General features: G+C 46.6%; 1 protein-coding gene and 1 long non-coding RNA gene across 9 annotated transcripts in view; both read right to left on the bottom strand.

Moving 5' to 3' along the window:
* The window catches only part of LOC141409499 (uncharacterized), a 24511-nt gene extending 19924 nt beyond the window's left edge, over positions 1-4587 (bottom strand). Inside the window, exon 1 of the long non-coding RNA XR_012430460.1 lies at positions 4020-4587. This is a non-coding gene — a long non-coding RNA (uncharacterized lncRNA). The remainder of the gene's footprint in view (positions 1-4019) is intronic.
* A 13416-nt stretch (positions 4588-18003) lies between these two features.
* LOC101867429 (CD99 antigen) lies at positions 18004-66539 on the bottom strand. Of its 8 annotated transcripts, none has more exons than XR_001487611.4 (11): positions 66365-66539; positions 45365-45397; positions 41875-41922; positions 40547-40591; positions 39830-39898; positions 37603-37650; positions 36790-36840; positions 33249-33362; positions 26243-26261; positions 21060-21116; positions 18004-18538 (listed from the first exon to the last, which is right to left on the bottom strand). XR_001487611.4 is itself a non-coding variant. In XM_005592879.5 (10 exons), exons 1-10 carry the CDS (start codon positions 66429-66431, stop codon positions 18513-18515), a joined length of 558 nt encoding a protein of 185 aa, XP_005592936.4. In that variant the 5' UTR covers positions 66432-66539; the 3' UTR covers positions 18004-18512. The 8 variants fall into 8 exon arrangements, 4 of the variants coding, with proteins under 4 accessions (XP_005592936.4, XP_015298766.4, XP_073886520.1 ...); XR_006695449.3 differs by lacking the exon at positions 26243-26261 and adding an exon at positions 21545-21717; XR_012430459.1 differs by lacking the exon at positions 45365-45397.
* Between the last annotated feature and the right edge of the window lie 4887 nt (positions 66540-71426).

Raw genomic sequence — 71426 nt, 5'->3', positions numbered from 1 at the left:
AACCCTATAATTTTCTTTTTTTCCCTCAATAAATGACATTTCATACACTGCCCTTTGATGTTTCCACTTCTGGTTCTCAGCTGTTAGAAGACCTGATTGTGTCTCATGTTCCTTCATGTCCCTCTGGATTGGATGGCGAATACTAATTAAATACAGTGGAAATGTGGGGCTGCTAAAATGTGAACCTCTGTTAGGAATATGACCATATTCTTATTATTATCTTGTTTTGTGTTGATAATTTAGTAATAATAATAATGATTTATAGTATATTAACCATTAACAATACTCTGTTTTCTTTATTTAATTTTAAGTTCCGTGATACAGATGCAGGATGTGCAGGTTTGTTACATAGGTAACCATGTGCCATGGTGGTTTGCTGCACCTATCAACCCGTCACGTAAGCATTAAGCCCCACATGCATTAGCTATTTATTCTGATCAATAATCTGTTTTCTTAAGTACTTCATAGCAATCATCCCACCAGCCTTGCAGAATGTTTCTGGGATCTTGGGAATGTGCTCCATTTCCAGCTGGTGATGGCTGAGGATGTAACAGGGTCATCTGTGCATTTAATGAATTACCCAGGACATACCCAGCTGTTGAGTTCACATCATCGTATTTACACAGAAGGGCCCTGATCCAGACCTCACTTTCTTTCCAGTCCCTCCTGTAACGTCCCTATGGGGTGCTACTTGTGTCAGAGGCACTGGAACCAGAGCGACTCCATCTTGAAAAGGGGCTGGGCAATAGAAGGCTGAGACCTACTGGGCTGCATTCCCTGATGATTAAGGCATTCTGAGTCACAGGATGAGATTGAAGGTCTGCACAAGATACAGGTCATAAAGACCTTGCTGATAAAACAGGTTGTAGTAAAGAAGCCGGCCAAAACCTACCAAAACCCAGATGGTGACGAGAGTGACCTCTGGTTGTCCTCACTGTTACACTTCCACCAGCACCATGACAGTTACAAATGCCATGGCAATGTCAGGAACTTTGCATGGTCTGAAAAGGGGAGGCAGGAATAATCCACCCCTTCTTTAGCATATCAAGAAATAACCATAAAAATGGGCAACCAGCAGCTCTCAGGGCTGCTCTGTCTGTGGAGTAGCCATTCCTTTCTTCCTTTACTTTCCTAATAAACTTGTTTTCACTTTACAGACTTGCCCTGAATTCTTTATTGAGTGAGATCCAAGAACCCTGTCTTGGGCTCTGGATCCGGACCTTTTTCCTGTAACACTCCGAGAAGGGATGATTCTGATTTTCAGAAGACAAGGCTTGGGATAGAGCAGGATGCTCATTGGAGTCTTCCCAGAGAGAGCTGCAAGACAGCTCAAATTCTGCTGCCAGCTGCCCCCGTCCAAATCCTCAGTGCCTCAGTTTACCCATATCTGTGAGGGTTAATACCGAATGTCAACTTGATCGGATTGAAGGATACAAAGTATCGATCCTGGGTGGGTCTGTGAGGGTGTTGCCAAAGGAGATTAACATTTGAGTCAGTGGACTGGAAGGGGCGGACCCACCCTCAATCTGGGCAGGCACCATCTAATCAGCTGCCACTGTGGCTAGAACATAAGCAGGCAGAAAAATGTGAAAAGAGACACTGGCCTAGTGTTCCGGCCTACATCTTTCTCCCCTGCTGGATGCTGGAACATCAGACTCCAAGTTCTTCGGTTTTGGAATCTGGACTGGCTCTTCTTGCTCCTCAGCCTGCAGACGGCCTGTTGTGGGACCTTGTGATCATGTGAGTTCATACTTAATAAACTCCTCTCTCTATATCTATTTCTATTGCATCAGCTCTGTCCCTCTAGAGAACCCTGACTAATACACCATCTGTAAAATGACATCAGGCACGACACTCCCGTCATAGGGCTGAGGGACAATCAACTAAGTTAATCCATGCCTAGTGCATAGGAAGTGCTGGTGTCATTCAAAGAATTTAGCACAGGACACGGTGTGGTGGCTGATGCCTGTAATCTCATGATTTGGGGAGGCCAAGGCAGGAGGATCATTTGAGCTTAGAAGTTCAAGTCCAGCCTGGACAACATAGTGAGATCCCATCTCTACAAAAAGTTTTAAAAACTAGTCAGGCATGGCGGCAAATGCCTGTAGTCCCAGCTACTGTGGAGGCTGAGGTGGGAGGTTTGTTTGAACCCCTGGGGTGAAGGCTGCAGTGAGCTATGATGGAACCACTGCACTCCAGTCTAGGTGACACAGTGGGCCCCTCCCTCAAAAAAAGTTAAAACACATTTAAAAAAGAAAACATTTTATGTCATAAGTGCGTTTAATACAACTACCCTACCAAACGCCATAGCTTAGCCTTACCTGCCTTGAAAGTACTCAGAACACTTCCATCAGCCAATGGATGGGCAAATCATCTAGCACAAAGTCGACTTTGTAATGAGGTTTTGCACACCTCACATAATTTATTGAATATTGCACTGAAAGTGAAAAACAGAATGGCTGTATGGGGCCAGGCACGGTGGCACACACTTCTAATTCCAGAGCTTTGGGAGGCCGAGGCAGGTGGATCACCTGAGGTCAGGAGTTCGAGACCAGCCTGGCCAACATGGTGAAACCTAGTCTCTACTACAAATACAAAAATTAGCTGGGTGTGGTGGGCAGGCTCCTATAATCCCAGCTACTTGAGATGCTGAGGCAGGAGAATTGCTTGAATCCAGGAGGTGGAGGTTGCAATGAGCTGAGATTGTGCCATTGCACTCCAGCCTGGACAACAGAACAACACTACATCTCAAAAAAAAAAAAAAAAAAGAACAGTTTTATGGGTACTCAAAGTACAGTTTTAGTTTGCACTGAATGCACACCAATTTTGCACCATTGTAAAGTTGAAAAATCTTAAATTGAACCATCATGTCAAACCATCGTAAGTTGGGAACTGTCTGTATACTGCACTTTGTAGAAGTTGATTCGCCCAGGGGGATATGTTTAACCTTTGGCTCTTACTGTGAATGATATAAACTCCTGGAAGTACTTTTCTGGGGAGGTGGGTTTACTGTTGAACATCTCCCTGTAAACAGAAACTAATGAATGCATTGCCGCATCATCCACTCACTAGGTGAGATCTGAAGACAGCACGGAATAATAAAAAATCCTCACTGCAGATCCCAGACTATGTCCACCAGGATCTATCCATCCCAGCATTGCCTCTGCCCGTAAACAGCCAACTCCAATCTTAATGACATCCAAGTCTTTAAACAGGATAAACAGGAAGTGCTGCCACAGGAACATCTGAATGATGTGTTTTCATTCCTAACAGAAATACTTCTCCCTGTTAAGATTCGCCTGGGTATTCCCTTCTCTGGAATCGCCACATTAAAATGACCAAAGAAACTTACTCAATTGTTGTTCAAATCCTATTCTTTATGAATTCATTGGAGTTTCTCCAAGAGGTCCTCACACGGAACTAAAAACTCTAATCTTGGAGTCTGGGACAGCCAGCCTGCAAGTTCATGTTGAAGTTTTTGATGTAAAACTATTCAGGTGGTTTTAATTTGCAAGAATGAATGACAGTGTTTAGGAAAAGGCTTAAAAATCTGAACAAATGCAACCCTTCTGGCAAATGAATCTCTAATAATCTGCCCCATGGGATGAAGTAGTTTCAGCTCTATTTTTACCATATGGAAATGGTCAGAACTAATTTTTAAAATCAGAAAGAAATGATTGACATTCCCCACATGCCCAGTCATGCTTGAATCATGGAGTTAAATAGGTCATGTTTTAAACGCTTGGGACACACGGATCAAAACAGGAAAATATGGTGAATATCTAAATTCTATCAGCTAACATCCTGCCCTTCTGGATCTAATTCCCAGTTTCCAAATTGGAGCAGCCCGTCCTCTCCCTCCCCTCCCAGCCACCCATCCCTCTTAGTCTCCTTTCTAATCCCATTGGGCAAATTATCCCCATTCACTTCATAGCAACTCCTTTGGAAGGAGTTTCTTAAAGCAAGAAGAGAAAAATCCACGCCCAGGCAGATCTCCCTCAAAGCAAAATGCCTCTTACCTCGGGCGTGCATTAGAAAACACAGGAACGCAAGACAAGGAAGTCCCCACCAGCTCTCCATAGTTTGCTTCAGGATGCAAGAACCTCAGCGGACTCCCCAGCCAAGCGGATTGTGAGATCTGGCCTCTCCACCCTCCTGTTGTTGACTTCTGGTCTCCCAGCTTGGAAGGAAGGGAAGCGATGTCTTCAAGTGGAAAATATGAACCGAACTGCCAGAAACAAATGGGCTCCAAGCTCAGATCCCAAACTCCACAGCTGAAAACCTGTGGGACCAGTGTAGGCACGCTCAGTCACGTCTGGGAGCCAGCCTCCCCGGGCTGCCCCACCAATCTGCAGCAGCGCAGAGGATGGGGACACCGGGGTGGTTCCCCAGCGCCAACGGGCAGCTCAGGCTTCTGGAAGCCGGCACACTTGCTTGGCAACTCTGCTCGCTGCGGGCGTGGGAGCTGTAGCAAGTTCAAAGTCACCAACCCAGAAAGCAGAGAAGACACTGGCCGCCTGGATCTTCCTCCTGCAGTACGTGATCGTCCAGCGATACCCAGTGTGGGGCTAACGCACATGTCAGTGCAAAGACCTCAGTTGAAGTCTTGGCTTTTATACCTAACAAACTCAGCGACTTCCGAGACGGATTTATCATCCTCAGCCTTCAGTTGTCTTGTAGGTGGCAGAACTAATATTTCAGCAGAGACTGTTGTTCAGGAAAAGCAGATGACACGTGACTTTTGTGGCTTTCACTTAAATCTGAGACATTTTATCTAACTACCAAAATTTACATCTTCTATTTGAAATCTCCCTGGAGAAGAAATATGACTGGATAGCTCAGTTTGATGATTAATCCTGCTTTCACAATGGTTATTATTATATTTTTCCCTGCAGATCTGTGACTGTGTCTAATTTATCCATATACAACTCGTAGGTTAACCCTTACACTCTACCTACCCCGAAGCAGTAGGCAAGAACTTACAAAGTTAGCATTTGCAAACAGCTTTGAAGTCCTCTGGTAACTAGATTAGCTGCAGGAGAAAGGTGAAAGTCAGTCTTAGTTATGAGGGCAGCTTCTGAATTCCTGGAGAAGCAGGATTCATGGCAAACAGACCCAAAAGGAGAAATAAACCTTGGACTTTTCTCTCTGCAGATGTGAGCACTTGGAAGTGCTACATCTGTTCATGTTGTTGATCTGGTGTTTGGGATTTGTCTTCTATGTAATATCTTCTTTCTTTACTTCCTTCCTTCCTTCCTTTCTTTTCTTTTCTTTTCTTTTTTTTTTTTTTTTTTTTTTTTGACAGAGTCTCACTCTGTTGCCCAGGCTGGAGTGCAGTGATGTGATTTCGGCTCACTACAAACTCCGCCTCTCAGGTTCAAGCAATTCTCCTGCCTCAGCCGCCCAAGTAGCTGGGATTACGGGCACCTGACACCACGCCCGGCTAAGTTCTGTATTTTTAGTACAGACAGGGTTTCACCTGCATTGCCCAGGCTGGTCTTGAACTCCTGACCTCAAGTGATCCACCTGCCTCGGCTTCCCAAAGTGCTGGGATTACAGCCACCGTGCCTGGACTGCAGCGTCTTTATAAAGGTAAGCCACTTGGATGGATTAAGTTCCTGTGCAAACAGGGGTATGTGTGTATGTGCATTTGTGTGTGCGTGTGTGTGCACGTGCGTGTGCATGTGTGTGGGTATGCATATTTGTGTATGTGCGTGCGTGTGCATGTGTGCATGTGAGTGTGTGCATGCGTGTGCACGTGCATGCAGGTGCACGTGTGCATGTATGTGAGAGTGTGTCTGTGAGCGTGTGCATGTGTGTGCATGTGTGTGTGCACATGTGCGTGTGTGTGCGTATGTGTGCGCATGTGTGTGCATGTGTGTGTACGCATATGGGGGAAATGCTCTAAGGCAGTTAGCTTGTGCAATCTCTAAACTCTGAATGGTAGAGTCCAGGAAGCAGTTGATGCATTTAGAAAGATACTTCCTTCAAAGTCCCCTGACCCTAAAGAGGACTGACACTGTGACACCTGCTACAAAGTGGATGGAAGTCAAAAACCGGATGCTGAGTTACAGAAAACAGACACAGAAGAACGCATTGTGTAGGATTCCATTTCTCTGAAATGTCCAGAACAGGCAAATCTGCAGAGAGTGAAAGCGCATTGCCGGTTGCCAGGGGCTGCAAAGACATGGGAATGGGTATATTATGAGTTGCATTTTGTCCCCCCCAAACTTCATATATTGAAACCCTACCCTTCAGTACTTCAGAATGTGACTTTCTTTGGAAATAAGATCTTTGCAGATGTATTACTTTGGTGCAAAAGCAATTGCAATTTTCACCATGACTTTTGTTTGTTTTTTTGAGACAGAGGCTCACTCTGTCACCCAGGCTGGAGTGCAGTGGCTCCATCTCTGCTCACTGCAACTTCTGCCTCCTGAGTTCAAGTGATTCTCCTGCCTCAGCCTCCTGACTAGCTGGAATTACAGGCATGCACCACCACAGCCTGTTAATTTTTGCATCTTTAGTAAAGATGAGGTTTCACCATGTTGGCCAGGCTGGTCTCAAACTTCTGACCTCATAATCCACCCACCTTGGCCTCTCAAAGTGCTGAGATTACAGGCAGGAGCTAGCGTGCCCAGCCCCTCGCCATTACTTTTAAAGGCGAAAACCGCAATTACTTTTGCACTAACCTAATCATTAGTTAAGATGAGGTCATACTGGAACAGGATGGGCCCCAATGCAATATGATTGGTATTTTAAAAGAAGAGAGAAATCTGGACACCGACATGCACACAGGGAGAAGGCCTTGAGAACATGAAGTGGGAGATTGGGGTGATGCACCTATAAGCCAAGGGATATTGGCAGCAAACCACTGGACGCAACAGGAGGGGCATGGAATCCATTCTACCTCACAGCGTCAGAAGAAATCAGCCCTGCTGGCTGGGCTCAGTGGCTCAGGTCTGTAATGCCAGCACTTTGGGAGGCTGAGGTGGGCGGATCAGTAGAGACTAGAAGTTCGAGACCAGCCTGGCCAACATGGTGAAACACCATTTCTACTAAAAATACAAAAATTAGCTAGGCATGGTGGTGTGAGCCTGTAATCCCAGCTACTTGGGAAGCTGAGGCAGGAGAATCGCTTGAAACCAGGAGGCAGAGGTTGCAGTGAGCTGAGATTGTGCCACTGCACTCCAGACTAGGCAATAGAAACAGAGTGAGACTCTGTCAGAAAGAAAGAGAGAGCAAGAGAGAGAGAGAAGAAAGAAGGAAAGAAGGAAGGAAGGAAGGAAGGAAGGAAGGAAGGAGAAAAAGAAAGAAAGAAAGAAAAGAAAGAAAGAAAGAAAAAGAAAGAAAGAAAGAAAGAAAGGAAAGAAGGAAAGAAGGAAAGAAGGAAAGAAAGAAAGAAAGAAAGAGGAAGGGGAAAGGGAAGGAAAGGAAAGGAAGAAAGAGAAAGGAAGGAAGGGAGGGAGGGAGGGACCCAACCTGTTTGCGCCTTGATTTCAGACCTCTATGCTCCAGAACGGTGACAGCTTAACTGTCTGTTTTTCAAGCCCCCTCCCCAGTTTGAAGCATGTTTTTATGACAGTCCCCAGGAAACCAATATAAAAAATAGCTGCTAATGGGATTTCTTTTGGGGGCAGTGAAATTATCTTGGAACTAGGTAGAAGTGGTGGCCACACAACACTGTGAAAGCAGCAAGCGCCCTGAATTGTTCACTTTAAAATGGTGAATTCTCCTGTCATCCCAGCACTTTCGGAGGCTGAGGCTGGTAGACCACCTGAAGTCAGGAGTTAGAGACCAGCCTGGCCAACATGATCAAACCCATTTCTACTAAAAATACAAAAATTAGCCAGATGTGGTGGTGACTGCCTGTAATCCCAACTACTTGGCAGGTTGAGGCACGAGAATCGCCTGAACCTGGGAAGTAGAGGTTGCAATGAGACAAGATCACGCGAGCCTGGGCAACAGAGACTCCGTGTCAAAAAACAAAAACAAAAACAAACCAGTTAATTCTATGATTTGTGAATTTCACCTTAATTTAAAAAAAAAAATGTTTCCGAAAAGGTAGTGAGGAATTAGGTTAAATGGTTAAATTCAGGAAATCCTCTCAGATTGCAAAATAATTGCTATGATTTCCACCATGCCTACCATGTGCCAGACAGTGTTGTATTTTACATGCTTCTTAAGGCAAGAGTAGATAAGCTTTTCTGTAGGTCAGATAGTAAAGGCATTTATCTTTGCAAACCGTATCGATTCTGCCGCAATATGTAACCAATGTCTGTGTGCCAAGTGGACTTTATGGACATAAAAATTTGAGTGTCACATAAGTTTCATGCATTACAAAATATTATTGTTCTTTGGAATTTTAAAAATTATTCAGACATGTAAAAACCATTCTTGGCTGGGCACCGTGACTCACGTCTGTAATTCCAGGACTTTGAGAGCCAGAGGCAGGCGGATCGTTGAGGCCAGGAGTTCGAAACCACCCTGGCCAACATGGTGAACCCTGTCTCTACTAAAAATACAAAAAGTAGCCGGGCGTGGTGGCGCATGCCTATAGTTCCAGCTGCTCGTGACTGAGGCAGGAGAATCACTTGAACCCAGGGGGTGGAGGTTGCAGTGAGCCAAGATCACACCACTGGACTCCAGCCTGGGTGACAGAGTGGGACTCCATCTCAAAACAACAATAACGACAATAATAATAATAAAATTCTTACCTTGAAAGCTGTACAAAAACTCACTGTGGGCAGATTTGGCGCCGGGGTTCTAGTTTGCCAACATCAAAGCTGTGTGTCGTGCGAGTCCTATGAAACACAGTTTTATCGCCTCTGCTTCACTAAAGTAACCACAAGGACCACGTGGCCACATAGCTCATCTGCAGCCAGATGGCTGGTCGGGGCAGGCTGTGTGCCCAGCAGTAACACACGCAGGCTCCAGATCAGAGCACGTTAGGGGAAAAGCACTCTACTTCCCCGCTCGAAGCCTCAACTGATCAAATGCCGGGAGCTCACAGACACGGCAGAATTTACAAAGCTGATTTTAATTTTCACATCCTCGATACGTTAAAAAGTGCAAATGCGCCTCCTTTTCAATGTTCATGGGATGCTCCTGAAAATTCACAATTGCACTACAAAGAAAGCTTTAGCAAACTGTTTTTTTTAAGTAGAAACAAGACAGAAGAGATGCTGTTGCTGTAAAATTGGAAATAAGACTAAGAATATTCTAGGCCATACGTGATGGCTCACACCTGCAATCCCAGCACTTTAGGAGGCCGAGGCAGATGGATCACCTGAGGTCAGGAGTTTGAGACCAGCCTGGCCAACATGGTGAAACCACATTTCTACTAAAAATACAAAAATTAGCCGGGTGTGGTGGCGTGTGCCTGTAATCCCAGCTACTTGGGAGGCTGAGGCAGGAGAATCACTTGAACCGGAAAGGTGAAGGTTGCAGTGAGCTGAGATCAGGCCACTGCACTCCAGCCTGCGGGACAGAGTGAGACTCTGTCTCAAAAACAAAAAGTAATAAAAAATAAAAGAATAAACATATTCTTATTCTGTGTCACACTAACTTCCTGACTTTGTGAGTCACCCTGGCACACATACAGACATGGATACAACAGGTCTAATATAAAATCAAGAAAAAATCAATCTATTCCTTTCTTAGGAACGTTTGTCAGGAATGGGCAGGAATTAGGTAGAAAGGTGTGTAAATGTTTCATTGTTTGTAGACACTGCCTGTGATGGTTCTTACTGACTGTCAACCTGATTGGATTGATTGACACAAAGTATTGCTCCTGGGTGTGTCTGTGAGGGCGTTGCAAAGGAGATGAATGTTTGAGTCTGCTGGGAAAGGCAGGCCCCCCCGACCCTAATCTGGGTGGACATAATCTAGTCAGCTGCCATCGAGGCTAGAATATAAAGCAGGCAAAAAAGTGTGAAAAGAGACACTGGCCCAACCTCCCAGCCTACATCTCTGTCCCGTGCTGGATGCTTCCTGCCCCCAAACATCCGACTGCAAGCTTTTCAGTTTCGGGACTGGGACTGGCTCTCCTTGCTCCTCAGCCTGCAGACGGCCTATTGTGGGACCTTGTGATCATCTGAGTTAATACTTAATAAACTCCCCTTTGTGTATATATATATATTTCATTAGTTCTGTACCTCTAGAGAACGCTGACTAATATACAGCCAAATCACTCCCCAAGGAGACTGTGCAAATTCACAGCAGTAACATTGAAAATGGATAATGAAACCAGGAAAGCAAACAAAGCAACAAGATCACCCAGATATTTTAAAAAACTTTTAATGGGCCGGGCGCGGTGGCTCACACCTGTAATCCCAACACTTTGGGAGGCCGAGGCGGGCGGATCACAAGGTCAGGAGATCGAGACCACGGTGAAACCCCGTCTCTACTAAAAATACAAAAAATTAGCCGGGCGCGGTTGTGGGCGCCTGTAGTCCCAGCTACTCGGGAGGCTGAGGCAGGAGAATGGCGTGAACCCGGGAGGCGGAGCTTGCAGTGAGCCGAGATCGCGCCACTGCACTCCAGCCTGGGCGACAGAGCAAGACTCCGTCTCAAAAAAAAAAAAAAAAAAAAAAAAACTTTTAATGTTGGGTTGACAGGAAACAAAAGCCAAAAATGCTAAATACTAGAAAATGACCGTGATACAAGCTCTCCATGAAAGAACCTGAGAGCTTGCAGCACGCAGATGAAAAGTTAGAATCTCACGTGCTTACAACATGAAGCAAGAAAGAATGAAAATACATGGAATGAACATTCAACTCAAGAAGTCATCCTGTGGGGAGAGTGGATATCACATGAAACCCCAGAAAAGCAGGTGGAGGAAATTAATGCACTAAAACTTGAGAAATGATTTGTCACATAATTTAAACATTATTTGAGAAAACTAAAATTGACGAAGATAACCAACTAAAATAATGACAGCACAAAACAAGAAGAATGCGAGCTTCTCCATACACTTGGAGGATGTGGAAGGATTATAAACAATTACTTTGCTCTAATCTGCACTGTGATATTTGAAAACTTAAGTAAGTATGAATGACTTTCCAATGAAGAAGTAAAAATACAGACATTTTTTTTTTTTTTTTTTAATTCATTTCCTGGCCAGGTACAGAGACTTATGCCTGTAATCCCAGCACTTTGGGAGGCCAAGGCAGGCAGATCACTTGAAGTCAGGAGTTCAAGACCTGCCTGATCAACATGGTGAAACCCCACCTCTACTAAATATACAAAAATTAGCCAGGGATGGTGGTGTATGCCTGTAATTCCAGCTACTTGGGAGGCTGAGGCAGGAGAATCGCTTGAACTTGGGAGGTGGATGTTGCAGTGAGCCAAGATCATGCCACTGCACTCCAGCCTGGGCGACACAGTGAGACTCCATCTCTAAATAAATAAATACAAATGTCTCTCCATTAGACAGAAACAAAAACCCTTTGCCCCCTCTAAAACACACACAGACACACACACACACACACACACACACACACACACCCCATGCCCAGAAAACTTTAGCCAATCAGATTTTCCACAACAGAAAGAAAATCCACCAAAATCTATGTATGAAGAAAGCACAATATTGAAATATATTACGTGCAAACATATAACACACATGAATTTGACTTTTGAATGTTGACACAATAATCCTAAAGAAAATAACAAAACTAAAGTGTAACACCAAATAAGATTGGATTGAAGGATGATCGATTTTATGTCATTATATTTAATTCACCAGATTAATAGGTCAAAGTAGAAAACCATGCAGTCATCATGTTGCATCCCAAAAAAGCACTTGACTGAATTTCATACCCATTCCTGACAAATGTTCTTAAGAAAGGAATAGATACATTTTTTCATTATTTTATAGATGAAAACCTGTTGTAACCTTCACAAAAGTGTTAGAAGAATTTTTTTTTCATGATTTTTTTTTTTTTTAAGATGGACTCTTGCTCTGTCGCCAGGCTGGAGTGCAGTGGCGCAATCTCGGCTCACTGCAACCTCCGCCTCCCGAGTTCAAGCGATTCTCCTGCCTCAGTCTCCCGAGTAGCTGGGATTACAGGTGCATGCCACCATGCCCAGCTAATTTTTGTATTTTTAGTAGAGACGGGGTTTCATCATGTTGGCCAGGATGGTCTCAATCTCCTGACCTCTTCATCCACCCACCTCGGCCTCCCAAAGTGCTGGGATTACAAGTGTGAGCCACCGCACCCGGCCTTTTTCATGATTTTATATATGAAAGCCTTTTGTATCCCCACAAAATTGTTAGAAGAATTTTTTTCATAATTTTATATATGAAAACCTGTTGTATCCCCACAAAGCGTTAGAAGAATAAATACATTTTTTCATGACTTTATGTATGAAAACTTGTTGTACCTCCACAAAGTGTTAGTAGATGCATTTTTTTCATGATTTATATATGAAAATCTGTTGTATCCCCACAAAATGTTAAGAGAATAGACACATTTTTTCATAATTTTATAGATGAAAGCCTGTTGTATCCATGACTGTATGTATGCCCGTATGAATCATGAATGAAGGAAGTTAGCATGGCACAGAATTAACATAAGTAGGTAGTTTAAATATATAAAATATGAAAGGTACAAATCAATATAAAAATGTGAAAATGCTGTGAAGAGATACAAAAGAAGTCAACTAAAAAAAGAGCTGTATCGGGCCGGGCACAGTGGCTCATGCCTGTAATCCCAGCACTTTGGGAGGTTGAGGCAGGGAGATCATGAGGTCAACAGATTGAGACCATCCTGGCCAACATGGTGAAACCCCGTTTCTACTAAAAATACACCAATTTGCTGGGCATGGTGGTGCACCTGTAGTCCAGCTACTTGGGAGGCTGAGGCAGGAGAATCGCTTGAACCCGGGAGGTGGAGGTTGCAAGTGAGCTGAGATCACACCACTACACTCCAGCCTGGCGACTGAGTGAGACTCCATTTCAAAAAAAAAAAAGAAAAAGAGAGAGAAAGATGTATTTTATTCTTATACTCTAGACTACAAACATTCCTAAATTAATCTAAATTTAATGTAATTCTTATAAAAATATTAACAGGGTTTTTCTTAGAAAATGGGCAAGCTGATCCTAAAATACAAATGAAAAATTAAACAGCAAAAGACGGCCAAGAACATCCTGAAAAGATGAATGGGAAAGGCAGTGAGCCTTGTCATACATGAAAAACTATCATTTCAAGCTACCGTCATTAAAATCATGTGGCATTACCTCATTTGCAGAGTGATCAGTGAGACAGGAGAGGACAGAAAGTCTCCCCACCAACCCCTGGGACATACAGGGAGTTAGTGCGTGATGTAAACTGCATTTCAAATCAGTGGGAAAAACATGGATTATTCAGTAAATGGTTTGAGAATAATGAGATTACCCCATGGTGGGGGAAATACTAGATAGAGATGAATCTCTTCCTCTTTCCTATACAAAAAGTGCATCCCTGGGAGCCCAAATATTTTAATGTAACAGAGAAAAAAATTCCCACAAAAGTTTTAGAAGAATATGAGTGTTCTTTTTTTTTTTTTTTTTTTTTTTTTTGTCAGTAATGTTGAGTATGGGCAAAGCTGTTCTAAATATTACAGGAAGACCAGAAACCATTCATTTAACCACATAAAAATAGTAAATACTAGAATGAAAAATAAAATGCCACCTAAAGATTCAAAAGGCTAAGGATAAAGTGAAAAGGCATACTTGCTGTCTACTTCACTAAGGGCACTATCTTTCATATGTAAAGAGTTCCTATAGATCAATAAGAAATGGACTGATAACACATAAAAATGAACAAAGTGCAGTTCAAGTGGTTTCTGGAAATGGCTTCTCAACACACAGACCCTCAACCTCAGTCAAGGTAAGAGAAATGCAATGTTAACAGAGTTGATTTGATATCATTTTTCAACTGAGAGATTGGCAGTGACCAGAAAGTTTGCAGGGCTCCTAGGAAACAGATCTGAAGCATCCTTCGAGTCCTGTGAATTTGCACAATGTCTGGGGGAGTGATTTGACAGTGTCCATAAACAATTAAACATGCATTTTTTTTTAACCTAAGAAAGCTACCTTTGACATTACAACAAATTCACTTACATGAGTTCACAATCATGTACTTCCTAAGATGTACAAGATGGACCACATTTTCCCGACACTGAAGACTTGACCACAGCTTAAGTGGTTTGGTTGAATACATTATGGCCCAGGTTGCAATGGATCTTCTGCCTTGTTAAAAAGAATGAATGTGTCAAGGGTCTTTTTGTTTACTGACACTGCCCAGCATGTACTGAAGCTCAGTAAACAGTTGCAGAATAAATCACAGAAAAGCCTCTCTCCTTAAGAAGTTAGAGATTGGCTCTCATACCAACAACTACCATACTATTCCAAACACTATTATTTCAAAAATTTATAAAGTATTTTATTCTATGTTCTATTCGTCCTTAAATATCATTTCTTTTTTTTTTCTTCTTTTTTTTTTTTTTTTTTTTTTTTTTGAGACAGAGTCTTGCTCTTTCACCCAGGCTGGAGTACAGTGGGGCGATCTTGGCTCACTGCAACCTCCGCCTCCTGGGTTCAAGTGATTCTCCTGCCTCAGCCTCCCAAGTAGCTGGGACTACAGGTGTGCATCACCACACCTGGCTAATTTTTCTATTTTTAGTAGAGTCGGGATTTCACCATGTTGGCCAGGCTGGTCTCAAACTCCTGACCTCAAGTGATCTGCCTGCCAAGGCCTCCAAAAGTGCTGGGATTACAGATGTGAGCTGCCATGTCTAGCCCTTAAATAACTTTTTAATCATCATTCCCAAAATCATTGGACTTTCTTTACATAGAAGTTCCAAAATAATGAAACAAAGAGTTGTTTTACCCAGGTATTTAATGATCCAACAAGCCATATAATTTAAACTTTAGTTTTCAAATAACCCACTCTCAATAAAATCATGTTTATTTTTATGTCCATGAGAAATTAAAATGAATCATCTACAAAGATGGACATCCACCCTCCACAAAAAAATAAGTCTTGTTGACACATTTCTTGGAAGTATAGATTTATTTGTAAATAAGCCCTAATTTGACATATCTTAAAAAAAAAAAAAAACCCTTTTTTTTTTTTTTTTTTTTTTTTACTATTCTTATTATTCTGCTTCTTGTTTAATGAGCCATTTCTGTGGATAGTATGATTATAATACTTACAAAAATGTCAATGTTATTCATAGAATGACAACAGATTTAATGTATTTTTTCTTTTTATTATTCTAAAGTTAGTTGGTGTGAAGAATCTGACTTCGAAGACAATTCTTGATGATTCATTGGGGAAGACTAGAAACACCACCCTCTAACTTTATAACAAGTGATGGTCACTCTGCAAAGCGGCCAGGCATGCTCGTTAATCCAGCTTTCAGCCCTTGAAGATTCACCAGACTAAGGATTAAGTGAAAAATAATATGTACCACCTACTTCACTAAGGGCACTACCTTTCATATGTAAACAGTCCCCTATAGATCAATAAGAAAAGGACCCAACACCTGTATAAAAACAAAGGGCAATTTAAATGTTTTCCAGAAATGGAACGCAGATGATTTTATGAAGATAGTCCATTTGATATCATTTTTCAACTAAGAGATTGGCAATAATCAGAGAGTTTGTAGGGCTCTTAGGAAACAGATCTGAGACATCATTCAAGTCCCAGGCACTTGCGAAACTTCTATGGGGAATGGACTGACAGTATCCTTAAAAAATTAAACATTCACATCCGTGGTCGGCCCCCTCAAGGGTGGACAGGATGAGGCATTTGTGATGTGTCAACACATCCTGGAGAATCTAGAAGGTCATCTCCACACACCTGCACCACAGGTGGCATCCTATAGGTATTTGCTCAAGGAAGCAATGAAAGGGTAAGATAAATAACCAAGGGGTTCCTGCCACTGTATTCACCCGATTTCACACACTCCAAGTTACCACTAGTATCAAAATCAGAAGAAATAACTCCAATGCCAGAAAAAGCCAGCTGGCTGTGCCCATCAATATCCTGAGAATGATGGGAGGTGAAAAGGTGCTGAATCCTCAACAGCAGGGAGACTGCTTGGATGACCCCCAACCAGAACTGAAATTGAAGGCAGAGTTTCTGAGCTTAGAAATGGGAAAGACCCAGCATTTATGACTGACTCCTTCATCCAACCTCTTCCCCCAAATCAGACGATTTTTGACACGGGTATGGTAACACCATACCTTTGCGTAGACAGATTCATGGGAAACCTAGCTTTTGTGACGTGCAGCAGTTTTTAACACCATCATCAGTGGCAAAATGAACATTCCCTTGCAATTGCCTTTCTCTGCATGACTATTTTAACAACTTCACGTTAGCCTGCCTGTGCGACAGAGGACATACTGATGATATCCTCATTTTCCGGTGGAGGAAAGTTTATGAAGTCAATCCCATTCCGAATATCAGGACTTTAGATCTCTATGAGATTAGCACAAAATGCAAGTGGAGCCCTCTCCAAGCTTTCATGGAGACATGTATTTTGAAAGCCTTAATGGGGAAACAATTCTTAATGTGGAAAAGTTGTCATGTATTGTAGAGAAGAGAAGAGGCTTTCGGTTAATCCCAACTTGTTAGAAAGGGTACGAGGGTTTTCTCAGCCACAAGGCTATGTTACCCCCACATTAAACCCAGCTTTCACATCGAAGTAGTTCCACACTGTGTAAACACTGGACAGACTGTTCGTAAATTTGTGATATTCAACCCATATGAAACTCAAGAGAACACGGGGAAGTATCTAGGTGCAGGTGAGTATCAGGATGCAGGAAGTACCTGGATGCGGGGAAGTATCTGGAAGCAGGGAGTATCTGGACTCAGAGGGTACCTGGATACAGGGGGTAGCTGGATACAGAGAATATCTGGATGCATGGAACATCTGGATGCAGGGAGTTCCTGGATACAAGGGAGTATCTGGACGGAGGAGAGTAACTGGATGGGAGGGAGTATCTGGATAGAAGGGAGTATCCAGATGGAGGAAAATATCTGGAAGGGGGTGTGTGGAAGGAAAAGCATACATGAATAGAAGAGAGTAACTGGATGGAAGAAAGTATCTAGATGAAAGGGAGTATCTGGATGGAGGAGAGTATCTAGAAGGAAGGGAGTATGTGGGTACAGGAGAGTAACTGAATGGAAGGGAGTACCTGGATGGAGTATCTGGATGCAGGGGGCATCTGGATGCAGGGAGTATCTGGATACAAGGGAGTATCTGGATGAAGGAGAGTATCTGGAAGGGAGTATGTGGATAGAGAAGAGTGGATGGGAGTATTTGGATGAAGGAGAGTATCTAGATGGAAGGGAGTAATTGGATGAAAGGGAGTATCTGGATGGAAGACAGTATTTGGATGAAAGGGAACATCTGGATGCAGGGAGTATCCAGATATAGGGAGTATCTCAATGGAGGAGAGTACCTGGATGTGAGGAGTATCTGGATGCAGTAAGTACCTAGATTCATAGAGTATCTGGATTCAGGGGAACAACTGGACGCAGGGAGTATGTGAACTCAGTGGGGGTACCAAAATGCAGGGATTATCTGGATGCAGGAAGCACCTGGCTATAAACCAAAATCTGGATGGAGGCGAGTATCTGGATGTAGGGAGTAGCTGGATTCAGACGAGTATCTGAATATACAGGAGTATCTGGAAGCAGGGAGTATCTGGACTCGGGGCAGGGTACCTAGCTGCGGGGAGAGTATCTGGAAACAAAGTATCTGGATGGAGAAGAGTATCTGGCTGGGAGTATCTGGGTGCAGAAGAGCACCCGTCCCAATGTGGCAGGACGCGGGAAAGGAAAAGAGCCCAACAAGGACATTTTGGAAATAAAGAGCTAACACTTAGGCTGAAAATTTGCCTTAAAGCCCCAGAAAAAGAACTTGGAACCCATCCTGTAAATTACCACAGCCTTCTTTAACATGCACCCATGGCAAAACACTTAAGTAAAAAAAAAAAAAAAAAAGTACTTGGTTTCTAATTTCTTTTTATTAGTCTGACATGAAAAAGAAATATCCCTACAAATGAAAGAAATATTGAAGAAACAAATTGAAGGGCTTACCTTATTTTAATTAAAAAAAAAAAGTCAGGGCTACCAGGGAAGTTTCAGACGTGCTCAATGGACACGTGATTTGTAAACAGCCGAGATTCTGGGGGACAGGGGGTGCCTCGGTGGGGCTGACATTTGAGTTACAGGGACTTAATAATGGCCAGCCTTTCACATCCCATGGGAAACCCCTCTCCCACGGGCCTTGGAGAATGGGGGTCCAAGTGCCTATCCCCCTTTGGATGTTTCATCATTAGTAAACATCATCCGCCCAGCAACAACAAGCAAAGCACATCGCAAGATTAAAACAAAGAATCCGCCGTGAACAGAAGGCCTCCGTCTCTGCTCTCACGCAAGTGTCCTTCGGGGAGGAGCCTCAGGCAGCTGTTCTAACCCTGCCGCCAAGCCTGGGCTGTTTCTGCCGACAATCTTCTATTTCTCTAAAAGAGTACGCTGAACTGTGAGACAGAGAGAAGAGAAAGTCATTCCCAGTTCCCTGAGCACTCACGTGGACATAGTTCCTAAAACTTTCAGGAGCCGGTGGTTTTATTTCTGCATAAGAAAAATGGGCCCAAAACTCATCACGAAAAAGCAAAACCCTAACTCTCAATCAACTCAATCAATTTCATTGAATGATGCCATTCATACAAAAAAAAAAAAGGGTACTGCAGAAAAAGCAGAAGGAAAACGGCAGAAGGCAATTTCCACTAACGACGTCACAGAGACAGTAACAAATGCCTATAACTTACCAAATGGAAGAATAAATCTTCTAAATGAGAGTGTGCAGTTTTTATTGATTTGCAATTATGCCAGGCTGAGATTTTCTGGTCCGTTCATTTAAGTTTTGGAAACTTTATTCTGCATGTCAGTCTTAAAATTATTTTGGAGGGAGAAGCTGGGATTTGGAAGAAGGAATTAAGAACAATGGTATTTTTCTTCCAAACAGGCTGGCAGAAAACACTGGAATGCCAAGCCCTTCAGGTAATGAGGGCCCCACACATATATACCAATGTACTGGCTACTGAAGCCAGACAACTTCATTAGTGGGCAGAAGAAATCTTCCTTTTCTCTTCAAGATATAGCTTGTTCTAAACATCTTTCCCTGACTCGAAAGAGCACTCAACAAGACACTAACTTTCTTTTATTATTATTATTATTATTTTTGAGACAGAGTTGTGCTCTTGTTGCCCAGGCTGGAGTGCAATGGCACGATCTTGGCTCACCACAACCTCCGCCTCCCGGGTTCAAGCGATTCTCCTGCCTCAGGCTTCCAAGTAGCTGGAATTACAGGCATGTGCCACCACGCGTGGCTAATTTTGTATTTTTTTTTTTTTTTTAAGTAGAGACGGGGTTTCTCCATATTGGTCAGGCTGGTCTCGAACTCCCAACCTCAGGTGATCCGCCCGCCTCAGCCTCCCAAAGTGTTGGGATTACAGGCATGAGCCACCGCATCTGGCGAGACACTAACTTTCTAGAAGTCTCTATCTTTAAAACTGAATGCCAGGCATGGTGGACCATGCCTGTAATCCCAGCACTTTGGGAGGCCAAGGTGGGCAGATCACTTGAGGTCAGGAGTTCGACACCAGTCTGGAAAACATGGTGAAAGCCCGGTCTCTACTGAAAATAGAAAGAAAATTAGTGGGGCATGACGGTAGGTGCCTGTGGTTCCAGCTACAGGAGGCTGAGGAAGGAGACTCACTTCAACCCGGGAGGCGGGGGCGGCAGTGAACAGAGGTCGCACCACTGCACTCTGGCGACAGAGAGAGACTCCATCTCAAAAAGAAAAAAAATTAAAATACTTGAAATCATTTCACTAAAAATACATCTCAATTTGACAGCTCCTATTAAAAATAAACGTTGCATCTCTCAGGCAAATGAGAAGGTTCCAATTATGTACAAATGAAAGACAAAACACACGCACATATATACACACAGAAATCTTTCTTGCCATTTTCAAAAGTGCTTCTAATGGCAAAATGCCTTTTACCCTGAGAAGCCTCTCACGAATTAAATAGTCTCTTCTTAACCCCATTTTCCACCTGGTTGAGAGGAGTTGTAGAAAGTGATAGCAGGCTGGGTGCGGTCGTTCACGCCTGGAATCCCAGCACTTTGGGAAGCTGAGGTGGGAGGGCTGCTTGAGGTCAGGATGGGCAACATAGTGACACCCTGTCTGCGCAACCTAGTGAGACCCTGTCTCCACAAAATAAAAAAACAAATCAGTCGGGCATGGTGGTGTACGCCTGTGGTTCCAGACAATCAGGAGGCTGAGGTGGGAGGATCCCTTGAGCCCAGGAGGTCGAGGCTGCAGTAAGCTATGATCGTGCCGCTGCACTCCAGCTTGGGCGACAAAGTGAGACCCTATCTCTAACAACAAAAAAAAGTTGACAGCAAAACTTGACAAGTTGTATTTCAGGAGATACATTTCAGGAGGACTTTTAATTCCCAGTGCATGCCAGCCAGCTGTGGACTTCCCGATGATGCAACAATCGTGTGCCACTTGGAACTTTTTTTTTGAAACAGTCTCACTGTGTCATCCAGGCTGGAGTGCAGTGGCACGATCTCGGTTCACTGCAACCTCTACCTCTGGGGTTCAAGTGATTCTTCTGCCTTAGTCTCCCAAGTAGGTGGGATTACAGGCGCCCACCACCACACCCAGCTAATTTTGTATTTTTAGTAGAGACGGGGTTTCACCATGTTGACCAGGCTGGTCTCGAACTCCTGGGAAAACTTCCTTAATATTTTGTTAAACAGAGACTTAGGCACATACAGGTCTTCTCTGAAGGCCCAGGCCCTAGGAAGTTTATACATTCATTGTCTCTTGAAAGTATCCCTCAAAAGCAACGAGACATAAAGGAAGACCTTCAAAGCCATGCAACCAAATTTGAGAATGTGAGCAAGATAGCAAGATGGGAGAGCATGGAGAAGATAAAATGGGAACACTGGCCACATGTGCGGACCGCTGTTCCCCGTCCTTCTTACCAGCTGGCTCTGCGTTGGCGTTCCGGTGGCTCTCCATGTCCACCTCCCCTTGTTCTGCTGAAAACAAGAAGAAAACACACAGAGAGGCTCAGTGCGACAGAGAACCCTCTCCTCAAAATACACACAAAATACTTGGGCTTTCCTGAGGTTGACGCTCCTATTGCTTGGATGAGAGCACTCAGTTCTGAACCCCAAGACCCACTGGGAATATGGAGTCTAACACTCAACTAAGTGAAGACTTTGCCAGTATTTTTTCTTTTTCTTTTTGTATGAGATGGAGTCTTGCTCTGTCACCCAGGTTGGAGCGCAGTGGTGCGATCTCCGCTCACTGCAAGCTCCACCTCCCGGGTTCACGTTATTCTCCTGCCTCAGCCTCCCCAATAGCTGGGACTACAGGCACCCGCCACCACACCCGGCTAATTTTTTGTATTTTTAGTAGAGATGGGGTTTCACCATGTTAGCCAGGATGGTCTCGATCTCCTGACCTTGTGATCCATCCGCCTCGGCCTCCCAAAGTGCTGGGATTACAGGTATGAGCCATCGCGCCCGGCTGCCAGTATTTTTTCATGCATGGCACAGGCAGAGATAAACTTCAACAGGGTAATCCAAGCAGCTTTATTTTCCTCTATTTTAAGGGTTGCTTTCTTCTCCCTAAACACTGAGGAACACGCACATGGAAGCCCTTTCTATACATATATAAAAAAAAGTACATGCATCTATGAAAATAAGATTCTTAATAACTGCCCCCAAACTCATCAAACAAATGCAGATGGCTGGGCACGGTGGCTCACGCCTGTAATCCCAGCACTTTGGGAAGCTGAGGCAGGTGGATCACTTGAGGTCAGGAGTTCGAGACCAGCCTGGCCAACATGGTGAAACCCTGTCTCTACTAAAAAATACAAAATTTAGCTGGGTGTGGTGGCGTGCACCTGTACGCCCAGCTACTCGGGAGGCTTACGCAGGAGGATCGTTTGAACCCAGGAGGTGGAGGTTGCAGTGAGCTGAGATCGCACTACTGCACTCCAGCCTGGGTGACAGGGCGAGACTGTCTCAAAATAAAAATAAATAAAAACAAATGCAGAGGCTGGGCACAGTGGCTCACACCTGTAATCCCAGCACTTTGGGAGGCCCAGGTGGGCAGATCACAAGGTCAAGAGATCAAAACCATCCTGGCCAACATGGTGAAACCCTGTCTCTATTAAAAATACAAAAATTAGCTGGGCGTGGTGGCGTGCACCTGTAGTCCCAGCTATTTGGGAGGCTGAGGCAGGAGAATCACTTGAACCCAAGAGGCAGAGGTTGCAGTGAGCCAAGATCATGGCACTGCACTCCAGCGTGGGTGACAGAGCGAGACTGTCCCAAAATAAAAATTAAAATAAATAAAAATAAATGCAGAGAATCTCAGCAGATTAGCATCTTTTCAGTACCTGGGGAAAGGGGACTTTCTTCCTTTATCTACCCCCCACTGATCATCCTTCTCAGGTTGAATCGGCTCTCCTACCCCGCCTTCTACCTCCCCGAGAATGCAGAGTGAGGTAAGTGAGGACTCAGACCACTAAGAACCGCCCCAGCCATCAAAGGACAAGAGAGCCAAGGGGTCTTGTGTACCCAGTTTTCTTCCTCCTCCAGCATTTTTCCCAGTCTTGTTTCTATTCCCAAATTTCTTTTTTTTTAAATTATTATTAGTATTTTTTTGAGACAGAGTTTCGCTCTGTCGCCCAGGCTGGAGTGCTGTGGCCCGATCTCAGCTCATTGCAACCTCCGCCTCCTGGGTTCAAGCGATTCTCCTGCCTCAGCCTCCAGAGTGGCTGGTATTACAGGCACGCATCACCATGCCCAGCTAATTTTTTGTATTTTTAATAGAGATGGGGTTTCACCGTTTTAGCCAGGATGGTCTCAATCTCCTGACCTCGTGATCCGCCCGCCTCAGCCTCCCAAAGTGCTGGGACTACAGGCCTAAGCCATGGCGCCCGGCCCTCTATTCCCAAATTTCTATTAAAAAATGTTTCAAACATGCCACAATGCAAACAGGGTCATCTCCCCAAATGTTGTCGGTGTCGCTTCTTTTCCGACGCACAGCATAAGCCAACAGAATTGGAAACGTGTAAGAGATGCACAGATCTATATATATTTATTTCTTTCCAGTGTTGGTGTGAAGAAACACCTACGTTTTCAACACAAAGAGAAGCAGCAGAAGCAGCTCATTGAATCTGTGGCCGTGCGTTTCCCACTCACAAAGACCGTACTATTTGTAAAACGGCCCCATCTGTGGTTCAAATGCCTTCATAAAGGGACACGTTTGTATGGTGCAGCAATGTAACTTTTTTTTTTTTTTTTTTTGAGACAGAGTCTCGCTCTGCCACTCAGGTTGGAATGCAGTGGCGTGATCTCAGCTCACTGCAACCTCCGCCTCCAGGGTTCACGCCATTCTCCTGCCTCAGCCTCCCGAGTAGCTGGGACTACAGGCGCCCGCCACCACACCCGGCTAATTTTTTGTATTTTTAGTAGAGACGGGGTTTCACCGTGTTCGCCAGGATAGTCTCAATCTCCTGACCTCGTGATCTGCCCGCCTCAGCCTCCCAAAGTGCTGGGATTACAGGTGTGAACCACCGTGCCGAGCTAGCAGCATAACTTTTAACAACAGCAGCAGAGGCAGCCTCGCCAGTTTATACTACACGAACTCATGGTTTCATCCATTCTTCCCTAACCACTAAATGACTCCCACATAAAGAGGCCAAAGTTCTATGATTTAAGAAAAAGAAAGAGAGGAAAAACCCCCAAAGAGGAGAACATTCGAAACGATCTGAAAATGTTCAGCACAAATGTGATTTGTTCTCTGCTGGTGGCAAGTTGTCAACACGGGTGCATTTTGCAGCCAACTGTCCTGGCTAGAAACTGAAAACGTGCATTCATTTCAGAGGACAAATAATTTCTCCTTCCCCCCTCATTGGTTAAAAAGCATAAAAGATATTCTTTTTATTCCTGTAATTTTATAAAACACTACATAAAAGCTGGCAAGTTTTAAAGAGGGAAAAAGTCAATTGAAAAGAATAAAGTCTCACAAGGGCAAAGTCCATCTGGGGCAACAGTTCCAATATCACGGACCTCTCAGGAGAACTGGTCTCATGAGATGCTCCGTACACCCCCACCCACGTGCCCTTCCTGTCAAAACTTAGACCAAGCACGCCACATCTGACAAGTCAACTTCAAACAATTCGTGGTGCTTTTCTTTCAGGTTAGAAATCATTTTTAGCTATTAGAACCATTAAGCAAAGTAATATGCCTTTAATGGGTCCCTATGCTTTGTGAATATATATTTATACACACACACACCATGCACTTGGGGCCAATCCTGAGACCATATACCTGCGGATCACTGTCTAGCAGTGGCTAATCTTTAAATGGTGTTAGGACAGACATTTTGGGAAACACACAGGACATTCTGGACTCAGTCTTGTGGTCACTGGGGGGCAGCTTTCATTGCATCAGACTTGAGACACCTTGGGACACATCCTTCAAAGAGTGGGGGGCTGTAAAGGTGACCTCTGTGAGGTGACCAGACCCATGTGGGTCAGGGTTTTGTGCCCTCACACCATACAGTGCCCCAACACAGGAGGATCAAACCATCTGTGCTCAGCTAGAACTACCGCTAAACCATAAGGGAGGCTGTGCCTCATTTCCACAAGAGGGCAAATAAGAAAAGTAAAATAAGAAAAAAGCAAAAGGAATATGAAAAAAGAGGAAAATATGAAAAAAAAATCAGAAAAGTCAAAGAAATAAGAGGAAAAGAATGAAGAAAAATGGAGAATAAAAGTAAAAGAAAAATAAGTAAAATAAGTAAGATAAAAAAAGAAAAAGCAAAAAGGGAAACAAATAAGAAAAAGAAATAAGAGAAAAAGAAAAAGAAATAAGAAACAAGAAACAAGAAAAGTAAAAGGAATAAGAAAAAAGAAAAAGGGCCAGGCACAGTGGCTCATGCCTGTAATCCCAGCACTTTGGGAGGCTGAGGCAGGCAGATCACCTGAGGTCAGAAGTTTGAGACCAGCTTGGCCAACATGGAGAAACCCTGTCTCTACTAAAAATACAAAAATTAGCTGGGTGTGGTGGTGTGTGCCTATAGTCCCAGCTACTCAGGAGGCTGAGGCAGGAGAATCGCTTGAACCCAGGAGGTGGAGGTTGCAGTGAGCCGAGACTGTACCACTGCACTGCAGTCTGGGCAACAGAGTGAGACTTCATCTCAAAAAATAAATAAAAGAAAAATGAAAAAAGAAGAAAAGTAAAAAAAGAAAAAGAAATAACATATAACAAAGAAGAAAAGTAAAATAAATAGAAGAAAAAGAAGTAAGAAAAAATGGAAAGAAAGAAAAAAAGAAATAAGTAAAAGAAAGAAAAAGTTAGAATCAATTGCGCTGAAGAACAAGTTGGTGGACTTCGGAAACGGAAGGAAAATCCAGGTACAATCTGTGTGTTTCAGGCATATGGGAGAATCTGAAGAAGACGCCCGGGGAGGCTCTGCGCTCAGACATGTGAATAGGGACCTGACCACCCACCAATTCCCAACAGGCCTTAGAATGTGAAGATCAGGAGATGTTTGGGTGATTCCTCAACATATGAATTTTGTTTTTCTAGGAACCAAGATGTGCACCTGTTTGGAACACTGATCACAGAAAGAGTTAAGAACCGCCTCATAGGAAGTGCAGTGAGAAATGCAAGTCAAGGGCTGAAAAGGTTGAAGATTTAAAAATCCATGCATGACCTGGAAAGTCAAATCCTTAGGACGTGAGTGAGCTTAACCTAGGATACTGCAGGGAAGCGGGTGGCCACCCCGGGTCCCAGTTTGTTCCCTTGGCAGGGATAGACTTGGGGACAAAACTCATTAAAACATGGAAGTCACTGCCCTGTTACATTTACGTTTAAAAGAACATATCTGTACTTCATTTTCTGAAACTCTTGTGCAGAAATATGGTTTGCTATAATGAGCTTCTGTGCATCAAGAAAGGCAAAAGCATATGGAATTGAAGGCAGAGAATCTGTCACGTGAGTGAGAATCCCATTGTGGTGGGAATTTGCCAGCGGGGCGGGGGGAGTGGCAGATGGAAGGGTTTGCTTTAAGGCTGCCTCTTAGCAGATAAAACGATTACGGTCAGGATGCTCCGCAGGCCTGGGCTGGGTTCTCTGCTCACCCCTAGGTCTTCAGCTCATCTGAAATGGAAGGTTGAAAGAGACAAAAAAATAATAATAAAAAAGGTAAACTGGTGCTAGGTCTGCTTTTGCTGTGCGCTGGGCCCCCAGCGGCAGGGAGGTGTTAGAAAGAGCTGCTCTGAGCAAGGAGGTAACGGGGTAAGAAGCTGAAAGTGTGAGAGTGGGAAGCGGAAACGAAAATTAAGGAGTGGAGGAAGGGAGAGACAGAGGAAGGCAGGGAGGGAGGCAGGGAACAGGGAGGGCAGGAGGGAGGAAGGAAGGAGGGATGGGGGAAAGGAAGGGAGGAAGGCAGAAAGAGAGGGAAGGAACAAGGAGGGAAGGAGGTTGGAAAAAAGGAAAGGGGGAGGTATGGAGAGAGGGAGGAAAGGAGGGAGGAAGAAGTGAAGCAGGGAGGAGGGAAATGAGGGAGGGAGGAAGGGAAGGAAGGAAGAAAAGGAGGGGGGAAGGAAGGAAAGGAAGGAGAGAGGAGGAAAGAGGCATGTAAGAAAAGGAGAGATGGATGAAGAGAGGAAGAATAGAGAGAAGAAAAAAGAAAGGAAGGAAGGAAAGGAGGAAGGGATGGAGGGAGAAAAAAGGAAGGATGGAGGGAGAAAAAGGAAAGAAGGAGGGAGGGATGGAAGGAAAGAAAGAAGGGAGAGAGAAAAAAAGAAAGGTACATAAGAAGAAAAGCGAAGGAAGAAAGGAAGAGATAGAGAAAAGGAAGAGAGAAAAAGGAAAAAAGGAGGAAAAGAAGGAGGGATGGAAGGGAAGGAGGGATGGAAGGGAGGGAGGGAGGAAGAAAGAGGGAGAGTTCAAGAAAGAATGAAAAGAAAGAGAATTGAGGGCAAAGGAAGAAAGAGAAAAGCAAGGAAGGAAGAGAGGAAAGAAGGAGGGAGGGGGAAAGAAAGGAGGAGGGAAGGAAGAAAGGCAGAGAAGAAGAGAAAGAAGGAGGCAGGGAGAGCCAATAGCCCATCTTGCCAAAGCCTCAAGAAACCCACTGTGAGCCCAGGACCCTAGTAAACACAGCGTTAGGACCAGCCACCACACCCAAAGGACAGCGTCCTTAACACCCCGTGCCAACCACGGAAGCTGGGCTCCGTGAGAAGCGGTCAGGCTCCTACGGTTAGTGGTCTCAGCCAGGTCCTCCATGAAGCCAACACACCCAGATGCAAAGTCACAGACCCGAGTGCATGAGAGAAGCAGCTTCAACAGGCCCCTTCATATCATGTGGACAAAAACCAGGAGAAGCCCAAGCACCACAAACTCAAATCTGTAGGAAGGGAAGAAGGGAGGCTGGTGCAAAAGTAATTGTGGTTTTTGCCATTAAAAGTAATGGCAACATAGCAAGACTGTGTCTCTACAAAAAAAAAAAAAAGGTAAAAGATTGTCTGAGAGCCACCACACTCAGCTAATTTTTTTTTTGTACATTTTTTGTAGACACGAGGTCTTGCTATGTTGCTATTACTTTTAATGGCATAAACTGCAGTTAGTTTTGCACCAACATACGACAGAGCTGTCTGATCCCACAAGGAGTTTCTAATCCGTGAGCCCCAAAACATAACACTGCAAAGCTTCTTGATAAATCTGTATCAAGCTACAGGATTTGATGACGGCATCTCCTTGTTGAAAAGATGCGGAAGACTCACCTATGTCTACCCACTTGCCTGGGACTAATTTTAATGCAAATTTAACAAACACCGAAAATTTCAATGCAATGACACAGTCCTGGAAAATGAGTCTGTAACGGTATCCCCAAAACTGGGCATGGTTTCTTTTCTTTTCTTTTTCGGAGATAAAGTCTCGCTCTTGTCCCCAGGCTGGAGTGCAGTGGCTTGATCTTGGCCCACTGCAACCTCTGCCTCCCGGGTTCAAGCGATTCTCCTGCCTCAGTCTCCCAAGTACCTGGGATTACATGTGTGCACCACCATGCCTGGCTAATTTTTGTATTTTTAGTAAAGCCAGGGTTTCACCATGTTGGTCAGGATGGCCTCGAACTCCTGACCTCAGGTGATCCGCCTGCCTCAGCCTCCCAAAGTGCTGGGATTACCGGCATGAGCCACTGCGCCTGGCCCATGGTTTCTTGAAGGACCGGGGCATGCTATACTCACATCCTTCTTATGAAATCTCCAAGCTCCCCATAAACCCATGGGATTGCAAGATCTCAAAATCACCATCCCAGAAACCAAACCCATAAAGCAAAATTCTGCCACAGAGGCTGAGGGCTCTGACATCTTTTGTCTTCCGGATACCTCGATCCAACATCACAATTCCATGTCTACTAATAAAACTGTGTCACTGAGATAAACATTAAACTCATTTTATAATTCAGGTATAGAAACCAAGATGTGAGTGGATGCAGTTGGAAAAGTCCTCTTTTGAGGCAGTGTCTTGGCATTTATAGAATAGTGCCTTGTTTTCGTTTTCTTTTTTTCTTTTTCTTTTTTTTTTGAGACAGAGTCTCGCTCTGTTGTCCAGGCTGGAGTACAGTGGTACAATCTTGGGTCACGGCAACCTTCGCCTCCCAGGTTCAAGCAATTCACTGCCTCAGCCTCCCAAGTAGCTGGGATTACAGGCACCCACAACCAGGCACAGCTAATTTTTGTATTTTTAGTAAAGATGGGGTTTCACCATCTCTTGCTTCTCTTATTATGCTTTATTTATTTTCTTTTTGGTCCTTTGATTTGTGCATTTACAAAAGGCCAAGAAAATCAATCCCTGGACCACTAGAAAGCAAACCAGGAATTGAAAGTTGGACCTTCTGTTAATTTGGCATCAGAATAAAAGACTTACGGAAAATATTAGAAGAAAATTACCCTAGCATCTCAGTAGTATAAAGTGAATCTTGGACTCCCCTGAGCCAATTCTTCAGAAAGGATGCTTTTTTAAAAAAAATTATTTTGGGGGCCGGGCGCAGTGGCTCACGCCTATAATCCCAGCACTTTGGGAGGCCAAGGCGGGCAGATCATGAGGTCAGGAGATCAAGACCATCCTGGCTAACACGGTGAAACCCTGTCTCTACTAAAAATATGAAAAATTAGCTGGGCGTGGTGGCACACGCCTGTAGTCCCAGGTGCTCGGGAGGCTGAGGCAGGAGAGTCGCTTGAACCCGGGAGGCAGAGGCTGCAGTGAGCCGAGATCACGCCATTGCACTCCAGGCTGGGTGACACAGAGAGACTCCGTCTCAAAAAAAAAAAAAAAAAAAAAAGTGAGACAGGGTCTCTGTCTGTCGTCCAGGCTAGAGTGCAGTGGTGCAATCATGGCTTACTGCAGCCTCCAATTCCTGGGCTCAAGCAATCCTCATGCCTCAGCCTCCAGAGTAGTTGGGACCACAGGCATATGCAAGCACGCCCAGCTAATTTTTTACATTTTTTGCAGAGATGAGGTTTTGCTATGTTGCCCAAGCTGATCTTGAACTCCTGGGCTCACGCGATCCTCTTTCCTCGGACTCCCAAAGTGCTGGGATTACAGGTGTGGGCCACCAGGCCGGGACACATTTGCTTTTGTTCTTGAAAAATCTAGGAAAATTGTTTCTACTCAGTGAGAGCTTTCATTGTTCATGCCTGCCCCACCTCCTGCAATAAATGAAGATAATGCTCCCACCCAAGACCAAGACTCAGGGGTGGGGGCGCGGATAAGGCAGAGAAAATATTGTTTTTCCTTTTCCCAACTCTATTTCCAAATTTTTTACAAAATCAAGCCTATTAAGCCTCCTGGGTGCCTTCCCAAGTTTGTGTGTCTTGGGATGTGGTATGGTGAGGCTCTGTGTCTCCACCCAAATCTCATCTTGAATTGTAATTCCCATAATCCCCAGGTGTCAAGAGAGAGACCAGGTGGGGGTCAGTGAATCATGGCGGAGGTTCCCCCATGCTGTTCTCATGATAATGGGATGGTGCATTGCGTCCCCTTCTGCCATGATTGTAAATTTCCTGAGGCCTCCCCGCCCATGCTGAACTGTGAATCAATGAAACCTCTTTCCTTCATGAATTACCCAGTCTTAGGCAGTTCTTCATAGCAGTGTGAAAACAGACTAATACAGGATGTGAATATGAAATAGCATTACAAGATCCCAAAAGTTCCTAAGACCGCATGCACAAGGTAATAAACATCCTTTGCAACTCATGAATCCAATTTGGGTTGACCCAAAGATTTTCAGAGAATCATCAATCAGAGATTTTGTAGTTTAATGCGAAAGTGTTCAACAATTATCTGGGATTCTAAAAAAGAGCTAGAGGCCGGGTGCTTTGACTCACGCCTATAATCCCAGCACTTTGGGAGGCCAAGGTGGGGGGATCACCTGAGGTCAGGAGTTCGAGACCAGTGTGTTCAACATGGTGAAACCCTGTCTCTACTAAAAACGTAAAAATTAGCCGGGTGTGGTGATGCACACCTGTAATTCCAGCTACTTGGGAGGCTGAGGCAGGAGAATTGCTTGAACCCAGGAGGCAGAGGTTGCAGTGAGCCGAGATTGCGCCACTGCACTCCACTCGGAGTGACAGAGCGACACTCCGTCTCAAAAAAAAAAAAAAAAAAAAAAAACGAGAGTTTGAAATAAAACATCTAGAATATTACACATCCTGTCCTGGCAAACAAGCCTTCCATCCTCCTGGTTGAATATTACGCTGTGAGTTGAACAGTTTCAGAAAAGAAAAAGAAATGTCATTGAAAAGCAAACACAAATTCCCTTTCATTGTGTCCCTACTGTTTTAACCTCTCTGCTACTTCTAGAAGCAGCAAGAGGGGAGAAGAATGTTTTGCTGTTTGCTTTTTTCCAACGTGGTTCTAATTGTAGGTCTCTTATAGGCATCTCCTTGAAGGTGGTAATCTGTCCATTTGGGCCTCGCTCAACACTGCCATTCAATCAGCCAAACGCCAGCTGGGCACGGTGGCTTATGCCTGCAATCCCAGCACTGTGGGAGGTCATGGCGGGCGGATCACCCAAGGTCAGGAGTTCGAGACCAGCCTGACCAACATAATGAAACTCCACCTCTACTAAAAAAACAAAAATTAGCCGTGCGTGGTGGTGTGCACCTGTAATCCCAGCTACTTGGGAGGCTGAGGTGGGAGAACCCAGGAGGTGGAGGTTGCAGTGAGCTGAGATGGAGCCATTGCATTCCAGCCTGGGTGACAGACTGAGACTTCATCTCAATAAACAAACAAACAAACAACCAAACACCATTCCCACTAGTCCACCCAGCAGGTAGGAGGCAACTGTCTTCCACACACTGCCCAAAACCCCACAGCAAGAATGGCAATATAAACACCCGCAGCTCATTTAAAGTCTTGAGACCTGAAAGCTGTTTAGGACTCTCCATTTTACACTCTAAATAACGTCTGTGGATGTCAAATGCTGGAATGATGGGAGATTACGGGGAAACTCCACCCCTACGGTCTAACTTTGTCCATACCAGCATCTATTCAAATGTTCTAGGAATCTCCCTAAAATCTTCAGGAAGCAGTGCTTTGGGTGGATGACATCAGTGACCAAGAATGAGTCAGGACTTAAGATCTAAGTAGGGTGAGATGTTCAGACACCCAGAGGCGTGAAGGACCCCAGGGGCTCCTCCATAAAACAGTGGTTGTTGGCCGGGTGTGGTGCCTCACACCTGTAATCCCAGCACTTTGGAAGGCTGAGGCGGGTGGATCACTTGAGGTCCGGAGTTGGAGACCAGCCCGGCCAACATGGTGAGACCCGCTCTCTACTAAAAATACAAAAATTAGCCGGGCGTGGTGGCGGGCGCCTATAATCCCAGCTACTCAGGAGGCTGAGGCAGGAGAATTGCTTGAACCCGGGGGGCTGGAGGACGCAGTGAGCCGAGATTGCGCCACTGCACTCCGGCCTGGGCAACAAAGCAAAACTCTGCCTCAAGAAAAAAAATGAAAAATAAGAGTAGCTGTTCCCGGTCGATGAGATCCCTGCAAACCACACTGCTTGGTCATGCAAGAGGGAGGCCAGAGCTAAACATAACTGCCCAGTGATGCATGCACGTTAGCTGTGTTCCAAATAGCAGGGTTTACTTCCCAACTTCACGGCGGATACTAAATGATTTAGGGACTTTTGAATACAAGATCCCGAAGAGCCTGCTGACTGGCCTAGGAGGACTGCAATGGTGAGTACGTGCTCCTCCTAATTCCCCTGTAAATTTTAGTCCCGACCCAAGAAACTTCCCAGGTCCTGGGTGCGTGTGGGTTTTCAGTACTAACAGAAAGGGAATCCGCAGTGCTGGTTTTTGTTTTGTTTTGTTTTTTGAGACGGAGTCTCGCTCTGTCGCCCAGGCTGGAGCGCAGTGGTGCAATCTCGGCTCACTGCAAGCTCTGCCTCCTGGGTTCATGCCATTCTCCTGTCTCAGCCTCCTGAGTAGCTGGGACTACAGGCGCCCGCCACCACGCCCGGCTAATTTTTTGTATTTTTAATAGAGATGGGGTTTCACCATGTTAGCCAGGATGGTCTCGATCTCCTGACTTCATGATCCACCCGTCTTGGCTTCCCAAAGTGCTGGGATTACAGCTGTGAGCCACTGTGTCCGGCCTTGTGCTGGGTTTTAACTTAACTCTCCTGGGTGAAGAAAGGACCGTGACAGCCCCCTCATCACGGCTCTCCTCCTAATGATGACATTGATTGTAAATAACAAGGCAGGAATCATCAGAGCTAAGTGTCTTCCACCTTTGCTCGCTGCAGGGAAACTTGTGGAGGCTTTCCTGCAGGACTGTCTCTAGCCCCTGCAACAATTCCTCGGCGTATGTACCAACCATTTCCCACTTTGTAGACATAAAAAACCCAAGCACTGCAGCAGTGAGAACTTGTAAACTTTCACACAATGAAACACAAGGCAGAACAGCCCTGGAATCAAAGCCAGAAGGTCTGATTCCAAAGTTTTAGTGGTTTCACGAACCACCAGTCATCGTGCACCTGTTTCGTGCCAGCCCGAGTTTGGTCTCTGCCTTTTAAAGAAAGCACAGTTTTCCAATCAGCAAGGCATGAAGGAGCGGCACTGGCAGAGCGAGCCTTACCGTTTTCTTTGAAGCACAGCTTCTTTTTCTGGTAAGCAATGAAGCTAGAGATGGCTCCGGCCACGGCGACCACGACGGCCCCCACAATCCCGGGGATCACACCTGGGGCGTCCGCTGCAGGAGGAAGCACACAGCATCATGACTGAGACATGCACAGTGCAGAGAAGATCCCAGGGAGCAGTGGCTGGCAGAGACAGTCAGTCTGAGAGCACCAAGATCCTCAGAACATCTCAGTCACCCGAGCTGACCGATTTGCAAAGGGAGCACGCCGAGAATGGTACACAGGAAGGCAAAGCAAGGCACAGTCTCCCATCGCCAGCCATGCTGGGCAGACCTGGTCAGACCGTGGAGGGAGTGGAGCAGGGAGAAAAGAGACATGAAGAGAGGCCAGCGAGGTACAGGAAGAAGCTCAGCAGAACCAAGGCAGAGACAAAGACAGACAAAGACCTATGGAAAGAGAGAGCTGGGTCTGGGCGCAATGGCTCACACCTGTAATCCCAGCACTTTGGGAGGCCAAGGCGGGTGGATCGCCTGAGGTCAGGAGTTCGAGACCAGCCTAGTCAACATGGTAAAACCTGTCTCTATGAAAAATATAAAACTTAGCTGGGAGTAGGGGCGGGCGCCTTTAACCCCAGCTACTCGGGAGGCTGAGTCTGGAGAATCGCTTGAATCCGGGAGGCGGAGGTTGCAGTGAGCCGAGATTGTGCCACTGCACTCCAGCCTGGGTGACAGAGCAATTCACCATCTCAAAACAAAACAAAACAAAAAAGAGAGAGAGCTGGACATCAAACCTGGAGGAAAGAGCCCAGGTAGGGGCAGAGATGAAGAAGCAAAGACCTGCAATGCTTGGTGCTTTGCCATAGCGTTCTGTATCGTTAGAATGTTCGTTTTTCACCCCCTGAAAACAGCTTTGGGTTTCAATGCAAATATTTTAAATCCATATCTATGTAATTAATTATTATTATTGTTTATTATTTTGAGATGGGTTCTTACTCTGTCAAACAGGCTGCAGTGCAATGATGCAATCATAGCTCACCGCAATCTTCCTGGGCTCATGAGATCCTCCCACTTCAGCCTTCCGAGTAGCTGGGACTACAGGTGTGCACCACCATGTCTGGTTAATTATTGTGGTTTTATAGAATTGGGGTCTTGCTATGTTGCCCAGTCTGATCTCGAACTCCCAGCCTAAAGCAACCTGCCTGCCTAGGCCTCCCAAAATGCTGGGATTACATGCATGAGCCACCACACCCAGCCTATTTTTTAAAAAAATGTCATTCCAGCAATAATTCTTTTTTGTTTTTGGGAGACAGAGTCTTGCTGTATTGCCCAGGCTAGAGTGCAATGGTGCAGTCTCGGCTCACTGCAACCTCTGCGTCCCGGGTTCCAGCTAGTCTCCTGCCTCAGCCTCCCAAGTAGCTGGGATTACAGATATGTGCCACCACCACTGGCTAATTTTTTTTTTTTTTTTGAAATGCAGTCTTACTTTGTCACCCAGGCTGGAGTGTAGTGGCACGATTTCAGTTCACTGCAGCCTCTGCCTCCCGGGTTCAAGCAATTCTTGTGCCTCTCGAGTAGCTGGGACTATAGGTGCATGCTACACGCCCTACTAATTTTTGTATTTTTTGTAGAGATGGGGTTTCATCATGTTAACCAGGCTGGTCTCAAAACTCCTGATCTCAAGTGATTCACCCACCTTGGCCTCCCGAAGTGCTGGGATTACAGGCGTGAGCCACCACACCTGGCCTAATTTTTGTATTTTTTGTAGAGAAGGGGTTTCACCATGTTGGCCAGGCTGATTTCGAACTCTTGGTCTCAAGCAATCCTCCCGCCTTAGCCTCCCAAAGTGCTGGGATGACAGGTGTGAGCCATGGCGCCCAGCCGATGAAGAGATTCTTAATTCCAAATGCCAGATGTGAGCTTTAGAGGACCCTTCTCCAGATAGAATCTTCTCTGCCCTCCGTGACGGGGAAGGAGAATTGTCTGACTTTCAGCAAAAACACTGGCTCCAAACATGGTCTGTGGGTGGTGTGTTCACTCGGCCAGTCTTTAATATGTGCAAGACACAGTCATGTCATGGAAAGATTTTTCGAGCTTAACTACCCCTCCCTGATGAAGTGGCATAGTAAACATGAACTCTCCAGAAGGCCAAGAGCGACGGCCTGCCATAAACATGCCAGACATGGGTTTTCTTAGCTATTTTTTTTTAAATGACCTTGTAGTCCCAGGTGAGGGCTACAGACAGATTACTACCTCTTCAAAGAAAGCCTAGAATTCAAGAACTGTATCCATAAAAATCATAACTACCTAAAACAAGGGTAGACTACCCACTTTTCTTTTTCCACAAACATTCGTTGCGTATTTTAAGAATTCACATTTTATCAGCGATTAAAATGGCAAACAGGTATTAAAATCTTTGGCCAAGTTAGTACCTCTTCTGCCAAAGAAGCTGCTTAAAACCAGGCATTTTGCTAGAAGCAAAGTCCCTGAGAATTTTAGAGATGTGAGATACTAAAATACGAAGCTATTGTCCTCGCCCCTCCCTCTCTTCTGTCTCTCCTCTCTCCTTCCCTCTTTCCTTCTTTTCTTCTGTTTCCCTCTCTCCTTCCTTCCTTTCCTCCCTTCTTCTTCATTCCTTTCCTTCCTTCTCCTTCATTCCTTCCTTCCTTTCCTCCTCCCTTCTCCTGCTTTCCTTCCTTCTTTCCCTCCCTCCCTCCCTCCCCTCTTTCCCTTCCTTCCCTCCCTCCCTTCTTCCTCCTCCCTCCCTCTTTTCCCTCCCTCCGTCTTTCTTGTCCTTCCTTCCTCCCTCCCCCTCCCTTCCTCTTTTCCTTCCTTCCTTCCTCCCACCCTCCTCCCTTCCTTCCTCCCTTCCCTCTCTTCCTTCCTTCTTCCTTTCCTCCTTCCTTCCTTCTCTCTCTCCATCCCTCCTTCCTTCTTTCCTTCCCTTCTTCCTTCCTCCCTACTTTCTCTTTCTCTTACCTCATTTTTTTTTTCTTTACAGTTTTAAAAGGAATTCTTTCTGTTGTTATTTTCTTGTCCCATCTAAGGGAAAAGGTTATGAAAAAGGAGACAGGAGATACATCACCGGCACTTTCATGGAGAACACAATGCCTGTTACAGCCAGGGTGGGAGCAATCCACATTCCCACCTCCCACCTGGTCACTGACGTTCTCAAGGGCCAAGCGCAATGGAGGATGCCGCGTCACAAGCTTCTGATCGTTAGGGTGAGTGTAGGAGCTTTAGTAAACACAAGGACAAGGCTAAGCATGATGTAGGGATCAGATCGCCAGCCAGAACATCATGGGCAGGTGACCAAATGTAAAATCTGGGTCACGTGGGCACCTGGAGCAGGGCTGGTTTGCTGGGGGGACCTCTGTGGCTATACCGCTTGGGAGCACTGGGCACAGAACACCCGTGTCTCCTGCCAGTAGCTTCAGGAGGCCGATGCCAGTGTAGTCTGCCAGCTCTCAGACATTCTGCTTCCCCTTCTCACCACCACATGGGAGAGACAAGAAGAAAAATGGCAGAAGCCAGGTGCACCTACCCTCCTCCCCTTCTTTCCTGTGGCTTCCTCCACCATCACTGCCTCCTTTTCCTGCAACACAAAAGCAACATCTGCTGACAATCTGCATCTGGAAGATTCGGGATCAAGGAAAAATTCACAGCCAGGACCGTGAAGAGGCTGGGGTCCTGTTTCTTACACTCTACGGGGATACATGTTACCCAGCTACAGAGCTGGAGTCCTGCCTCTGCCTATTACACTGTGGGGGTGCCTGTTACACAGCTACAGAGCTGGGGTGCTGCCTGTTACACTCTGTGGGGGTGCATGTTACACAGCTGTATAGCTGGGATGCTGCCTGTTACACTCTGTGGGGGTGCATGTTACCCAGCTACAGAGCTGGGGTGCTGCCTGTTACACTCCAGGGGTACTCTGAGAACCTGTACTCCCAGGCATTCTCTCTTTATTCTTAGGGCTTTAATATTCACGTTCCTTAAATTACAGAAAACAGCCCAATAAAACGAAGCTGAAACAACACTAGCTATTTGAAAGAATACACAGGTGAATGGATGGGTGAGGAGGTGGTGAGAAGGGCCCATTCGACAGGCCCTGTCCCTCAGAAAAGTGGGACAGCTGCCTGGGCCCTGAACTCTTCCCCCAGGACCAATCCTCTATGGGGCAGCCTTTACTTCCCACAACCTTGAAGCCTCAGCAAACGGGCAGTTCCCACAGAAATGACTGAACATTTCACTGTGAGTTCACAGAGGGCTGAGAGTTTAGACCCTGTAGTGATTCTGCAGAGCAGGTGGGCATCATGGGATGGAGAGAGAAAAGAGACAGAAAACAAGGTAACTGTACCTTCTCCACCTGAAACGCCATCCACAAGGTCAGCATCTGAGAAGCTACCTAGGAAAGAAAATACAGCATCATCTGTCAACCTGGAACTCCTCCAAGGGTCTTCATGTCTTAGAATAAAGGAAAAACTCAGGAAAACCAGCCTGTTCATCAACATAGTGAAACCCCATCTCTACTAAGAATATAAAAATTAGCTGGGTGTGGTGACAGGCACATGTAATCCCAGCTACTTGGGAGGATGAGGCAGGAGAATCACTTGAACCCTGGAGGTGGAGGTTGCAGTGAGCCAAGATGGCACCACTGCACTCCAGCCTGGGCAACAAGAGCTAAACTCAGTCTCAAAACAAAACAAAACAAAAAATCATAAATAAAGTGGAAAAACGTGAGCATAATATTGCATGCTGGCAATATTTAATGTCTGTAAATAAATGAAGAAGGTTTATAAATCAATAATGTCATATCAGAATATAAGAATAAAAGGCAAAGCATACAATACACAAAATAAGAAGTACCCATGGCCAATGGATGCAGGTTGTTTTTTTTTTTAATTTTAGAAGTAAAGTCATGAAACCAGGAGAAAGTTGACGGAATATTTCACACTATTTGCAAAGGTTTCCCAGGTGATAACTAATATTGGAGATGGTGTGAAGACAGGGACATTTGCACACACCCCTGGCATCAAAATAAATTGCTAAAATTCTGCAGCAAATTAAAAACCAGGTCAAAAGCTATACAAGTACTCATACACATTGATCTAAACAACTTGAATGCTAGAAATTTCTTCGAAGGAATAAAAATAGTGCATGGAGTTGACTCAGATTTGCTTTGTTAATTCATAATTCTAAAATGCCAGAAGAAACACAACATTTTCAGAATTAAAGGAAGTATATAATTATATATGTAGTATGTAATAGTACATGATTATCGGTAAAAGTCATACGATAGAAATGATTATGTGACATGAAAAAATGTTCATGGAATATCAGTAAGCAAAAAGTAATGTTACAATGCAGTATAAACAAAAGACTTGGAACTTTGCTTAAAATTTATTTCATTTAGATTAATATATAGGCTGGGTGAGGTGGCTCGTGCCTATAATCTCAAGAGATTTGGGACGCTGAGGCAAGAGGATTGCTTGAGGCCAGGAGTTTCAGACCAGCCTGGGCAACATACTGAGACCCCATCTCTACAAAAAATGACAAAACTAACTGGTCACGGTGCTGTGTGCCTGTAGCCCCAGCTTCTTGAAAGACTGAGGCAGGGGGATCTCTCTAGCCCAGGAGTTGGAGGCTGTGGTATGCTCCTATGTTTAATATGATCACACCACTGTACTCTAGCCTGGACAACACAGTGAGACCCTGTCTCAAAAAAAAAAAAAGATACACAAAATACTAGCACTAATCGCCATCAAAATGTCAACAAGATGTGGACATCATTAATATATTTCTGTGTTAAAAATTAAATATGTAAACAAAAAAACCCTAAGCATATAAACTTTCAACAATCATTCAGCTAAAAAAAAAACTGGTGCTATTCAAATTACACTGAAAATGCTGTAATATGTCAGAAAATACTTTTTTCTTAAATATTTAAGGGCAAAAAGATTTAAAACACACTAGCTTCTCCATAAGGAATGTGTATGCCAATACTTTTCTCTTTATTAAGTCTATATTTAAATTCTTGTATTCAATTTTTTAGAAGTTCCATAAGATGGAACTTGGAAGTAAAAGTAGCAAACTAGGCCAGGCACAGTGGCTCATATCTGTAATCCCAGCACTTTCGGGAAGCCAAGGTGGGCGGATCACTTGAGGTCAGGAGTTCGAGACCAGCCTGGCCAACACAGCAAAACCCTGACTCTACTAAACATACAAAAATTAGTTGGGCATGGCAGTTTGTGCCTGTAATTCCAGCTACTCAGGAGGCTGATGCAGGAGAATCACTTGAACCCAGTAGGTGGAGGTTGCAGTGAGCCAAGATGGCACCACTGCACTCCAGCCTGGGTGACAGAGTGAGACTCTGTCTCAAAAAAAAAAAGCAAATTAAAAATAAAATCCAAGCTGAATATCTATTTTTGAAAGGTACATTTTCTACTACATGAACACGGGCATTACACTGCACAGGCAGTCAACAGTAAGCACACACTCATCTGAAATCACCTCGTCTCAGCTGACATAAATATCACTGAATTCTGAACCACATGGAGACAGCTCACAGGGTCAGAGACTCTTACCAGAGGAACCAGCCTGGTTGGGGTTTGGATTTGGCTTCGGCTTGGGTGGGTTCGGTGGTGGTGGGTCGTCTGTTTGTGAAAGATGAGAGTTGCAATGATAAGTGCCTTGCAGTAAAGAAAATGAAACATCAGTTTACATACAGACGGTTCCCTCAGCAGAAACTGGACCTTGGCCTTTGTCCTGGTGGGGATACCCATACACACAGTCTCCTGCCAATTTCCTCCCATCAACTTTGAGCCACAGTTCTTAATTTCAAGTATGTTCAATAAAAATTAAAGCGGGTATCCACACCAGCTGCAGAATTTCTGGGGCCAAAATAAAAAGGTGGGACCCATTTTTCAAATTCTGTTAAGTATTCCAAGACGGCGGCACCAGAACAGTAAACCAGTATGGTGCCCATGTCAAACCAACATGCCATGGGGTCCCGTGCCACTGCACAGGTCACATGCTCGTGAGGCCAGCCCTGGCCAGGGTAGGCACATGTGTCTCATGTCCTTCCAAAGGCTGTAACAGTTTTAAAATAAAAGCACATGTACTGGTTGTAAAGAAAAACCCAACGACAACAGCAAGAACAAACCAACATACCTATTCCCTAGGTTTCCACTGTGAAAGCTGGCTCCCTTTATAATTTAAATGGGAGAATTCTCTCTGAACTGATCGTAATTGGGTGATAATAAGCAGGCCAGCAGCAGAGGAGATTAAAGGATAATACTCACCACTTCCTCCATCAACAACAGCATCTCCTAAGTCAAAGTCATCCCCTAAAAGAGGGAAAAAAGCAGTTAATACCAAATTTCAGAGAGAAACGAGGAAGGAATGATCATGAACAGATCGAAAAACCACCACAGCCCCACATTCCTGAATACTTTTCTGAATATCAGCTTGACCAGGATCTCATTAGGAAAAGTGAATTCCTGACCATTTTTACATCACTATTCTCTCAGACTAAAAGAGTAAAAAACAAAAAGAGACACAGAGAGACAAAGAGCTAGGAGAGAAGCTCTCAGAGGAGGGGCAGGGGAGAAAGAGACAGAAATAAAGTAATTTATAAATGAATTGTGTTGCCTGGACCAAGGTGAAATTCCAATTCCGCCTGCACATGATTTTCTCCTGTTGACTCCCCATCCCATCACCCTCTCCTCCCAGGTCCCTAACAACTTTTGAAAGGCAGACCCCAAGAGAAGAGGACAGATGACTGTGATTCGATTTAGGCTAGAGGGTGTCTAAAATGCGGCTCTGGCAACCCACATGTGCTCTGCAATGGACGTGACAATTCACCATGGCCTCAGATCTTGTCTTCTAGTAGGAAGAATGATTTTGAATACCCAACTAAAATGGAGGAATGGTTGCTGGCATCCACCCAACAGCATGTACTGAGCCATCCTGAGTCACGTATGGGAATTTCCAGTCCCTTCCTCAAGGAGACTATAATAGTACAAATCCAGACGTTCAACACCTACTCATTGGGTGCTGTCTGCACGACTGCATAGTTCAAGGATCTGGGGACACGGGTCCCTTTGCTCATGAGCTGACACTCTAGACAGGAAGTCCAATAATGAAGTGGAGCTATTCATGTTTTATATTAGAAAACTCAGAAGTGCTAAGACAAGACAGTGATGCCGTAAGTTTGGGCATCATTTTTACTCTGTTTATCCACCACTGGGGTTGACCCTTGGGCAATTCCATCATGTGGCCCTTGTTTCTGACTTTTGTTTCTGCCTTTTGTATTTTGTAAAAATACAAAAAATTAGCCGGAAAAAAAAAGGGAGAAGAAAATCTAAAGACAGAGTAACTCAGATCCTTAGAATAAAAGCACCCGGAGATACTGTCCCAATGACCCCAAAACATTTCACATCAGCAACCATTCTCTCCTGGAATCACCAGATGCAATGTCCACATCTTAACACAATTCCAGCATGAACCAGACTCCGCCCGGAGCACTCCAATCACTTCTCTCTTCTTTCTAGTTGCCTAAGTCCCGTCCTGCTGTGACAGAAAATGATTTGTTCTTTTTCTTTGCATACTAGGAACAAGTCCTTCTCACCAGCACTGGGCTTCTTGGGGGTTGCAGTGGGTTTCTTGCCTTCTTTGTCTAAAGAGAGAAGACATTTTAGTCAGTCAAAGTTGCGGCTGGGAAAACAAGTGTCAACTCTTTTGTGGTGAAGGCTGTTTCATTTTCTTGGAAACAGCTGGAGAATGTTTTTAGCATTGTTTTTCCTCTCCAGCCCAAGTGCGCTGAGCTTCACAGGATGACTCTTGAGCCCAGAAGACAGGCACAGAGGCTGCTACCAGCCATGGTTTCCACAGAGACCAGGGGCCCCTTCTCCACTTTTTTTTTTTTTTTTTTTTTGAGACGGAGTCTCGCTCTGTAGCCCGGGCTGGAGTGCAGTGGCCGGATCTCAGCTCACTGCAAGCTCCGCCTCCCGGGTTTACGCCATTCTCCTGCCTCAGCCTCCCGAGTAGCTGGGACTACAGGCGCCCACCACCTCGCCCGGCTAGTTTTTTGTATTTTTAGTAGAGACGGGGTTTCACCATATTAGCCAGGATGGTCTCGATCTCCTGACCTCGTGATCCGCCCGTCTCGGCCTCCCAAAGTGCTGGGATTACAGGCTTGAGCCACTGCGCCCGGCCTTTTTTTTTTTTTTTTTTGATACCAAGTCTTGCTCTGTCACCCAGGCTGGAGTGCAATGGTATGGTCTCCACTCACCGCAACCTCTGCCTCCTGGGTTCAAGCAATTCTCCCGCCTCAGCCTCCTGAGTAGCTGGGTTTACAGGCGCATGCCATCACTTTTGGCTAATTTTTTGTATTTTTACTAGAGATGGGGTTTCACCATTTTGGCCAGGCTGGTCTCGAACTCCTGACCTCAGGTGATCCACCCACCTCAGCCTCCCAAAGTGCTGGGATGACAGGCGTGAGCCACCGCGCGCCCAGCCCTTTTCCACTTCTTGACATTAAATGGGACTGTGACCGAGATGTAAGCCAGGAAGGCAGGAGAATGGCAAAGTTAGGAGAAAAACTGCCCTTTCAGAGCCCAAGATCTATGCATGAGAAGGAGACACCGGATTGATGGTTGAAAGGCTGTTCACATTTCTCATATGAAACACACTTTTGGCTCCGTCAGGCCTCTGCCTAGGCTGCCCCCTCTGGGAATGGAAGTCTCAGGCAAATCAGGTGGAGGTTTTAAGACTAAGGGCACCTCCCACTGCAGTGAACACCTGTTCCCAAGGGCTAAGAAGGGGTAGGTGATCAGGAAAGAGATGATCCCCATTAGCACTGTTTCTCTCAAACCATCGGCATTGCACCACAGAACATAAAATTAAAAGCTGGCCACGTGCAGTGACTCGCATCTGCAATCCTCTCACACCTCAGCACTTTGGGAGGCTGAGGTGCGAGGACTGCTTGAGCTCACGTGGTCAAGGCTGCAGTGAGCCAAGATCCCACCACGGCACTCCAACCTGAGCAACGCAGTGAGACCCCGTATTGCTTACTGTACCAGGTGAGGTGGCACATGCCTGTAGTCCCAGCTACTCAGGAGGCTGAGGTGGGAGAACTGCTTGAGCCCAGACGGTCAAGGCTGCCGTGAGCCAAGATCCCAACACTGCACTCCAGCCTGGGCGACAGAGCGAGACTCCGTCTCAAAAAAAAAAAAAAAAAAAAAGTGAAGAGGGTGGCCAGGCTCAGTGGCTCATGCCTGTAATCCCAGCACTTTGGGAGGCAAAGGTGGGCAGATTACGAGGTCAGGAGTTCGAGACCAGCCTGACCAACGTGGTGAAACCCCATCTCTACTGAAAATACAAAAACTAGCCAGGCATGGTGGTGCATGCCTATAATCCTAGCTACTTAGGAGGTGGAGGTAGGAGAATCACTTGAACCTGGGAGGTGGAGGTTGCAGTGAGCCAAGATCGCGCCACTGCGCTCTAGCCTGGGCGAGAGAGAGAGACTCCATCTCAAAAACAAACAAACAAAAAAAAAGTGAAGAGGGCTGTCCTGGGTTGAAGAACATTCCTCCAAAATCCACATCCACCCCAAACCTCAATAGGTGCTCTTATTTGGAAACAGGGTCTTTGCAGTTGTAATTACTTAAGATGAAGTTAGAACAGATTAGGATAGATCCTAATGACTGGTGCCCTTATAAGAAGGAAATTTGGATACATGGAGACACAGGGAAGAGACCAGTGTAGACAAAGGCAGAGCCTAGAGTGATGCGGCCACAAGCACAGGGACACCTGGAGCCCTCAAAAGCTGGGAGAGGCAGGAAGGATCCTCCCCTAGAGCCACCAAAAAGAACTGGATATAACTGCAGTGGATTGAGCAGTGGTTCCCCCAAAAGACATATCTACATCCTAAGCCTAGAACCTGGTATTGAGACTTTATTTGGAAATAGGGTCTTTGCAGATGTGCTTGAGAAGGATCTTGAGATGAGGTTATCCTGGAGTATGGTGGCCCTAAACCCAATCACAAGTGTCCTTGTAAAAGAAAGAAAAGGAGACAGAGACACAGAGGAGGAGGCCCCATGGAGAAGGAGGCAGAGACTGGAGTGATGCGGCCACAAGCCCAGGGACACCTGGAGTCCCCAGGAGCTGGGAAAGGCAGGAAGGACCCTCCCCTAGAGCTCCCTAGAGGGAGCATGGGTCTGTCTACACCTTGATCTCAGACTTCCATTGTCCAGGTCTGGAAGATGGTAAATCCCTGTGGTTTAAGCCCCCAGTTGGTGGTACCTTTTTATGGCAGCCCCAGAAAACAAATACAAAGGGATGACAAGACCCAGAAGCAGATAGAGTGATAAGATGGATTCCTTCAATTCCTTTTCCCATGCCCTTCACCGAGGGCTCTGGGTGAGGAGCGGGAGACAGGAAGAGCTGCAGAAAAAGGAAGGAGTGGCCCCATGGAGAGAGTGGGTGCCGATTTTGAGAGGGAGGATGCCAGGACTGGACGCCCCTCTCTCCAGGGGGACCTCCATTTGCTCACCTCCTCTAGCCCCTTCCCCAAGCACCTGGCAAGTTTTCGCTCGGCCTTCGACCATCACAGGAGTGTGAATTATTCCACCAGGGTGGTTCGTTTATCTTAACCAGGGCATCTTGCTTTTCCTTGTCATCTATGAATCTAGTTTTTATAATAAGGCAGGTGGACACATACAGGCAGACCTCCTTCACTGCACTTTGTCTTAAGGTGCTTTGCAAATACTATGTGTTTTACAAACAGAAGGTCTGCAGCAACTCTGTGCCAAGCCAGACTCTCGGCATCATTTTTTCCAACAGCACATGCCCCACTTCCTGTCTCTGTATCTGCATTGTTTAGCAATAAGTTATTTTCAATTAGAGTAAACTGTTTTTAGAAGTAATGCTATTGCATACTTAACAGACTACAGTCAAGAGTAAATATAACACTTATATGTACTGGGAAGCCAAAAATTGCTATGACTCCCAGTACTGCGGTGTTCTAGAACCGAGCCGGAAATGTCTAGGATATGCCTGTATTTACTATGTTAACATAAAATATTGACAGGATTTTAAAAATTGATGTTGTTACTCACCAGGAAGGGCATCAGATAAATCGAAACCATCATCTAAGAGGGAAAAAAAGAGTCAACTTACAAACAAGAAAAATAAAAATAAATTTGAAAATTATAGAGATAAAAAATGGTAGGTGATTTTGACTTTTGTGACATTTAAAACGGCAACTTAAAAAAATTTACAAGGTGCTGTGATTTCTCTTTTCATTCTAAATATTCACTTTCATTCCTAAAAGTAAGAATATGTTAGCCTAGGTTTTAAAGAAACAATGACCTTCCAGCTTAGTAGAAATTAAAATAGTGGGAAAACGTGATCATTTTGTGTATTATTCTTAAAAGGCAGTTCCTTTGAAACAAAGGAGTAACAATTTTGAATATGTACTGAAAAGAACATGGGGAACAAAATTCTCCATTTTTTATTGGCAACTGTCCTGTAATTACAAACCAAAATATAGCGGAAACACTCAACAACCCAGAAAGACACATGCATTATGCATTAAAAAAAAAAAAAATCTCATGGAATCTCACAGAATGAGGAAACTGTCACGCTCAATTATTGATAGGCTATCCTGTTTCTACAGTTTTTAATTACAAGAATTTCAATGCTAGTTCAACGTGGCCATCTCTGGCGCACTGAAGAAAAGCCAAATTCAGGAAAATTTGGAAAAGTCGACTTGGACTGTTTGGTTAACTGGAGGAAGAGTTAGGATAATCGTCAACATCCAGCGTCCCCATTCCTCAGCACCAAAGGGGTGCAACACCTCTCAACCGTCAGGAAGCACCTGCAGTGGGTGCTGAGGGGTCCAAGAACAACCCGCGGGAGCCCTGTGAACAACAGAAATGTGTCCAGTTCCACAGCAGGTGCAAGTGACCGGGCCATGCTCCTGTGTGTATAAATGAAGAGTGCATGCATATGTCACAGGGCTGTGTGTGTGCGTGTGCATGTATATTTGGGCATTTGCAGTGCAAATGTATGTATTTGTGGGTTTTGTGTGCATGCATGGGGTGTGTAGGTGGGTTCTCTGTGTGTATATGTGTATGTATGTGTTGTGTGTGCATATATACAAGTGCATGTATGAGTGGGTTTGCATATGTGCATACGTGTGGGCGTGTTTTGTGTAACTGTGGAGGTGCATTTTGTGGGTTTGTGCCTGTGTGTGTGTGTACGCAGTGTGTCAGTGTTTTCTATGTGCATATGTGTCAGTGCATGTTCGTGTAGGTTTGTGTGTGCATATGCAGGTGTGCGTAGTGTGTAGCTGCTTCTGTGTGCCTATGGATAGTTGCATGTATGTGTGGGTTCTGTGTGCAAATGTGTAGGTGTTATGTATGCATATGTGTAGGTGCATGTATATGTGGGTTTGTGTGTGTATGTGTAGGCAGATGTAGTGTGTATGTTTTTCATGTGCATGTGTGCAGTTGCATGCATGTGTGTGTGCATGTGTCAATGTGTGTATGTGTAGGTGCGTTTGTGTGTGCGTGTGTAGGTGTGTGCATTTGTGGGTTTGTGCGTGCATGTGTAGGTGTGTGCATTTGTGGGTTTGTGCATGCGTGTGTAGGTGTGTGCATTTGTGGGTTTGTGCGTGCGTGTGTAGGTGTGTGCATTTGTGGGTTTGTGTGTGCGTGTGTAGGTGTGTGCATTTGTGGGTTTGTGCGTGCATGTGTAGGTGTGTGCATTTGTGGGTTTGTGTGTGCGTGTGTAGTGTGGTGTGTTTCCATGTGTGCATATGCGTAGGTGCATGTATGCACGTGCTGTGTGCACACATGTAGTTGTGTGCACGTGTGCGTATGGGTAGGTGTGCATAGTGTGAAGGCATGTATTGAGTATGTACATACAGGTAGGTGTGTCTATGTCTGCTTGTATGTCTGTGTGTGTGTACCCATGGCTGCTGGTGTGTTTCTGTGTGTGTCAACAGTAAGTAGAAAGTAGACTAAATCCTCAGAACAGCTCTGTGGGCCCCATGCCAGCAACCAGAGTGGAGTTGTTTCCACAACCTCAGAGCCCTGAAATGGCTTTTTCTACAACAGGACGTTTGCCAGACATAACAAATGCAATTACAGCTCCTCCTGCAGCATGCGGCAGATCTTTAGACAGTAGCAAGGGAGGATCCTACTGATCCGGAATAAACCATAAGGCATGTACACACACACGCATATATATATGCATTCATGTTCATATGTTTCCATAGAAATCTATAACTGTATTTTTTGAAGTTGTATTACTTTTTCTTTATTTACATCTTACCTCACGTATTTATTTGTGGTGCACACAGTTCAAAGCTACTGTCTTAGGCATTTTCAAGCATGCAATGCATTCTTGCTAACCACAGTCACCCTGAGTACAGAAGACCCCTGAACTTATCCCTTCCTATCTGACGGAAATGTTGTACCCTTTACCCATCATTTCCCCATTTCCCTCACCCCTCACTCCCAAGCCCTTGGTCACGCCATTCCACTCTGCTTCTATGAGTTCAATGTTTTTAGATTCCACGTAAGTGTGTTTGGGTCAGATGGTATTTGTCTTTCTGTGCCCAGCTTACTGCACTTAACATCATGTCCTCCAGTTCCATCCATGTTGGTGCAAATGTCAGGACTTCCTTTTTTTTTTTTTTTTTTTTTTTTTTGAGACAGAGTCTCACTCTGTTGCCCAAGCTGGAGTGCAATGGTGCAATCTTGGCTCACTGCAACCTCCGCCTCCCGGGTTCAAGCAATTCTCCTGCCTCAGCCTCCTGAGTAGCTGGGATTACAGGTACCCGCCACCACACCCAGCTAATTTTTTGTATTTTTTGTAGAGACAGGGTTTCATCATGTTGGCCAGGCTTTGTGTGTGCGCATGTGTAGGTGTGTGCATTTGTGGGTTTGTGTGTGCATGTGTAGGTGTGGGACACAGAGTCCCACCCTCACCATTTTCTCCTTGGGTGACTAACACTTAAGACAGCTTCCCAAACACCACCCCACAGAGAGTAGGGAGGAAAGGGGGGTGACCAGCTCTTGATTTCATACAAAGGTGGGCCCTCTGAATCACCCATGATCAAGCGTTCACTCCCTGGTAAAATCTGGTACTGCAGACACCTCTGAGGCTAATTTTCCAGGTGTGTGAGGGAGGCCGTCCCCCAGGTGTGTGAGGGACGCAGTCTCCCAGGTGTGTGAGGGACGCAGTCTCCCAGGTGTGTGAGGGAGGCCGTCCCCCAGGTGTGTGAGGGACGCCGTCCCCCAGGTGTGTGAGGGACGCAGTCTCCCAGGTGTGTGAGGGAGGCCGTCCCCCAGGTGTGTGAGGGACGCAGTCCCCCAGGTGTGTGAGGGACGCAGTCCCCCAGGTGTATACAAATGCACATGCTACTGGCTTGAAGCCTCATGGGGAAGCAAACCCAATCAATGATCATGAGGCAGTAAAGGAACCTCTGTAAATGAAGCTGTCGTCTCCTAACTCAGTCCACTGGTCTCTTTATTTCCTAGGACTCATCTCCCAATTCATCACATACCCTGAGCTTTCAGGTGGTAGGCAGGAAATTGTGGGCTCACAGCAGACACCCCCACTTTCTTTTTTTTTTTTTTTTTTTTTTTTTTTTTTTTTTTTTTGAGACGGAGTCTCGCTGTGTCTCCCAGGCTGGAGTGCAGTGGCGTGATCTCGGCTCACTGCAAGCTCCGCCTCCCGGGTTCACGCCATTCTCCCGCCTCAGCCTCCCAAGTAGCTGAGACTACAGGCGCCCGCCACCACGCCCGGCTAGTTTTTTGTATTTTTAGTAGAGACGGGGTTTCACCATGTTAGCCAGGATAGTCTCGATCTCCTGACCTCGTGATCCACCCGCCTCGGCCTCCCAAAGTGCTGGGATTACAGGCTTGAGCCACCGCGCCCGGCCCCCACTTTCTTTTTTGCTCCTGAAAACGACCTCCGGGGCTGCAAATGTGAAGAAAACACCATCAAAACCCACCCAGCAGGAGCTACAACCATGCCCTTAGAGAAGGAGCCTGGTGGAGAACTCAGGTGCCCGTGTTGAATGTTCACGGTGTTCAGCTTCTCTGCAAAATTGCAAAGAGACCACACCCTCGGCAGAACCCCCTACTGCCACTGCAGTTTCCACCCGGCCCTCTCAAAGCTCCAGATGTTTTGGGGACAGGGCAATGACTCATCAGGACAAGGCAGAACGGACCACAGATGGCATGAGTCAGTCTGACAAGACACTTTCTACTGATTCAAACCGTGTTTTCTTTTTCACATCAGCCAGGCAACTCGAAAAACAGGATGAACCTAGAGTGAAGTCCCTGAGGCCACATGGGGTGTGTGAGTTCCTCCGAAATGTGACCAGGGCTTGCACTATGTAGGAATGCGCTCAACCGTGGCAAACTCGGGAGGAGAGCCGGTACCTGGGTTCTCTTTTTTCTTTTTCTTTCTTTTTTTTCTTTCTTTTTTTTTTTTTTTGAGGCAGAATCTTGCTCTGTTGCCCAGGCTGGAATGCAGTGGCACGATCTCAACTCACTGCAACTTCCACCTCCTGGGTTCAAGTGATTCTCCTTCCTCAGCCTCCCAAGTAGCTGGGATTACGGGCATGTGCCACCACTTCCAGCTAATTCTTCTGTTTTTAATAGAGATGGGGTTTCACCATGTAGGCCAGGCTGGTCTCAAACTCCTGGCCTCAAGTGATCTGCTTGCCTTGGCCTCCCAAAGTGCAGAGATTACAGGTGTGAGCCACTGCGCCCGGACACTTGGGATATCTTAAACCCCATCATCACACCATTCAGGTGTTTCACATAAAATTAAAAGTTATCTGGGCGTGGTGGCACACGCCCGTAGTCCCAGTTACTTGGGAGGCTGAGGGAGGAGAAATGCTTGAACCCGGGAGGTGGAGGGTGCAGTGAACCGAGATCACACCACTGCACTCCAGCCTGAGTGACAGAGTGAGACTCCATCTCAAAATAAATAAATTAATTAGTTAAAAATAAAAATTAGGCAGTTCCAAGATTCTTATAACTTTCAGATTTTCATAAGAATAACACAATCACTACATAGTAACAGCAGCAGCCAGGGATGTCATTTATGCAGTGCTGTGTGTGTGCCTGCAGCGTTCTCAATAATACTGTTAATCTTCATTAAGGGTGGGAGGATGAAGATCCCGCCACTGGCCTGGGTGTGCCTGCTGGAAAATGTCCGATTCACTCAGCCACACCATCACCCCGGGGTGCTCACACCTGCTGATGGCCACTCCAGTATTCATCTGCTCCTGCTGCTTTTCCACGCCCTTTTCCAAAGCCCCCTAAACACAAACTTTCAGGACATTGTAGAAAAGGAGGGGGAGGAGGTGCAGAGGGCACATATGTGCTCTTTACTCATTGCAGAGTCTTTTTTTTTTTTTTTGAAACGGAGTCTCTCTCTGTCACCCAGGCTGGAGTGCAGTGGCGCGATCTCGACTCACTGCAAGCTCCACCTCCTGGGTTCACGCCATTCTCCTGCCTCAGCCTCCCGAGTAGCTGGGACTACAGGCGCCCGCTACCACGCCTGGCTAATTTTTTGTATTTTTAGTAGAGACGGGGTTCATCATGTTAGCCAAGGTGGCTCCTGACCTCGTGATCCGCCTGCCTCGGCCTCCCAAAGTGTTGGGATGACAGGCGAGAGCCACTGTGCCCAGCTCTTTTTTTTATTTTTTTGGAGGTCGGTGGAACCAGTCACATGGTCTGCCCCTAAAAACTTTCATTCTAGGTTTGAGGGGCCTCAGGAAGGGTCCCCAACCTAGAGATAACTGCAGTACAAAGAAAGCTCAGAACGGTGCAAGAGAAAATGCCTCCACATTGGAGCGAGTACCAGAAGTCCTCCTGTGTGGGAACAGCAGGAGGCAGCTGATACATTTCATTTTACCGTTTTATTCAGATGGTCCAAACACCCTTATTTTTCTGTTGCTTAAAACCAAATTGCTCTGGAAGTATTGTTCTCTTTTTCAAGATGTATCATTTAACACAGGGGAGATGATTGGTCACAGGATACAAAGTCTCCATGAGACAGGAGAAATAACTTGAGGAAAGCTCAGAGACACCATGGCGACTGCAATTAGTAACAATGGCTTGAATATTCGAAAACGACTAAAGGAGCCCATTCTTAAGTGTTCTCACCACACAAAAAAGTGCTGGGAAGTCTGTGAGGTTATGCATATTTAAATCCATTTCACCATGGATACATACATCAAGACACCACGTGCAACCGCATAAATAGATACAATGGGTATTTGTCAATTAAAAGAAATTAACACATCATTTAAAAAAATCTAGCTCCGAGGTCTTACCAAACATATTGTAAAATTACAGAAAAGAGCTTAATAGTGTGATAAATTGCTTCAGGAATACACTGGAGTGTCATAGTCTCAGAAACACTCCAGTGCTGGGTCCAGGATGTGTGCCAGTGACTGAATATCTGAGTACAGAAAACACAAGTGCAAGGAATTATGGACAAGTGCAAGGAACTCCAAGTTCACCGAACACCCTACACTTTCGACTGAACCGCTGAGTCCAGCACAATCTGTTCCCCTCATGGAAAGCTATGAACGCAGTGGGTGACAGTGGCCACTGTGCCTGGAAACATTCTCTGCTGGTGAACTATGGAAAGGAAAGGGATTCGTGTTTCTAGCAATAAACTCGTCTGTCTTCTTAGCTTGAAAATTATATATAGGTGGCCGGGTGCAGTGGCTCACACCTATAATCCCAACACTTTGGGAGGCCAAGGTGGGAGGATCGCTTGAGCCCAGGAGTTCAACAGCAGCCTGGGCAACATGATGAAACTCCGTCTCTACAAAAAATGCAAAAATTAGACAGGTGAAGTGGTACACACCCGTGGTCCCAGCTACTTGGGAGGCTGAGGTGGGAGGATGGCCTGTGCCTGGGGGGGAGGTTGAGATTGCAGGGAGCTGAGACTGCACCATGGCACTGCAGCCTGGGCAACAGAGACACACCCTGCCTCAAAAAAATAGGCAGGGCGTGGTGGCTCACTCCCATAATCCCAACACTTTGGGAGGTCGAGGCAGGCAGATCATTGGGGTCAGGGGTTCGAGACCAGCCTGGCCAACATGGCAAAACCCATGTCTACTAAATTCGCTGGGCGTGGTAGCATGCACCTGTAGTCCCAGCTACTTGGGAGGCTGAGGCACAAGAGAATCTCTTGAACTCGGCAGGTGGAGGTTGCGGTGAGCCGAGATTGCACCACTGTGCTCTAGCCTGGGTGACAGAATGAGACTGTGTCTCAAAAAAAAAAAAAAGAAAGAAAGAAAGAAAAAAGAAAAAAAAAATGATATGCAAGTGGTTAAACTGCATTATATGCAGGTGGTTAAACTGCATTATATGCAGGTGGTTAAGCTGCACACGCTTCCTTGTCTGGGGTGGCCTAACGTACAAGGTATCATCTCGGCTTCATCTTAACTGAGACAACAGCACGAGGGTGTAGACGTGATGGAACAAGCTCTTTTCTGTAATTTTACAATATGTCTGGTAAGAAGTGGGAAACTTTCTTTTGTTCTCGTGCCATAATTCTGGGAATGTCCCCTGAGCTATGCCAAGTTTCACAAGAGGCCAAAGAATGGTGTGAATGTTTGGGCTGGGCTGAGCACACCTCACACCGGCAGTTCTCAGAATCACCCTGCCAGGGACCTGGGGAGATGTGGAACCCCAGGTCTCACCCCCAGACATCTTCATTCTGTGGTGTGGGGTGAGGCTCATGAGCCTGCATCTTTAACAAACTCCAGGGTGATGCTGAAGGACCCTGCCTTCAGGAGTTCTGGGGCTCAGAGGACAGCAAGGCAGGGCTGCTCGGGGTTCCCTGCTCTCTGTCCCAGTCACCCCTTCCGCAGGCAGATGCTAGCCCAGATCCCATTCCTACAGGAAACTGAGTCATTACCCCCCAACGCTAACGTGGAAACACCGGAAACTGACTTAGCAGCCTCAGCACTTTTTCCAACTTCATGCCAGTCACTCCCCGACTGCTGGTCTCCTTTCAAAGTGGTCTCTGCCCTGCAGTTCGGGGCTTGCTCGAAATAAACCCTCCGCCGGTCCCAACTATTAGCAGTTCACGGAGCCCTGTGTGTCTCTGTAAAATGACGCAAGGCCAACACACACACACACACACACACACACACACACACATTTAACAGCTCAGTTTGTTGACTACAGCTTTGTTATTCAAAGTAGTTACATTTTATAAAATCTCAGTGAACACTGAATTAGTGAACAGTGAACTATTGCTCCTACGAAAAGACAGGATTGCGTTCCCAGAGGTCATCAACCAATCACTACCTAAGTGCGTTTTATGTGGGTTTCTGTTTAAAGACAACGTAGTGAATAGACATTGTGGAGTCACTCATATTGATCTCGAAGCCAACTTCACTATAACTCGTGTCTAAATGACGCTCATCAAATGTGTATTTTCCCCATGAGACTGTGCCACTTTCCTGTACTTAGGGACGCTAAGTAGCATGTCAGCACTGATTTGGGGATATTTGAAAGCGCAAAATCACTGACAAAAAGCACGAAAACACAAAACACAGGACACCGAATAGACCTGAAAAGAACCCTGTTGACAGTATGTGCTGGCCTGAGAAGGCAGTGTCTGGCTTTGCTGAACCTCAACTGAGAACATGAGCTACTGAGAAGCTCAATTCTGGCCGGGCGCGGTGGTTCACGCCTGTAATCCCAGCACTTCAGGAAGCCAAGGTGGGTGGGTCACTTGAGGCCAGGAGTTCAAGACCAGCCTGGACAACACGGTGAAACCCCGTCTCTACTAGAAACACAAAAATTAGCCAGGCATGGTAGTGCATGCCTGTAATCCCAGCTACTTGGGAGGCTGAGGCAGGAAAATCACTTGAACACAGGAGGCAGAGGTTACAGTGAACCAAGATCATGCCACTGCACTCCAACCTTGGTTACAGAGGGAGACTCCATCTCAAAAAAAATAAGAAAGAAAAAAGAAGTTCAATTTTTTTGCTGTTCTGTGCATGAACAAAATCGCCAAGGATAAGGAGAGGAATATAAAAGGTAACTATTGGGTCCTGGGCTAAATACCACAGTGATGAAATAATCTGTACAACAAACCCTCATGACATGTGTTTACCTAAGTTACAAACTTTCACATGTATCCCCGAACCTAAAATGAAAGTTAAAAAATAAATAAATAAAAATTTAGAAAAGTCCGGGTGCAGTGGCTCACGCCTGTAATCCCAGCACTTTGGGAGGCTGCGGCGGGTGGATGACAAGGTCAGGAGATAAAGCCCATCTTGGCCAACATGGTAAAACCCCGTCTCTACTATAATACAAAAAATTAGCCGGGCATGATGGCGCGTGCCTGTAATCCCAGCTACTTGCGAGGCTGAGGCAGGGGAATCACTTGAACCCGGGAGGCGGAGGTTGCAGTGAGCCGAGATCACGCCACTGCACTCCAGCCTGGCAAGAGAGTGACTCTGTCTCAAAAAAATAAATAAATAAAAATAAAAATTTAAATGCCGGGAATGTTGACGTGGGGATGACAAATACATTTTAGCAAGTAGGCAAGTTCACAAATACAGAATCCTTGAATGATGAAGATTGCATGTACATAGGTTAAAACAAGTTAGTAACAGTACTTCTCATGGAGTCCAAAATATATCATTGTCTTTCTCGGAAAATTTAAAATCCCTTCCCCTCTGCAGCATCTTGTGAATTAGGCTGTTACACCATGGGACTGATACAGGGGTATCCTGGGGGTGCGGTGGGGGGAGGGGGTCACAGAATTTGGGCCCCTCATCTGCCTCACTGGATCCTCTACCTGGCCATGAAAGCCTATTCCTTCTTTCCGAACCCGGAAAACTTCTATTCACCCCTCAAGGCCCTAGGAGAATGTCACCTTCTCCAGGAAGCCCTCCGTGATCCTCTCCCTGGCCAACCTGAAGCACTTTCTCACAAGCATTACCAGAGGCGATTTGTAAGCATATTACAGTTTAAGGAGCACAGCTCCAGACCCCAGTTCTTAACTCCAGTAGCAAATTACACATATCTGTGGGGTTTTCCTAAGTCCTCATGCCCAGGCTAATTAAATCAGAAACTTTCCAAGGTGAGATGCAGGTGTCTATAAGCCTACCCACATGATGCAAACGTGTGGTCAACTCTGCAGGCAGGGACCTGTTACAGATCTTAACTTCCTTAATATCTCTTAAAATAGCTTGTCTCTTTTCTTCTATCTCCGCTGACTTATCCAGGCTCTGCCAAAAATAGCCCCAGCCCCTCCCACCTGTTCTCCATGCTGTTATCCAAAGAGTGGCCTTCAGCAAGTTAAGTGTCCCTGCACAGTTTTCTGCGTCAAACCCTTCAGGGGAGCCTAAATCTGCACTCCTCAGCAATGGCAACAGAGGCTGGCCACCATCTGGCCCCTGCAGCTCCTCTAGCCTGAGATGAACTGCAGCTGCCCCATCATCACTCTTACTGCTTCGCTACCAGGCTGAGACACCCTTCCTCTTCCTTACATCTGGCTTGCTCTGCTCACTCTTGGAAGCTCAGTGTCCAGGGAGGGCCCCTCATGGGAGAACTCTCTCTGACCCCCTGAGCAAGTATGGTCCCTGCTCTGTGCCTCCACACATCCAGGCCTTCCATCCACAATGGCGCTTTTATGCCCAAATTGATGCTCTGGTTGTTACCTCCCAGGCAGAGAACAAAAAACAGGGACCAGGTATGTCTTCTCTGGGCCCACAGCAAATAGCACCAAGAGCACATTTAACTTCAACCTATGTTGGCTGAAGGAATGCATGAGAAAGCCATGGACTGGGAGGGTGGATGGACGGGCAGGTAAGTGGATGGATGGGTGGGTGGGTGGGTGAACGGATGGATGGATGGATGGATGGATGGATGGATGGGATGGATGGATGGATGGATGGATGGATGGATGGATGGATGGATGGATGGATGGATGGATGGATGGACGGACGGACGGACGGATAGTTGGATGCATGGCTGGGTGAGTGGATAAATTAATGAGTGAGTGGATGGTTGGGTGGATAGCTGGGCAGATGGATGGGTAATTGGGTAGACGAGTGGAAGGATGGGCAGTAAGGGGATGGATGGAGGTACGGGTGGATAGGCAGATGGATGGTTGAGTGGATGGACGAGTTTAGGTGGGTGACTAGGTAGGTGGATGGGTGGACGGATGGATGAATGATGGATAAGTGGATGGATGGCTAGTTAAGTGGATGAGTGGGTGGGTGGATGGATGGAGGTATGGGTGGACAGGTGGATGGATGGTTGGGTGGGTGGGTGGGTAGGTGGATAGATGGATAGATGAATGGATGGACGGGTGAATAGATAGGTGGATGGATGGATGGATGGATGGATGGATGGATGGGTGAATGGGTGAATGGATAAATGGATGGATGGTGGATGGGTAAATTGATGAAAGGATGGGTGAATGGATGGACAGATGAGTGGATGGTAGATAGGTGGATGTATCAATTGATGAGTGGCTGGATGAACTAAAAGGATGGATGAATGGATGTATGCATGGATGGAAAGATGAATGGAGAATGGATGGATGGATGGACAGGTGCATGAATGGATGGGTAAAGGAATGAGACGATGGATGGATGGATGGATGGATGGATGGATGGATGGATGGATAAATGAATGGGAGGATGGGTGGATAGATGGGTGGGTAAATGAATGGGAGGATGGGTTGATGGATGGATGGGTTGATGGATGGATGGGTGGGTGGGTGGGTGGGTGGGTGGATGGATGGATGGATGGATGGATGGATAAATGAATGGGAGGATGGGTGGATAGATGGATGGGTAAATGAATGGGAGGATGGGTTGATGGATGGATGGGTTGATGGATGGATGGGTGGGTGGGTGGGTGGGTGGGTGGGTGGGTGGATGGATGGATGGATGGATGGATGGATAAATGAATGGGAGGATGGATGGATGGGTGGGTGGATGGATGGATGGATGGATGGATAAATGACTGGGAGGATGGATGGATGGATGGATGCATGCATGCATGGATGAATGGATGAATGGGTAAATGAATGGGAGGATGGGTTGATGGATAGATGGATAAATGGAGGATGCATGGATGGATGGATGCATAGATACATAAATGGATGGGTAAATGGATGAAAGGACACATGAATACCTAGAACACGGAGACCCCGAGGAGCTGGAGAGGCCTCAGTGACTGGTCTGAGACAAGTTCACCATCAGGATTCATGGGAGTTCTCTTCCATATCAAAATGCCCATCACTGGACATTCTCCTCCCCTTCAAGTCACACTAGTGGTGAAGGCAGGCATCCCTCAAGGTCCACAAGGCCGTGCCTGGGGAGCTCTGTTCAGCCCACACACGCAGCCACCAAGTCCCAGGCCCAGCAGCCCCTGTGCCCAGGTCTCGCCACCGACAGAGCTCATGTCCACATGCATTTTTCCCCATGCTGACCACGTGGTCAGCAGCAAGCTCCTGAACTCTCTGACCCCAGTGTCTTTATCTACCAAAGACCCATGAGAAATATCTTAAGGGCTCACTGAAGATGAAATAACAAACTGAATGCTCTTTGAAAAATGTAATCCATGGCACAGACGTTCACATCCGAGAAGCAGTCGTGGGAACTCTCGTGTAGGAGGGAAGAAACAGAATATCCAGCAAAATAACAATGATTCTTGACAACTCAGTCACACATGAAGACCCTCCGAGGGGCTTTTAAAAAATTCCTAATAGCGGGATGCAGTGGCTCCTGCCTGTAAACCCAAGACTTTGCCAGGCCAAGGCAGGTGGATGGCTTGAACCCAGGAGTTCAGGACTAGCAACGTAGGGAGACCCTGTCTCTATAAAAAAAGAAAAATTTGGCTGGGCATGCCGGCTCACGCCTGAGGGAGGTGGAGGCAGGAGAGTCACTTGAACCCGGGAAGCAAAGGTTGCAGTGAGCCAAAATTGCGCCACTGCACTCCAGCCTGATGACAAAGCGAGACTCTGTCTCAAAAATAAAAAATAAAAAAAAAATAGGCTGGGCAGGGTGGCTCACGCCTGTGATCCCAGCACTTTGGGAAGCCGAGGCGGGCAGACTATGAGGTCAGGAGTTCGAGACCATCCTGGCCAACATGGTGAAACCCCGTCTCTACTAAAAATACAAAAATTAGCCGGGCGTGGTGGTGCATGCCTGTAGTCCCAGCTACTCAGGAGGCTAAGGCAAGAGAATCGCTTGAACCAGGGAGGCGGAGGTTGCAGTGAGCCATGATTGCACCAGTGTACTCCAGCCTGGGCAACAGAGCAAGACTCTGTCAAGACTCTGTCAAGATGAGGAGGACGAGGAGGAGGAGGAGGAGGAGGAGGAGAGAAGAGGAGGGGAGGGGAAGGGAGGGGAGGGGAAGGAAAAGGAAGGGATAAGGAAGGGAAAAGGAAGGGACAGGACAGGAAAAGAAAAGAGAAAGGAAAAGAAAAGATTAGCCAGGTATGGTGAGGCGTGCCTGTGGTCCCAGCTACTTTCCAGGCTGAGGTGGGAGGACTACTTGAACCTAGGAAGTTGAGGCTGCAGTGAGCTATGATTGTACCACTGTACTCCAGCCTGGGTGACAGAGCAAAATCTTTTCTCAAAAATATTTTTAAAAAAACTAAAACGCCTAACATGTCTATAAACCAGACTACCCAGGTAACCCTGGGCAAGAGTGACGTTTCCAAGCTTCCTGCAATGGAGTCAAAGCTGAGAACCTCGGGTCTAGATCAGCAAGAGCCACTGGAGGGTGGTCAAGCAGGTCTGTGTCTCAAACCGTCACTCAGAAATCAGGAATGCAGGAGGGATGGGCATCACAGTTACTGGTGTGTTTTTAGCCTGGACTCTGTAGGATTAAAATATGTCCACCAGCCTGGACAACAGAACGAAACTCTGTATCTACAAAAAAGATAAAAATTAATGGAGTGTGGTGGCACGTGCCTGTAGTCCCAACTACACAGAAGGCTAAGGTGGGCAAATCACCTGAGCCTGGGGGTTCGAGGCTGCAGTGAGCTGAGATCACACCACTTCAGCCTGGGCGACAGAGTGAGAGCCTGCCTAAAAAAAAAAAAAAAAAAAAAGATTGCAGGCTGAGCATGGTGGCTCACACCTGTAACCCCAGCACTTTGGGAAGCTGAGGCAGGAGGTTTGCTTGAGCCCAGGAGTTCAAGACCAGCCTGGGCAACATAGTGAGACCCCGATTCTACAAAAAGATTTTTAAAATGAGCTGAGGGTGGCACATGCCTGTGGTCCAGCTCCTCGGAAGGCTGAGGTGAGAGATGCACCTGCACCCAGGAGGTCAAGGCTACAGTGAGCTACAATCGTGCCACTGCACTCCGGCCTGGGCAAGTCTAAAAAATAAAGAAAAGAAAAAAGATTGCAAGCCACTGCCCAGTGATATGTTTATGATATGATGAGTGTCTAGGGGCTTGTAGTTTAATAAGAGTAGAAACCGCTTCCCATAGGTGGCTATAGCTGTCCATCTTGTCTGTCTATTGGATGCTATGTTAGCACCAAAGGACCACAGCCTCTTGAGTAAAGATATCAACATAGAGGGCCTCTACCTTCAAGGCCACCTCGGCAGGGTCTCGAAAGTCAGGTGTTCATACCCATCTCCTGCTTGCCCAGATCCAAACCCTTCCCTGTCCTGCTATTCTATTAAATGCCTAACACTTCTCTCTGAGTGTGTCCCTTCAATTGCTGAGACTATTTTGTGCTGAATTCATCGAAGACAGCCCTATGTGAATTCATATTTAGAACCCAACCCATTTCCCCCAGAAGAAGATAGCTAGCAACAGCAGCGGAAGACGCCGACTGGCAATATTTGGCTTCTGGCGGTAGTTATAACATCTGTATACCTAATTGTAAGCCCATTGGCCCTAAAAGACAATGCAGTGTGTTTATTCTTGTCATCATTCCAGTCCATCGTGTTCCTGCAGAAACGAAAGCTCCTTCTGCTCAGCATCCCCTCGTGGATCAATGCTTGCCAGGGTGCATTGGGACAATAATTTTGCAGGGTCAGGCAAAGCAGAAACAAACAAGAGTCAGGCTATCCAGGCTCAGGTGCCTCTGATGAGTAATGCCTGCAGAACCCCTGGAATGCAACAGCTCTGGCCAGTCTGCTGCCTCCTCAAGAAGGGCTGTTAGTTCAACCAAATACATTATTGTCAGCTTTTAAAGAGCGCTCTTGGAGCAACGGCTTTGCTCCCCGAAAAGCTGCAGAAAATCAGAGTCTTTCGAGTGCTTCTCAAAAACAGGGGACCCACCCCAGCCCATGACACCACTCAGTTGAGAAATCAAAGCGAATTAAAGGGGTTTGCAATCGCTTTCAGACCCATCCAAATGCCGTCCACAATGACGAACATGTATTATATCTCAGCCCAGCCCAGTCCACCAGGGCAGAGGGAGCGGAACAAAAGCTTTGCCCATGTGGCTTCTTTAGCAAGGCTTTCCATGCACCCTGTGGGCGTTTTATCCTCTCCTCTGTTGAATTTTCTTCTCTGTCAGGCGGGTGGCTGCATGCTACTTTCACAGCCCACTTGAGAAACACTGGTTTGAATCTGACTCTGGGGGAGAAGAAAGGAAGTTTCTGGTTTCCTGCTCAGGGGAAATTTTAATACTATGACTAGGAGACCGTACAAGGCGTGGTGGCAACCCTGAGTCATACTAAAACAAAGCTGAAAAACACACCCATGCACCATCTCCTCAAAACTCACCAAGGAACCAAGCCAAGAAAGAATACTGAACAGGAAATTCAAGAAGAGGAAGTCGTTCTGGTCTCTAGAGATGTGAAAAGATACTATCAGTTGGACAAACGGGAGTAGAAATTTTGGTGAGCTACCATGTTTCAGACAAGAGACTGGGATAAATCAAAAAAGAACACACTCTGGCAGGCCGAGGTGGGTGGATCACCTGAGGTCAGGAGTTCGAGACCAGCCTGGCCAAGATGGTGAAACCCCGTCTCTACTAAAAATACAAAAATTAGCCAGGCATGGTGGTGGGCACCTGTAATCCCAGCTACTCAGGAGGCTGAGGCAGGAGAATTGCTCAAACCCAGGAGGCGAAGGTTGCAGTGAGCCAAGATCGCACCATTGCACTCCACCCTGGGGGACAAGAGCGAGACTTCATCTCAAAAAAAAAAAAAAAAAAAAAAAAAAAGAGTATCAGCAAATCCTCAAGCCCTGGACAGCCTGCAGCCTGAAGCTATACCAGCAATGATGAGACCACATTCACAAGCAATCCGAACCCCACCTCCCCAACTGGGAGGACAGAGGTGAACCACGGAAGACAGCGGAAAATCCTCATGGGCCTGGACTCGGAACCACAGGATTCGGAATGAACAAGCTTCACTAACCAGCCTTTCTCTGCTATTTAGTTGCTGCCCCTGAAGACTCAAAGTCTTTTGTCTTTCTCTGCCAGTTCTCTAAAAATGGACTGTTCTTTGTTGAGGATGCTAGAGCAGTTAGAATCCAAGCCACCTCCTTGAAAACTACCCATTTCTAGGTGTATCAATGAAAAATGCATGTTAATAAAGTTTGGTTTGTTCTTCCCGTCTTTGGTTACAGGAGTCCCTTCCAAGTAAGAACGCAGGACAGTTGATTTTTTAAATGATTTTTCAGGTGGCTCACGCCTGTAATCCCAGCACTTTGGGAGGCCAAGGTGGGCAGATCACTTGAGGCCAGGAGTTCGAGGCCAGCCTGGCCAACATGGTGAAACCCTGCCTCTACTAAAAGTACAAAAAATAGCCAGGTATGGTGACATGTGCCTGTACTCCCAGCTATTCAGGTGGTTGACACAGGAGAATTGCCTGAGCACGGGAGGCAGAGGCTGCAGCGAGCCGAGATCCTGCCATTGTACTCCAGCCTGGGTGACAGAGCAAGACTCTGTCTCCAAAAAAATATATATATATTTTTTTCAGTCTGGGCAACATAGCAAGACCCTGTCTCTACAAAAAAATTTAAAAGTGGTCAGGCACAGTGGTATGTGCCTGCAGTCCCAGCTACTGCAGAGGCTGAGGTGGAAAGATTGCTTGAGCCCAGGAGGTAGAGGCTGCAGTGAGCCCTGATTGCACCCCCGCACTCCAGTCTGGACAACAGAATGAGACCCCACCTCAAAAAAATACTTTTCAGCCTGGTCAACATAGCAAAACCCCATCTCTACTAAATATACAAAAATTAGCCAGACATGGTGGCGCATACCTGTAGTCCCAGCTAACTGGGAGGCTGAGACAGGAGAATCACTTGAACCTGAGATGGAGAGGTTGCCATGAGCTGAGATCGTGCCACTGTACTCCAGCCTGGGCAACAGAGGAAAATTCCATCTCAAAAAAAAAAAAAAAAAGACTTTTCCTCCTTCACACCCCTAAAGACACACGGGTCTTATTTCTTACTGTGTCTATAAATCACAAAGGACATGTAATTCTTTTCCCCTAAAGTAACAAGAGTAATTAGAAAATTTTCAGCAGGACTGAAAACCAGCACAAGGCCCATGTGGCTACTGAGACGTCTATCTCTCTGGGGGAAGATATCTAAGTCTGAAAACATTCCAGACAGACAGTATCCATGAAATCCCGCCATGATTCCTAAATGCTGAATTGGGAGAAGTGTTGTATGAGCTGCATTTTTTTCTCAATGACAGCATGTACCCACCACACAACCTTCCGGAAGAAAAGTGATTTCCAGACAAACAATCATTTACTTGAATATCTCCACAGTGTAAAGACACGTATTTGTATTTGAACAGTGTCTCATACACAGAAGAAAGGAGAAAGAGCTAAAGCAGGAAGTTTTCTTTGTTTTTTTCTTTAAGACTGAGTCTCTGTCACTGAGGCTGTAGTGCAGCGACAAGATTTCAGCTCACGTCATGGCAACCTCTGCTTCCTGGGCTGAAGTGATTTTCCTGCCTCAGCCTCCTGAGTAGCTGGGATTATAGGAGCTCACCACCACACCCAGGTAATTTTTGTATTTTTAATAGAATCGGGGTTTTGCCATGTTGGTCAGGCTGGTCTCGAACTCTTAGCTTCATGTGATCCACAGGCCTTGGCCTCCCACAGTGCTGGGATTACAGGCCTGAATCACCATGCCCGGCCTTTAGTAGGGAGTTAAATGCAAAGCAATCAACTTTTATCAGAGCCAAACATGCTGGTGGAAAATCAAGGCAAACTCGCGGGATGATAAAACCCACTTCCTCTGCCCAGAAACATTCTCCTAATAACTTCCACACACACCCACACGGGCAGGAGACAAGAGCTCTGGAGAGTAAAAAAACGAAGCCCACGCTTGCTCCACTGGGGTGAAGGAATCCTGAAGAGGCCTGGTATTGTTCAAGAGATGGCAGTTCCGTGGGTGTTTGGAGTTTTTCAAACTGCACAGGCCGCTGTGCCTTTGCCCGGGGGTGGAAATCAGCCTTTGCTGGAGAGCACGGATGCATTGGATGTGCGCTGCTCTACTGTCTGGGACGGGGCAGCCCTGAATCAGCGCATACATACAACTCCCAAGCCCTCCTCAAGCTTTTCCACCTTCAACACTATTGGCATTTGGGACTAGATGAATTCTTTGTGCTGGGGGCCGTTCTGGCCCTTGAAAGATTCTGAGCAGCTTCCCTAAGCTGCCCCACCCATTGCAGGATGGTAGGAGGTCCCACCCCAGGGTGGCAACCAAAAATGTCTGCAACCATCACAAAGTGTCTCCTCCGGGCCAGCGTCGCCCTGTGGGGACGTCCTGCTCTCTACAAAGCTGAAGCCTCCTCTTTTCCTCTATACACTTCCCTCTGTCCATCCACCCCTCACCACATCCCACCTGTACCCCTGAGAATTTATGAAGACACCAAGGAACACAGGGTCCCCAACCCTCTGAGATCAGGCCAGGGCTATCAGCACCAGTGTGAGAACCTACTCCAGGCTCAACGGGGTTGTGCACCTGATGCATATCGCTCGATAGGAAAGTGTGTTCTGAGCATCATCAACTCAAAAGTCAACTTTCCTAATGAAACAACATGTGTACTAATATTACTGGGACAGGCTGTTTCTGTCTCCATCTCTAGCAGGGTCAGACTGGAAAGACGAGGTGAGAAGGGTCCCTCAGGGAGATCCATCAGTGCCGACGGCCAGGCCTTCCTCTGCAATTGAAGGACAGATTGGCCCCTGTTATCCCCCTGTCCCACTGCCCTTCCCTACCCACCCACCCCATAGACAGCTACGCTTCCCTTTACTCAAACATCAGCAGCTTGGAGTTCCTAAGCCCAGTATGCCTCCAAAATCAGGAGTTCCAGATGAACACTGCCATGGGTTTAAAAACTGTGCAACGCAGTGAGCCGACATCGCGCCACTGCACTCCAGCCTGGCGACAGAGACTCCGTCTCAAAAAACAAAACAAAACAAAAACAAACAAAAAAACTGTGCAACGACTTGTTTGGGGCTCAGAGAATATAAGGCTTTCCACCCACTCTCCTCCAATGACCTGGAATGCCAGACCAGCCGGCAAAACTGTCCCCAGGGCTTCAAAACGTAGCCCAGCCCCTCACCAAGACTGACCACTGGGAACCCCGGAGTTATTTTGTGATGGAACTATAATGGTGCCTGTTGCCCTGTCTCCCATCTGCCTGTTCAGATGCTTCTGTTCTCCAGGAAACTGAATTCTTAGGCCACCAGAACTCCCTTGGATATATTTTTCCCTGACCCCAAGCACACAGTAGATGCAAAGAAAGGAAGGAACACATGAAGGATGAAGAAATGCATTCGCAGAGAGACAAGAAAAAACCCTTTCATCTAAAGGGTGCCTTGGGAATAAATGCAGCTGATAAAACCCTACAGAGCCATCCCGTTCGTGGTGGCAGCTTGCCGGCAAGAAGGAAGGCCATTTAGGAAGAAAAGGGAGAAACAGGAAGCTCTGCTTGGAACCTCCCCTGCAGGCTGGAAAATCCTCCCAGTTTTCCTCTACAGAGCAGGCTTCATTATCTCTAACCTCTACCGAGTGAAACCACAATTTCTAGGATACCCGGGACCCCTTTAAACAGGGTGTAAACCCATTAGCAACTCCTCCCTAAAAATACAAACCCGGTCTAGTCACCACAGCTCCAGGCTGAGCTAGATCCCCTCAACACAAACCGGGCCCCCTCTGTCCTCCCCAGGGCTGGGCGTTCCCGCCTCTCCTTCCTAAATATGTCCAACCCTGATAAGGCCGGTCCTGAAGTCTACACCACCTGCAAGCCGGTCTACTTAAAAGCCTGCCTACTTAAAAGCAAAAATGCACTGGCCACTGGAAAAAAGATAACACACCACATCCAGCAGGGTCCCGTTTCCCTTTCAAAGGGAGGGAAACAGAAAAACATGATTAGAGTAACAATTAGAAATAGGCCCGGTTTAGGCCGTGCGTGGGAGGGTGACCGTGGCTCGCTCTTCCCTGGATACTTTTTGTTTCCCGAATTCTCCACCGCTACAGATGGACAATTTGGTAAGCACACGTTTCTTTCGGCGCCCCGTGTTGCCTGGCGCACACGCGCTGAAATGCCCAGAGCCTGCATCCACAGTATTTTGGAACATATTCAGGGCTCAAAGTGTTTTTCTAACTTTTCCTTCCCTTCCCCCCACCACCCGCGTCTCCGGCTCCCAGCGATTCCAAATTTAGGCCCGGGACGCAGGGCGTGGCTCTGACAGGCAACTCCAGGGCGGCTTCCGCGCGCGGCCTAAAGACGCAGGTCCCCAAACCCTGCGGGGAGATAACGGGGTGGGGTGAGGGGCTTATCCAAAGGGGCAGAGATCCGTAAGAAAGTCCCCTAGATTGGGAAGAATCGTATGCCACCTCTCCCAAGGCCCCCCCAAATTTAAGAGTTTACAACTCCGACAACAAACGCTGACTTTTCTCTGTGAAATGGCTCCAGGAAAAGCGTTAGGGAGAAAGTGGGGGCCTCCTCCGGGCCTGGGCCCCCGCGGGCACAGCACGTCCCGCTAGGCAGGGAGGAGGGTGCGGGTGTCCCCGCAACCCCGCATCCCAAGCGGATCCCCAGGCCCGGTCCGCGCCCTCTGCGTCCCGCCACCCGGATCCCTCCGCTCGCTCACCCGGGGCGGCGACCAGAGCACCCAGCAGGCCGAAGAGCAGCAGCGCCAGCGCAGCCCCGCGGGCCATGGTGCGCCCAGAGCGCGCAGGGACTGTCCCCGAATGCAGCGCGTGGGCGAAGGCGGCGGGACGGATACTCCCCCACGGGCCGGGTGGTGCGAAGCCCGAGGAGTACTCGAAGGGGGCGGGTGAGGGGAGCGGCCCTGCAAGCTCAGCCCCGGCTGCGCCCGCCCCGCCCCGCCCCGCCCCGGCCTCCACGCGCGCACAGAAGGGGCGGGAACGCCGGGCCTGGGGAGGGGACCGAACGGGGAGGCGGGAGGGGATGGCCCCAGGCAGCACCGAGGGGAGCACGGGACACCCCCCTCCCTTTTCGAGAAGCTGCCCACGCCCCCTCCCCCACCCACAAGGCCGTAGCCAGGGCGGCGCCGACCCGGAGCAAAGTGGACTACAACATTCTCGGGAAAGTGCGGGTCCCTCCCAGATTACAGCCCCCTGAATGCACGCCCCAGGGCAGCTCTTAACTGTAGTGGCATAAAACTGCCGCCCTTCTTGGAAACACAGAGCTCCCCCTTCCCCGCTCGCCCGTGCAGCCACTTCCCCTTCCCTTTAACAAGGACCCCCTCACCCCATGGTCTCCAGTGGGAGCAAAATAAACTTTCCCAGCAGCTCCCCTGCTCGGGAAAGTGCGGGTCGCTCCCTGTCTACAGCCTCCTAAATGCACGCCTCTAACTGTAGCGACACGAAACTGCCGCCCTTAGTGGAAATGTGTGGCCCCACTCTCCCTACTCGCCCCTGCGCCCCTTCTCTGACCCTAACAGGGACCCTCCCCTGCTCTGCAATGGGAGCAAAGGAAACTCTCCCGGCTCCCCTGCTGGGAAAATTATGGGGGGCCCTCCCAGATGCTCACCTCAGGGAGTTCCCCAAGGGGAGCAAAGGGCAATCCCCTCCCTGCTCAGGAAGCGTGGCCCCCGCTCCACGGGCAACCCCCGCCTCATGTCCTTTCTAAAGCGTCCGAGCTGGGGAGCTGGGGGTGCGCAGCCGGGAGGGTGGCGGACGCCCCCTTTGCGCGGGACCAAGGACGACCCTTGGAGGAGCCTCTGCGCTGGGGCAGTTTCTCCCCAGAATCCCCAGGACGAGGCTGGGAGTGGGGACTCCTGGTCATGGGGGTTAGTGGGGAACAATAGGGAACGAGGTCCCTTCTCCTATCTGGGGTGCCTAGGCCCTAGTCCTGGTCACGGGCGACTCGCCTTCCGAAGTGGGCTTCGAGGTTAGAGACCCTCCCGCACCACCGGCCACAGCTGCAGTGCAGTTGTCGCCCTTCCCACACTAACTATATGTTTTTTGTTAACACCCAAGCCTAAAATTGTATCCATTTTCCTGTAGGGTGGTGGAACAACTTTGCAGCCTGACAAATAACCCTGAATATTCTTGCATTCCACGTTTCCAACTGTCCACGAAAAGAGTCAAACTAGGCCCGGCGTAGTGGCTCACGCCTGTAATCCCAGCACTTTGGTAGACCGAGGCAGGCAGATCACCTGAGGTCGAGTTGGAGACCAGCCTGACCAACAAGGTGAAACCCTGTCTTCTACAATACAAAATTAGACGCATGTGGTGGCGGGCACCTGTAGTCCCAGCTACTCAGGAGGCTGAGGCAGGAGAATCGCTTGAACCCGGGAGGTGGAGGTTGTAGTGAGCCAAGATCAGGCCACTGCACTCTGTCACTCCTGCCTGGGTGACAGAGCGAGACTCCGTCTCAAAAAAAAAAAAAAAAAAAAAAAAAAAAAAAGAAAAGAAAAAGAAAAAAAAAGAAAAGAAAAAGGAGTCCAACTCTAAAATACTTGAAGAGATTTAATCTGAGCCAAATATGAGTGACCATGGCCTGTGACACAGCCCTCAGGAGGTCCTGAGAACGTGTGCCCAACGTGGTCGGGGTGTAGCTTGGTTTTATACGTTTTAGGGAGGCGTGAGGCATCAATGAAATGTAAGACACATTGGTTTTGTCCAGAAAGGCGGGACAACTTAAAGCAGGAGGCTTCCAGCTTACAGGTAGATTTTAGAATTTTCTGATTGGCAATTGCTTGAGTTTCTTTAAAGTCCTGGGATCAATAGAAAAGAATGTCTGGGTTAAGATAAAGAATTGTGAAGAATCAAGTTCTTATTTGAACAGGAGCCTTTGGGTGCTAGGGTCAGAGAGAAGAGGTTGTAAAATGTTTCTTCTCAGACTTAAAGCCTGTGTGGATGTTAACCCCGGAGAGGCATCATGAGGCATGTTCGACCCCTGCTTCGCATCACGGCCTGAAACAGTCTCTGAGGTTAAATTTTTAAAAAGCTCTGGCCGAGGAGGAAGTCCATTCAGATGTTTTGAAGGTGGGGAGGTGGGGGGCTTAGGATTTTATTTTATTGTATTAATTTATTGAGTTTTTGAGACGAGTCTAACTCTGTCGGCCAGGCTAGAGTGCTGTGGCGCCATCTCAACTCACTGCAACCTCCACCTCCCAGGTTCAAGCGATTCTCCTGCCTCAGCCTCCTGAGTAGCTGGGACTACAGGCACCTGCTACCACACCTGGTTAATTTTTGTATTTTTAGTAGAGACGGGGTTTCACCATGTTGGCTAGGCTAGTCTGGAACTCCTGACCTCAAGTGATCCGCCCACCTCAGCCTCCCAAAGAATTTTATTTTTGGTTTACAAAACCCTGCCTCATCTATTGGCCCATTCCTGGGCTGGCAGACTTGCTGCCTGGCCAGCTGAGTCAGGGGCTCTGAGATAACAACTGTCTTTTTATTATTATTATTATTATTGTTATACTTTAAGTTCTGGGGCAGGCACATGTGCAGAACGTGCAGGTTTGTTCCATAGGTATACACGTGCCATGGTGGTTTGCTGAACCCATCAACCATCATCTACATTAGGTATTTCTCCTAATGCTGTCCCTCCCCTAGCCCTCCCCCCCCACCAACAGGCACCGGTGTGTGATGCTCCCCTCCCTGTGTCCATGTGCTTTCCCACTTCTGAGTGAGAACATGTGGTGTTTGGTTTTCTGTTCTTGTGATAGTTTGCTGAGAAGGATGGTTTCCAGCTTCATCCACGTCCCTGCAAAGGACATTAACTGATCCTTTTTTATGGCTGCATAGTATTCCATGGTGTCTATGTGCCACATTTTCTTTATCCAGTCTATTATTGATGGACACTTGGGTTGGTTCCAAGTCTTTGCTGCTGTGACTAGTGCTGCAATAAACGTACGTATGCATGTGTCTTTATAGTAGAATGATTTATAATCCTTTGGGTATATACCCAGTAATGGGCTTGCTGGGTCAAATGGTCTTGAGCTGTCCCCTGCCTGTGGCCATACCCACCTCTCCCTAGGTCATCTGCACCCCTAGGTCAGAAACCTGCAAGGCTAGAGGGGCTGGGCCTGTGCCCCAGGTGGTGTGAGTGATGCATATCTTCAGAAGTAACAGGGTGAGCTTGCACACCGGAAGGTTTTTTCTTTTCTTTTTTGTTTTCTTTTCAGCCAGCAAAACCCCAGCAACATAATTGCACTTTAGAGGCATGAGGAAAATGTAATCATTCTTCATGGGAACACCATCTTTAAAGTGTTACCTCTTGGAGTGAATCCCGATGAATTACCCAACCAGAGCTCCTTCCGTGGTATTTTCTCCTGCACCTCTCCCCTGACCTCCCCATGTGGCATTGACTCTACCAATTAGCACTTTCTTTTTCCCTGGCCACAGTCCTGGGCTGGGATCGAGGGAGGGTGTGGACCCTAGGTCAGGGTAAGCAGGAGGACCCTGGGGGCTCCTTTTGAGGAGAAAGGGGATGCTGGAGCTGCCTGGGCATTTTGGCACCCTGAGGCAAGTCCGACTTGGGATGAAGCAGAGATGCAAAGAAAGCAGGGTCTTTCTGCCGTCTCATACTCCAGAGACCCCTCTCCCTGTGAACTTCCTGCTTCACCCCCATTACCTCCAAAAGAAAGGCCCTACCCTGGACAATCTCCAGCCTCTGACATTTGGACGGCACTGCAGTGCAGGTGAAGCTTCCCTCCTCTGACCGTCCATTATGTTCCAGTAGAGTCTAGACTCTGGCTGCCTTTCAGGGAGGGCGCAGGTCACTCTTGCCAGCCATAATAAAGACGCAACATCAGCTTCTGAAGGCCAGGCTTTGAGGCTTTTTCTTTGCGTTCACACAGATAAGCATTTGGAAGACTTCTGTTTCTAATTCATTTAGTTAGATGCCTTTTGCCTTTTTTCTTTCTTTTTTTTTTTTTAACGCTACCATTCTTTGGCTCCAAATAAGAATTTCCATAATATTCTGCAGACACTCTGGAACTGGCACCAAGAGGCTGTAACCTCCAGAACGAAAATTAAATTAATTGAAAAAGTCTTCTGAATTGTGTCCAGGTGCCATGGGAAGCATCTTTTGAAGGCCACAAGCTAGGCTGAGGAAGGGATGGGGAACTCACCGCTGGGGCAGTCTCCATGTTTCCCATTTATTTCACCAGTGGAACCCCAAGAAATAACGACGTTCTGACCATTTCCAAGGGACCCAAGTGGCCACGCTGCACCTTTCAACCTAACCCTTGGTAGCTCCCGGCCTCCTGCGGAAACCTTCCATGTGTCTTTAATTTTTAAGAATTAGTTCTTCTTCTGTTTATTTATTTATTGAGACCAAGTGTCACTCTGTCGTCCAGGCTGGAGTGCAGTGGTGCGATCTCAGCTCACTGCAACCTCCGCCTCCCAGGTTCAAGCACTCCTTGTGCCTCAGTCTCCTGAGTAGCTGTGGCTACAGGTGCTCATCACCATGCCTGGCTAATTTTTGTATTTTTAGTAGAGATGGGATTTCACCATGTTGGCCAGGCTGGTCTCGAACTCCTGACCTCAAGTGATCCACCAGCCTCGGCCTCCCAAAGTGCTGGTATTACAGGTGTGAGCCACCACCCCCGGCCAAAGATTAGTTCTTCTGACTTTGGACTTTTCATACCCTGCTCTCCAAACCAGTTTTATATGTTTTATACTGCACACACACGTGGGTTATAATTATATTCCATCCTCATGCACACACATGCA

The sequence above is a fragment of the Macaca fascicularis genome, chromosome Y (assembly GCF_037993035.2).
Source record: "Macaca fascicularis isolate 582-1 chromosome Y, T2T-MFA8v1.1".
NCBI classification, from domain to species: domain Eukaryota; kingdom Metazoa; phylum Chordata; class Mammalia; order Primates; family Cercopithecidae; genus Macaca; species Macaca fascicularis.
This window is presented reverse-complemented; position numbering and strand designations above follow the sequence as displayed.

What these genes read in the sequence shown, in the direction of transcription:
- LOC101867429 (XM_005592879.5), bottom strand. Translation starts at nt 66,431, where the DNA reads ATGGCCCGCGGGGCTGCGCTGGCGCTGCTGCTCTTCGGCCTGCTGGGT. An exon ending in TGCTCTGGTCGCCGCCCCGG is followed by an intron (nt 45,398 to 66,364) that starts GTGAGCGAGCGG and finishes TTTCCCTCTTAG; the next exon opens with ATGATGGTTTCGATTTATCT. An exon ending in CGCCAACGCAGAGCCAGCTG is followed by an intron (nt 18,539 to 21,059) that starts GTAAGAAGGACG and finishes TCTGTCTCACAG; the next exon opens with TTCAGCGTACTCTTTTAGAG.